Source organism: Juglans regia, chromosome 6 (assembly GCF_001411555.2).
Source record: "Juglans regia cultivar Chandler chromosome 6, Walnut 2.0, whole genome shotgun sequence".
Classification (NCBI taxonomy): Eukaryota; Viridiplantae; Streptophyta; class Magnoliopsida; order Fagales; family Juglandaceae; genus Juglans; species Juglans regia.
In genome coordinates, this window is record NC_049906.1 from 32,839,348 (window position 1) to 32,911,436 (window position 72,089).

Genomic DNA, 72,089 nt, shown 5'->3' on the forward strand with positions numbered 1-72,089 from the left:
TGTCATCATTTTTTACAACAATTGGTATCAAGTGACAATGTTCGGGTCTGAGGAAAAATGATGGCTGAAGAAGAAGTGAAGGTATCTAGGATCGAGAAGTTCAATGACACAAATTACATGTATTAGAAGATGCAGATAGAGGACTACCTCTATGGGAAGAGACTTTATCTTTTGTTGCTGGAGAAGAAGCCGAAGGGCATAGAAGAAGCTAATTGGAACCTGTTGGATCGACAGGTTCTTTGGGTTATTTGACTGACCCTGTCGAGATCCGATGCACACAACGTCATCAAGGAGAAGACGAATGCGGATCTCATGGCGGATTTGTCAAGTATGTATGAAAAGCCGTCAGCGAATAACAAAGTACACTTGATGAAAAAGTTATTTAATTTGAAGATGGTAGAAGGTACGTCTGTTGCACAGTATCTGAATGATTTTAATACTATCACAAATCAATTGTCGTCTGTTAAAATTGAGTTTGATGATGAGATACATGCACTGATACTGTTGGCTTCACTACCAAATAGTTGGGAAGCCATAAGAATATTGTTAGTAAAACAAAGTTGAAATATGATGATATACGTGATTTGATTTTGGCTGAGGAGGTGCGCATGAGGGATTTAGGCGAGATCTTAGGTTCGAGTTCAGTACTGAATGTTGATTCTCGAGAGATATCACAAAGATGAACTCAAATAGAGGCATATCAAAATCAAAGAACAGAGGCAAAAGCAAGTCAAGGCCTGGGCAGTAAGCAACTTGCTGGAATTGTGGCAAGGCTGGTCACATAAAGAAGAACTGTAAAAATCCGAAGAAGACGAAAAATGATAGTGCTAATGTGATTACTGAAGAAGTACAAGATGCACTACTACTTGTAGTTCACAGTCCGGTTGATGACTGGATACTGGATTAAGGATCCGCGTTTCATACATCTTTCCATCATGAAATAATGCAAAACTATGTTGCTGGTGATTTTGGAAAGGTGTACCTGGATGATGGAGAGGCATTGAATGTGGTGGGATGAGAGACATTGATATTGTACTCTCTAATAAGAATAAGTGGACCTTACAGAATGTTAGACACATTCCTGAGTTGAAGAAGAAACTAATCTCTGTTGGGCAGCTCGATGATTGTGGCCATTCAGTAGTGTTCTTAGATAGCACCTAGAAGGTCACTAAAGAGGCATTGGTACTGGCTCGGGATAAGAAAACTGGTACTCTCTATATGACTACTGGTTTGACTACTGGTTTGAATAATTTGTTGTTGCTACCGTTGCAAAGAGCACAACATATTTGTGGCATTGTAGGCTTGGCCATATGAGTCAGAAGGGCATGAAAGAACTACTGTCTAAAGGCAAGCTACCAGAACTGAAGTCAGTTGATCTCAGTATGTGTGAGAGTTATATTTTGGGGAAGTAGAAAAAGGTCAGTTCTTGAAGAGTGGCAGAACACTAAAAACAGGAAAACTGAATCTTGTACACACAGACGTGTGAGGACCTTCTCTAATGGCATCTCTTGGAGGTTCTCGGTACTACGTCACGTTCGTTGACAACCACAGTAGGAAGGTATGAGTTTATTTTTTAAAGCATAAATCTGATGTATTTAATGTGTTCAAAAATTGGAAGACTTTGGTTGAGACATAGACAGAATTAAAGCTGAAATGTTTGAGGTCTGACAATGATGGTGAGTACATTAATGGATGGTTCTAGGAGTACTGTGCAGCTCAAGGTATTAGAATGGAGAAGATCATTCCTAGGACACCACAACAAAATGGAGTTGCTGAACGTATGAACAAAACCTTTAATGAGCGTGCTAGAAGCATGAGGCTACATGTTGAATTACCACCTACATTCTGGACAGACGCAGTCAGCATTGCCATCTACATGATAAATAGAAGGTCATCAGTTTCGTTGGAGTGTGGACTGCCTGAGGAGGCTTGGGCGGGAAAGAGGTCAAATTTTCTCACCTTAAAACTTTTTGTTGTCTTTCTTATGTTCATGTTGATTCTGATGCTCATAGTAAGTTTGAGGCTAAGTCAAATAAATGCTATTTCATTGTCGACCAATGAATTATCATCAAGATGGTTTTGTACAAAAGATGAGAAAATACTATATTTGAAAGCTCAAGAAAGGTGTAGTCTCAAAATGTTGAAAGGAATCTTAAAACCTGGTCCTTACTTGGCTAAACTTGCAAAAGAACACAGATCAAATATGTTCTATGCTACTTCTATAAAATCAATAGGCAACACAGAACAAAACATACCCAAATAAAAACCCAGCATTTAAAAACAAAGAGAGCAGATCTAGTAAAAGAACTGCATATACTTATATCCACAACAAATTTGTTCAAAGATAAGCACCCCTAATTCTTTCCCACATGCTCATAGATCACCATAAAACACACTGTCAGAAAACACATATTTGGAAGTGTAAAGCTAGGGTTTCGGGAATATTTCCCAAAGAAGGAAAAACGAACCTTCGGTTGTCAAGAAGAGATTTCCTAGTCTCTAGTCCCAGTCTTCAAAAAAGCTCCCACTCATTCCCAATCTGTCGCTTCGAGAGAAGAAACGTCGTCTCTGGATCCAACCTCTCGATCTCGATGTGGGTTTCCTCCATCGAATACTACTGTAGAACAAAACAGAGAGTGTTGAAGACGATGACACGAGGCAACGAAGCTTCGATCGGCAGAGGAGGCTAGGGCGTGGAGAGAGAGAGAGAGAGAGAGAGAGAGAGAGAGAGAGAGAGAGAGAGAGAGATCTGGAGTGAATGGCTTTGAGTTCTAGGTGAAGGTTTTGAATATTAGCATCAAAATAGCGATATGACAACTTTTTTTTAAATAACCCGGGTATCAGGTTTTACAACACGGGTTCCGGCCTAAGTTTGATCCTAGCCAGAACTTGGAACCGGAACTCGGTTATTCGGGTGGGCCGGGAAAAAATCCAGCTTGGATGAATAGTCATATTCTTTTTCTACAAAGAGAGAATTTTGTGGAATTATTAGAACTCACGACCTCGGACTCCACTTTGTTATTACAAAGGGAGGGAGGAAGATATACCACTTGAACTACTAGTCAACCGAGAAAAAGCTACTAACCGATAAAAATAGTTTAGCTGGCTTTAGTATTCATATTCAAACACTGGTCCTATTTGAATCATGTTATGATAAGGTTTTTCTAAGATTTTAGACTTTGTCAATGCTAAGCAATTCGAGCAGGGAATTACAGACAATCTGCAGGGTCGATTCCAACTAAAAGAAGGAATTAATGGCGTGATCGATGCCGTTAAGATTATGAAGCCCAAGTTACACGGAACTCTATCATTGGAGAAATCTGAAAGAAATATAATGCATCGACAAGGACAAGCTCTTTAACTAATCCTGCATGCGCCTAAAGACAAACATTCATGTCGGCTATATTTGTCGCTCAGGTTGTCTGTCTACGTTCTTGCTGCGCATGCATTTATGCTTTAATATTCCTCTACAATATTGAACCGTTCAAGCCATACTAAATTTCCCCAAAGACTGACCTCTCAGTCATAGATGATATGATGTTAGAGTGGAATTCATAAGAAAATACCTACATAAGAATCAACACTGGTTTTACTCAACAAAGAACTCCGAAAATGATTTTCGGAGCTTCACTCTCACAATACATAGCTCCTGTAATATTGGTATGTAAAGATGGTGTCGATTTCGGTGTCTTTCTTATTACTGTTGCAAAATCTCCAATGGCATTGAAACCAGAGGGGAGACTCATGGTTTTATTATATAAGAGCACATGGATTTGCAGGTATTAAAACCCCTGATTCTAACAGTTACTCTCACTTGGAACTCATATAGGTTTACATGAGAAATTCAGCCACAGGTTTTTGGATGAGAATTCGTACGTTTTCATCTTAGTCGAGTGCAAAAGCACTAAATCAGTTGTCATCAGCCTATATGACAGTTACTCTCACAGTACACTTGCTACTTCAAGGTTCATACTGCAAGTCTTCCAAATGTCCAAACCAGAATTTAAATAAAATATTGTTTCAATATATATTTTTAATATTAGTTTTGTTTTAAAATTTTAAAAAGTTAAATTATTTATTTTATTTTATATAAAAATTTAAAAAAATTATAATAATTACATGAGATAAATTGAGATAAATTGTGAAAACAATCGAAGAATGCAAAATCTTGAGAATGTACTGTGTATGCCATTTAACAATCTAGCAAAACCATTGACGAGGTGAGTAAAGAGGTTGTCGATGCCAGAAATAAGCAAAACTGTCAACCATGTTCCAACAAATCTTCCCATGTTTTCCCTTGCACCCGAAGCAGCACAATCAACAACAGCACTGTACACATGTTGGAGTGCTCTAGTCATTCTTTCGTTCAAGAACTAACAACATGAAGGCAACTCAACAGAACTCAGAAAACACAAACAACACATCATACAAGAAAGAATCAAAGCTATTGTATTAAAAGAATGAATCAAAACATATTTACATCTGCAAGATTCCTGATGCTAAACCCTCAACTACATCCTGCAGACTTTCAGTCTCTCGTTTTAACTGCGAATGAACTCGAAACTCAAAGATGAAGGCCAAGAATTTGTAAGGGAAACAATACAAGTCTCCAACCCATATGTTCAAAAATCATATTTTGGTGCTGCTTGGTCATATGTTTTGGTCCCATAAGTTCTTGGTCTGGTCATTGAGAAAACAGGCAATTGGCCAGAGTCAGTGTTCTATGTACGAGTAGTTTCATCATCTTCCTCTTTCCGCTTAGGTTGCGATTGTCGATTGTCGACTAACTAATCTATCTAAAGCTTCCTTCATCCACCCTTGTTGACATACTTCCCTGGCTTCCTTCACAGACATCTACACAACAAAACACAAAGCAAATTGAGAACATAAAAAATCTCACTAATTTGTGGTAATCACCAACTTTTGCAGTGCAAAAGACAGATTGGGTCTTATTTAGACACATACCCATCTTCTTTCCCTGAGATTTTTCTCTGGCCAAATGTCTAGCTGCTTCGTGACAAGCAAGGGGAACATGTAGCCCTCATGCATTTTGCCATGTCTTTTGCTCTTATAGTTCCACTTGCCCAGCATTTTCTGCAAATTATATCCAAACATTTGAATTAGAACAAATGTTGGCAACAGATCTTAAGAGGGATTGAAAGCAAATTTGTTTTAAAGATACTAACTTGGACTTTGCCATCGACACCAGCTTCCTCTAACGTCTCACGCCTCGCTGCAACTTCCTTAGACTCGTCCTCTTCCCAACCTCCCTGTGGTTGTAATGATATTAGGCACGAAAATGTTAAACGAAGATCCAAAACCAAAAACATGAAATGAGTCAGCATGATTTGACCAAAACGAAGTCATGGGGGAGCTAGAATGATACCTTTGGGAACATCATTGCTTGACTCTTCTGTGAACTAACCACAAGAACCTCTATATCCTCAACGGAAGAAGATTGGTTTGTTTTCCTGTATCTGTATGGAATGCATCTGCACAAATATAAAACATCAACATAAGAAAAACTATTTTTGGAACAAGAAATTAAAGAGAAAGTGTGCACAAAATTACAAAAGAGAAAAGATTGGAAATACCCAAAAAAATTAAACAACAAAAAAAGTTTTCATCCATTCGACAAATACCCAAATAGAAAAATTATACAGATAACCCAATCCTTCCAAGTTTCAACAAAAGAGAGAAAAAAAAAAACCCAGAACGTTGAAGAAGAAGAGGAGGAGAGTTATCATACCCTACAACTTGGCGATAGCCTTTACTGTTGTAGCGCTGGAAAAGCCTCCCTGTGCGGGAGACCGTTATCTCGAATTGCTCAGAATCAAAGGGAATTCTCTTGTGAGAAAAGAAGGAAAACAAGAGAAGATTTGCAGACGTCTTTGATATAAGGAGACCCATCTCAAACACTGAACTCAAAAGAAAAACAACACTCTCCAAAACCGAGAAAGTCGAATGCTTTCTGAGAGCAAAAACGATAGAGATGGATGCTCTGCCGAAAACCAGATCAGGAGCCTCCTCTATATATGTAAGGAAGGAGGTGTATAACGAGAAGTGGGGGCGGCAGGCCACGTGAAGGACACGCTCAAACGGAACGGTTGGTGGGGACGGAGGATCGGATGGGATGGAAAGTGTTAGTCACCCTCTTTTAAAGCGCGTGGTATATATTTAGATTTCTAGAAGAACTGTGGAGTGTGCGCTTTGGGGGAGGGCGCGTAGCATCACTATGAAGTCAGTGCGATCCAACTCGGTTTTGAAACTCCGAAACGACGCCGCGGACACGTTTTCGCGTGTGACGAGACAATGAAATATATGCGAAATGAAATTGAGTGCGACTATGACTTACTTCACTCGACTAGTCGACTGTAATTAAAAATAATATAATATTATTCTTTTTATATTAATAATTTATTCAAGCCACATATTTTAAATAATTTTAAAATATTATATTCTACAAATTTGTTTAGAAATCTTTTTCAATATATATCTTCTACTGCAATTAAAACGAGATATCATAAAAATAATCTTATAGAAATGATGTTATATTATATATTAAATTTATTTTATAATAAAATTAATTTTATAATTTAACATACTATATAAAATCACGTTAATTTATAAATTTACTTTTATAAAATTTTTTTAAAATTAAAACATTTCTCTGTCCTAAAATTTAAGATATACCAATATGACTACCTAACTAAGAATGCACATAAACACTTTTACGTGATAAGATGAAATAGTTTTAGATAAAAATTAAAAATTAAAAAAATATTATTTTTTAATATTATTATTCTTTTAGAATTTGAAAAAGTTGAATTGTTTATTATATTTTATGTGAAAATTTAAAAAAATTATAATGATGAGATGAGATGAAACATTTTCTGAATTCAAATAAGACTTAAGTAATTTTTTAGAAGAACAAGATATTTAATTTCAACAGGAGAATATTTCCATAATAAGTTATTATGGAAATATAAATAAGTTTTTTTAAGTTTGATTACAGATTTGGGGTGGGATGAGATACAAAATTCTTATCTCATCACATCTCATCATTACATATTTTTTAAATCTACATATAAAATATAATAAACAATTCAACTTTTTTAAATCTCAATTCAACTTTTTCAAATTTCAAAACAATAATATAGTTTGTAAGATCTTTTCATCTGATCGATTAGAAACCTTGGTCTTTCAAATTTATCATGATTCTAAACTTGAAAATCGATTCTTCATGCTTTCCATCATTTAAATTTTAAACCAAAAAGGAAGGTAAGATAATTAATAACTCGTTGGATGGTTATCTCTTCCAATTCATAGAGTGGTGTAGGTTTGCACACGAAATTCATAGTTTGTACACTATATATACTTGGTGTGATCATCTATTTGTATTGATATGGTTCGACTCACACGATCGAATTATGATAAATGCCACGCACTATAAAAAAAAATTATTTATTTATTATAAATTATTTTCAATCAAAATAAATATATTCTCATTATAAATAATTATTTTATTATAAATAATTTATTACAAATATTCATTTTTGCGTCCACTCCTAACAAGATCGATTTCAATGGAGTAACCCGAAGGACAAGCTACTATTGTTGGCGTGACTCCCGTCTCCCCGAATGATTGGGATGCCGACAATGCTCTCAATTTCAACAATGGAAAATTTCTCACGCATGTGTCATATCAAAAACAGAAATGCTTTGGATCTGTATTCAGAATTTAAATAATATTTCGAATAGATTTTTTTTACTTAGTGATTAAAAATATATTTTTTAATAATATTACGAAATTTTTTTAAATATTTATGATGATTAAAAAATATATAAAAAAAATAAAAAATTAAAATATACTATTTGATGACTTATTCGGGATACAAATTCGATGACTGTAACACAACTCTATAAAAAAACAAGCTGCCAACCAAGTCATCCACTAGTAATAGTTGAAGCTAACACATTAAAGTCCGTTTAGATAGTGAGATAAAATGAGATGATTTTAAATAAAAATTAAAAATTAAATAAAATATTATTAGAATATTATTTTTTAATATTATTATTATTTTGAAATTTGAAAAAGTTGAATTATTTATTATATTTTATATGAAAATTTTAAAAAATTGTAATGATAAGATTAGATGAGATGAAACCGTTTTTGTATCTAGTTCAAATTGAATGAAAAAAATATAGTTTGTTTGTTTTCACAACTGATATCGTCTCATCTAATCATTACAATTTTTTCAAATTTATACATAAAATAAAATAAACAATTCAACTTTTTAAAATCTCAAAACAATAATAATATTAAAAAAATATATTCTACCAATATTTTATTCAACTTTTAATTTTTATCTCAATTCATCTTATCTCATATACAAAAAGAAACGAGGTCAGTTTGAATCCAATCTCACTTCTCGCTGTATAGAATATTACACGTGTCAAAATTATAAAATTAACAAGAAAATTATAAAAGTTATTATTATTTATTTTAAATATTTTATTTGTGAGTTTATTTATTAACAACCTAAACACAACTCTTTATCTTTGTCCTTAATCTTAGGAGACGTTTGTATTCACAGTTCATCTCAATTCATCTCACTACTATTCATTATTATTCAACAACTTTAACTCACAAATCTCACTACTATTCATAACTTATCTCATTAATATTCACAATTTATTTCAATTCATCTCAAATCATCTTCTAATCTAAACGTTTCCTAGTGGTGGAGTTGTTATCATTTCGAGGACTGTTTTTAGTGATTGGCAACCATTGGATGGACGGTCAGAAATTGCCAAAAACTAAGCCGTTGCAGCTACGGTGTTGCATGCATGTAAATCTCCAATATATACGTATGATAAGATTTTCTTAAAATCAAATATTAAAAAAAAACATTAAAGGGATAGAAAAATTATGGTAACGGAGGAGAGGAAAAATAATTAAATAAAAAAAAAATCATGGGAACACCAAAAAAAAAAAAAAAAAAGGTAGAGAGTGTGGGTGTGAAAAGTCGGAAAGAGACTAAAAACATTTAGACATGGTTGGGTCCCTAAAAACTTTATGATAAAAGGTTACCAATTGAGGTGACATTTAGGTTATCCATGACAACACATTACACTAGCATTATCATTAATATATATATATATATATATATATATATATATATTATCACTTTAGTTGGTATCTAGATTTTTCTAGCATCACTTTAGAAGATTAGTCTTGCAAATCATGTTATCTTTATCTCATCAATTAACTAAATTCTCCTTTTATAATTATAAACTAGTCGCGCGCCTTAACGGCTCTATAAGAATTATTAATTATATGCTATATTTAATTTAAAACTTGCCTAAATTATAGTCTAAACTACTAGTACGAGATCCCGTTTAGATGTTAAGTTAGGCTGGGATGAATTAAATTTTTTTTATTAATAGTAATGAATTGAGATGGTAGAGTGAGTTCTATAAAATTAATCTAATATGAGTTTAAATGAGTTTGGATGTTAAGATCAATTTATATATATTTATAAAAAGTTAAAAAAAGTTATGAGTCCCACGTGTAAAGAGATTTTGAGTTGAGATGTGTTTAATAATTTAAAATTTACGTGTTTAAATGTTAAATTTAGTTTAAAATTAAACTGAACTGAATTGATCTCAGTTCAATCTAATTTCTAAATGATACCTTATATTTGCTCTCGATCTCACTCCCATGAGTACAAATCTTGGAGAGGGCACCTACCAACTCGAATGGCAGGTAGCAAACCTAATTTGAGGGGATAAAGTCATGTAATTCTTTCAAAGTCTATATCATTTATAATTCTTTCATCATTGATTCCAGCATTAAAGGATTGGAAATCTGGTCATTTAAATTTAAAATAATATAAAAGGTTGTGTTAATAAATATTAAAAAAAATTAAATTTCAAAGTTTTGAAACACTTTGTCTTTTTTGTTCTATATTTAATTTATTAATGAGTAATCAAAGAAAGTGATGTTTAAACAAATACATAGTCAAGTAATGAAAACTCATAGACAAATATAATCAAGTAATTATAAACATAATTAAAAACTAAAAGATTTTCCCTCAAACTACCACTTTTCTTGCAATTTCTCGTATCTTTTAAGATTCAACCAACGAGTTCAAACATTTTTTAACGTATTTAATTTGTTAAATTCAATAATTTGGTAGTCATATTGTAAAAGAATAAGGAAATCAACTTTAATTTTTCATTCACACCTTGTTAGACAATAGTGATGTACGGCCCCTCTTGCTTAACTAGATATAAGTAATGCTTGAATATAGTTATAATGTCTGTAAGTTCTGCACAATCATTTAAAAGAAAAAAGTGGAGTCTCTTATTAAAAAAAATAACTTTTCGTATGTATCCCAGATTTACCTACTTTATAAAAAAAAAGTACGCACATTAAAACTAAAAATATTATTTCTCAACTGATGTATAGATCAGCAATCAATCGGGATTATTATTATTATTATTATTTTATGAGGTGTATAGTAGATCAGCAAAGAAGACATTGATACTTAATTTCCAACTAATAGTACAAATTATTCACTAGCAAAATTTATATTAGGGAAATATTTTAATCATAAAAAGATTGTATAAAAATTATTTTATAAATTTATATAATTTAATATAATTCATCAAATTATAAAATTATTTTTATTATAAAATAAATCACACGAATGATATAATATGAAACAAAATTTGGAGAGGTAGGACTTTTTATTGAATATCTTTATTTCTTAGCGCTTGTCATTATATTAAGATAGAATCAATTGAAATAGAGAGAGTAGGAATATTCTTTGGGTAAGGATGGATCTAATTGCAATGGATCGCCGGTTTTATAGCTGACAGGCAGATCTAGACAAACAATTAAAGTCAATGATCCGTAAGTTTACCAGTTCTTTATAGTAGTACTGTTTGTCGTTTAGGAAAACATGCATGACGTATAAACGACGATGGAACAAAAAAGTATATCACTTTCAATCGCTTAATTAATTTGATCCACCAATTTAATGAACCTTAAGCTTGTGAGTACTTGTGATCAGCAACAACGAGAAGACCTTGTCAACACTGGGTAAGTTTAGTACGCGCATTGATACTAGACATGATAAGAATTGAAAAAAATCTGCGGGGCAGCCACTATTCCGCAACACTTGTACACATCTTAGTAAAATGACTAATTTATCCCTATAACAAAATGCACGTCCCTCTCTCAAATTTCACTTATTTGAAAACGTGGAAGCAGAGCTCCCCCTGCGCGTCAGCATCCTCTCCCCCACCCGCAACTTGTATTGCCATCCTCTCCCCCACCCGTACCCCATCGTCGCGCATCTAGGCCAAATGAGAGACATGGTTGAGCATGAAGAACTGAGCGAGGTGCAATGGAGCTGGTGGTGGTGAGGGGGATGCGGCATGGTGGCTGGAGGGCGACGAATCTAGACTAAATGGGTAGAGAAACACATGGGAGGAGAAACACATTTTGTGAAAGAGAGGGGGAGGGCTACTGTGCTATGGAGCTCGACGGTGGCTAGGGTGGAGGTCAAAGGCTCTGTGGTGCTCGACGGTGGTGCTCTACGGTGGGGCTGGAGGCTGACGACGGTGGCAGTAGCAACAATGAGATTGAGAAACCGTGTAGGAGAACTCATTTCGAATTGAGAGAGGAGGTTGTGCGTGGGGGCTGTCGTGGAGGCTTGAAGCTGGCTGGAGGTGGTCGACGTGAGGGGGAATCGATGGTGGTGGTCGGTGGCATTGCAGGTGGCACACGGCAGGGCTGGGTGAACTGAGATAGGGAATCAAGTAGGGGGAGGGGGTGCTGCCGCGTGAATGTGAGGAGGTTTTGTTTTGTTTTGTTTTTTAAAAAAAAGATGATAACACGTAAGGTATGCCATAGATCAGCCGTGAACAGTGATTGATTTATAGTAAAACTCATAAGAATTATTTTGATGGCTAGTCGGCTAGTTAATTTATAGAAATTAGGTATTGAAAGTGAAAAAAGATGAAAAATAGAGAGAGAGAGACTATGGTGGTTTATTCATCAAAGTCGAAAACTCTTTCTAAAACAGCACAAATAGTTAAAGAAATCAGAGATTTTGAGAATTTCTCTTGAAAAGAAAAAATCTTAATTATTGCATAAAAATAAAGTACTTAATAAAATAAGAATCTTGCAAAAAATGTGGCCCAAACCGGAATGAAGATTATATCTAAAAGTGAAAGTGAAACATTTTCATGAAAGGGAAAAATAGCTGACGATTTGGAGGAGAAAACATCTAGTTTTGGGGGTGGAAATGAGGAGCACCGAGCGTAGCATGGTGATTGCGATGTGCATTTTGAAAAGAGCTTTTCAAATTAAAGTTATATGCACGATTCTGATATCCATAACCAAAGTTATAATCAAATACTGACTCGTGCACAATTCAAAGAACTTTCACATTTTCCTACCATATTCACTTGATTTGTCTTCTTAAGGTAATCCAGCAATATCAACGTAGAATCTGCCGAGTCAACATCATCAAACCTGGACTCCCTTGCATGATTTACGTCATGCATACTCTTCAAAAAAGAAAAAAATGAATCCCGTAAGAAAGGGTAGTGATAGGCTTACTACCTATCTACTACCCATCTACTACTTGTAGTGTTTTTAATTTTTTATCATTTTATTTTAAATATTTTTTTAACATCCTTAATCATTAAGAAAAAATTAAAAAAATATATAAATTTACTAATTATCACTTCCTTAACTATTAAGTAAAATAAAAAATTATAAAAAAAATTAAATATAAAAAAGTAGTAAATGAGTAATAAAAGGGTAGTAACCCTATCATTTTCCCTAAACTTATATATAGCATTACAGAAAATATCTACTCGACTCTAAAATATTGTGGACTTGTTTCAAGAAACTGAAAGCATTATATTATATGTAACGAGATAGGTCTTCAAGAAGTTTACATTAAACTCAAAAGGCAAAAGAAAACATGCATGGTTCTCCCAACTATAGTACCTGCAAATTAAGGGACCCTTTTCTCAGTACTGCATCCACAAAAGGCAACATTTTCGATCACCCATTAGCTAGTTTGGGAGGTTAATTAATTAGGATTCTTATCCACAGCTGGAACGAAAACAAGACTTCAAAAAGATCATAAGGATTAAGGTCCCGTCTATATGTTGAGCTGAATTGATTTCTTTGTGAATAATAGAGGATTGAGATGGTAGAATGAGTTTTGTAGGATCCACCTAATATGAGTTTAGATATGTTTAGATGTTAAGATAAGTTTAGATATATTTATAGAAAGTTGAAAAATGTTATGAGTCCTGCATATGAAGAGGTTTTGAGTTGAAATGAGTTTAGCGACCATTTGAGAGTTGAGTGTTTGTAGCTTTGTTTGTCCCTGCTTATTCAGCATTCCATGAGCCGAAAGGTATGCCCATGATCATCAAGATCAAATTAAAGGTTCTTTAATTAATTTTAAAGAGCAATAAGCTGTATTTTCCTGGAGACAGAGTACATATATATTGGCTTGCACACTTGGAAGCACAAGATAAAGATATGATTTTTAGCTTAGCTAGGACAGCAGCATCTTTGGCAATTCAATGATCGACTTTATATATTCACAGCTTTTTCTCTGGTTAATTGATGAACATAGCTACTTTTTTGCACATGATGATAGTGGCCTGCACACGACCCACCTCAAAAGTGAAGTCATTTCCATATCAACTTTGCACAAGATAGTGGGAAATCGGGTGAGGGAACAACCTACTTTATATAATTATATATAAAAGCTTAGATAAATATCATCAGGCCGACGTTCATGAGTATAAATATATATACATATATATATATATATTTATATATGGCAGAGAAATAATGTTGAAGAATATTCTTGAGGCCGTTGAACCCTAACTTCCATTGTCACCCTTGCTAGCCACATATAGTTCTTATCTTTCGGTTTGGACGTACATGATTTCCTCCACCCCATGATCATGGATGTCTGATGATTGATGATAAGAAGACAGACAAACATCATTAGCTAGCATTGTGTCTATGATCTTATAATAATTCATATATTTTTTACTACAAGTGTGACATAATTAATATACATGGAATCATCATTCTCAGTCACTACCTAATTGTCTATTTGGTATAATATATGGCTGCAATATTTTGTATTCATAACTGTTTTTTTTAGTTCATATGCAACTTAGAACCACAGTATTATGAATTGAAGATTCATTAACTTGTCACACGTTCAAGATTTATCCAAAAATAATTATGTAACTATGCTCCAGTGGAAGACCCAAGCCACATGTCTAATATTCGAAAAATACTAGTCAATGATACAATTAGAGTCCCATTAGAATATTATAAAAAGTAATAACTTCTTCTTTTCAAATAATCTAGGATCCCATATATACACTATCCATCCTTATCACTTATCAGAATGGGATATCACAATTAATAGTCGATCTAACTGTTAAGTTTGCCTTAAATATTGATCATCCATAACCATTATTGAAAATACTAAATTAAAATTAAGTGAATTATTAATGTGGATTGTATAACTAACTCAATAAAAAATTATTTTATATGGTCAATAATAATAAATTAGATGAAAATGACATTCTTAACTTATACAATTACTATACAATTAGTTAATTGATGGAATATTAATTTGTTAATAACATATTACAACTTTTTTAAATTATCACATAAAATAAAATAAATAATTTAAAAATATATTCTAATAATATTTTATTTAATTTTTTAATTTTAATCTCAATTCATCTCATCTTTAAAAACAAACTAATCCTAACTTTCACCCACAATGACATCCATCCAAGTTGTGCAAAAGGAGAGGCTCTGCAATTGAAGGGTAGAGGAGGGAAAATCTAGCCAGCCAGCTTTATAGATTATCACACGATGGACTTGGTGCAAGTCTCTTTCAAAAATATATAATATCATTGGCTTTTGGACATTTTTTTCCTTATAGGACAAGTACATTGATGTGATCTTACTTAACCTTTCTTCTTAGGACATATCCAATAATTTTTCTTCACCTCTACTTTAATTCAAGTGATGCAATATTTTATAATAATATTGGAAACAAACGTCTGTTCTCTTGTCCCTATTATATATGCCATACTTTTTCATATAATAATTGAAAGAGAAAAGCAGAACCATAGGTTGTGTTTGAATGTTGAAGTGAGTTGAGTTGAGTTGAGATAATAAAATATTGTTATAATATTATTTTTTAATATTATTATTATTTTAGGATTTGAAAAATTGAATTGTTTATTATATTTTATATTAGAATTTGAAAAAATTATAATGATGAATTGAGATGAGTTGAGGTAAGTTTGGACCCAGTCTTCTCCTAATTAATTAATTAATATTCTATTTTTTATTTTTTCTCCATCTCCATGCTGCCACTTAAAATATTGCATTAAAATATCTAAAACCGGCCTAGAAGACGTACTATCTTGGGTAGGCACCAACTTGTATAATGGTATTATAATGAATGCCTTGAAGAAATTTTAAGCTAATTAATTTAGAGTAATACTAAATTAGGTAAGTATTGTGTAACTTTTTTTTTAAATAAAAATTATTATTAAAAAATTATTTTTTCATATAAATCTCATATTTATCTACTTTTATAAAAAAAATATACAAAACTTACATACTCTAAAACTATAAATATCATTTATCTTATTTTTTTAATTCAGTTTCTTTAAGAGCACTAATAATGAATTCAACAAAGCTATGTATTGGTTAAAGTTTAACTAAGTTATATTAAAATTTATTGCAGTGGACTCAACAAAGTTACAATATTTTTAACTTTGATCATTTTTATTTGTCAAATCTGTTGAGTCTAAATTACTTGTTAAATATTATTTTGACACAAAACATTCTTCTTTCTTGCTCTCAAATCCCAAATCGAAGATCCATTTCGCAACTTAACGTCTCCCACGACTCTGTTGAAATTTTGAGAACAACCAAATTCAACATCAACCATATTAGGAAAATTGTAAATTGAAGGTCTTTCTTTCTCTATAATTACAAATTCTTGATCTCAAAATGTAAATGTCATTTAGTACAACTAAAGACATCATAGTCTATAATCCTTTCACCATCTCTGCATAGAGCTCTTTGAAATTCTACTCCCAGATGCTTTCAGAATTTTCTAAGGCAAAGTAAAAAATCTTCAGTTCAGTACTCTAGCTTCCTATTAGTATATAAAGAGAGAATAATTTTTATAGACAATTTTGTGTATTTGTCAAAATTAAAATATTCAAATTATAATTAGAATTAAAATAAATAAAAATATTAAAATTAAATTTTAATAAAATAATAATAAATTTTAAAAATCAAATTTTAGTCTTCATTCGTACTCTAAAATCGTGTATATATTATTTTTTTAATGAAAGTAGATCAGGGCATGCAGAGGCTACTGGGTAGACCAAATTTATAGAGGGACAGGTTGATGGATTTGGGGTCCCCTGGCATTGACTTTAGGGGAGGGTGTCCCATCTCCCTATCTCTTTCTAATGACTCCCTATCTCTTTCTAATGACTCATGAGTGACTGGAATCAAAGGGACAGGGGAGAGAACAAAAACATGGATGAGCAAGTTTTCAGCAGCATGCCCAAGTTTTTATTTGACAATATTAATGGTCATCAGATTCAGCCATACAAAACACTAATCTAGCCCATCCATCTTCGAAAAAAAAGGGGTCCAGCTCCATTAATAATGGCAGACAATGCATGATGTGTTCGATCACAAACCAGACAATGCACGTTCGACAAAATGCTCAGTTCTGGTGTATATATAATTAATATGATCCCAGCTAGCTTTTAGTAAAATCTCTAAGTTCTAAATTTAGATGATCAATTCCTTTAAACGAACTCAAGGAAATCTATGATCTATATATCTGATCTTATCTATCGACGAGACTATGGATTTCATGCAAGGAGACGGTATTTTAACAGTCTTAATATCAATCATCAAGCAGTCGACTATATATATATATATAGTTTGGAGAAGTACTACTACTGGGAAAAAGCTCATGTAGTCATGTGCAGCTTTAAGCTGCTGGTTTTTGTGGGCCTGGATCCAAGCTGGATGCTCAGATTTCTCGTGATGCATGGCCTTTGTATCGTACGTGTTGCAGACTCGAAAAATTGCTTTCTGAAATTGTGAATGATTCCGTGGTCCATCTCATAGCCATGTATCTTAAATCAAAGAGATCTTAGTTTTGGACCAGATACCCCAAAGATAGTTTAGATAGCTAGGAACCATAGTCACATGCATGCAACGTACGTACAGTTCTAGAATTTAATAATTTGTCTACTTCCCACAGATAGAGAATTAGGAGGAATCTAGTCTTAACGACGTGTTTCGCACGTCTTTTGAACTAAGTTTTGATAACTCGAGTCTTTAGGACTTGGATCTGTAAAAGATAGGAAATGAGGCAACTTGGAAAGGACGACCTTGGAGTTGGGAGTCTCTGATATTAAAATTAGAAAATTCTCTTGAAAGTTTGTAATAAGCGAGAGAGTCTAAGGATTATAGAGAATTTTTTCGTACTTGAGACTTGCTATTTATACCATAAGTCTGGGGAGACGGTTCGTGTCTGCCCCCATGGAGTTCGTGTCATTCGTACTGTTTATTTTGTCAGTCTTTTAATACAACGTAGTTCTGCAACGACATCATTAATATGACATGTAGTTTGAGTAGTGATGCCATTAATGCGGCATGATATTTTGATTTCTCCATCCCGCTAGCTTCCTTGGTGGTCCGTCGATGCCCCTCCTGTCAGAGGATCGAGGATCTCTCATACTTTACGTTCATTACACGAACAATCACTTAAGAGCTGGATACTATTCGAAGGGTCTCTAGGTCGGTGACTCTCATCCCTTGCAGCATGTTCCCTCACACAGGTTGCGTCCAGAGGAGCCTACCCATGGGCCGGGTTGAAGACTCTACTTGTTCAGGGTTGAGCCTTTGGTTCTTGTTCCTTTAGTTGCCAATCTCAAGCCTGCTGGGACAGAAGGGGAAAATTAATCCCCTTACACTGGGAATTATTGAAAGCCCTGCAGCTAGCGCTCATGTCGTTAGCAATCGAGGAAGATTAATTGTGAGTTTCTGATCGATTAGCGCATGCATGCAGTCTTTTTGTTTTCAATTTTGAGCAATATCGATATATATTCTGGGTCATGTTTAATTTATGAGTTATGCTACACATAAGTCTCACACTCTGCATATCACTTAAAAAATATGTGATTTTACTCTTTTATCCTCATATTTTATATTTCATATTTCATGAAATATGAGAGTAAAATAATAAATTCACATACTTTTAAATATTATATAGAGTGTGAGATTTATGTATAAAATTTTTCTTAATTTATTATTAATAAAACTCAAACATATTCATGTATGCATCAGTAGTACTGCGCGCATGTGTGGGGTCTTGACCAAATGACCAGTTGGCCAGGATGGGTACTGGCCTTGAAAATGATCAGAAATCAGAAGGCATTAGAAGAACTGCTACTAGCATGCCGTTCCAGTTCTAATTAATGATAAATCTATGTGATGATATTTATGAGATCATATAATTCATGTGATGATTTTATGAGATAGAATTTAACCGATCATATATTTATGAGATGAAATATTTATTGGGGATATTTTTGGAGTACTTATATTTAATAGTTTCAATTCTTGTTTGTGAAAGAAATTTATATGTTGGTTTGTCATGTGGAGTAATTAATATTTGGATTTTTATAAGTGTTTTGTTGCGTGTGGAGCCTAGTTCGTGAGTAGAAAAGGCACAACCCGTGAGTTCACTCAACTTGGCGTTTGATGGAAGCTTAACGCGTGAGTTCGCTCGAGTATCATGCGACAGTGGGCTCGAGCAAGACACAAACTCTAGTGTTCGTTTGAACTGCGCTTGACACACTACTTGAGCCAATGTTCATTGGTTGTTCGCTCAAGGCGCACTCGACATGCCGCTCGAGTGAATGATATTTTTTGCCAATTAGAGTTTCCAGTACTGTTTTCTATAAATATGTAATATTTTGACTTCTTGTACACGATTGTCAGCAATTTTCATAATGAAACAAAAAAAAGAAGAAGACAAAGTATGGGTTCATATTGTGAGAGAGAAAAAGTCTTAGAGGGAGTCAGTTGAGATTGTGTGAGAATCTCCTCTGAATCAATAAAACTTCTACAGCTCTGTTAATGTATGCATGTCGCCGAATCACGTAAAATGTGTGTTGTGTAATTGCTTGATCGTTGCTCTTTATTTGTTTGCCATCGTTGATGTGTGTTTTTCACAATAATAAGTTGGTCAGAAATATTGTTCCATTCTTGTATTATATATATATATATATATATTTAAATATATATAATATAAGCATTGGCAACCATTGACATTTTACTCATGGTATTGATGATTTCTTGTTCAGAGAATCCATCAATATTCCATTCGTAAACCTTGTCAGCAGAGTAAGAAGATTGGTTTTGGAAAACTTTTTCTTCAAACTGTAAATCAGGAGGTGTGGGCCTGGAGTACCAATTCTTTGTCAGACTCATTGGCTTGGGTCCTTTTGAAGAAAATCTGGCAATTTCCAGGTTTTGAAAATTCTTTTCAATAAGATCAATATCCTTGTCTTCAGAGGATTCTTCATGAGAAGATTCTTCTGAAGTTTCTTCAAGAACAAATCCATCACCATTACTTTATAATTGATAACCCTCGTCTAGTTATCAATTATAAACGAAGAACAAAACCTATCCCTACTTTCACCATCGTCTACATCGATGATGTCCTTATTTTTTCCAAATCTATTGATGAACATTGGAAACATTTACAAACGTTTCTTGACGTCATTAGATTCAATGGTCTTGTTGTTTCGGCAACAAAAATTAAATTGTTTCAAACCAAGATTAGATTCCTTGGTTATGACATCTCTGAAGGCAAAATCAGGCCTATCCAAAGGGCTATCGAATTTACTGATAAATTCCCTGATGTCATTCTTGATATATATTTAAATATATATATATATATATTATATTGCACATGCATCATATGCTAGGTTTTGATTTTCTTATTTGTGAGATGTTTATAAACTCGTACCTTTAATCTTGGGTTGGACATGAGAGCTAAGTGGTTCACCTTAAGAAGAGAGAGATTTAATTATTTATATTTATATCTTAACAATTACTTCCCTTGTAATCAGCATATCCAGAGTACCCACATTGAGATAACTTAGATACCAAGATTTTCTATTGAATTTGATATGGGATAAAGATCACATAGGAGGAGGTCATACATGAGTAGACTAGACACTGTGGAACTAATATTCATGTAGAAAACCAAAAAGAGGTTTGTTATCATTTAAATCACCTAGTCGTGATCATGTAGAAGTGAACTTCTAGTATATATGTACTTATAGTAATCCCAAGGGATTGGTCCAAGTGGTGAAAGTCTTGATTTTGGAGTATCACTTCCTTAAAGGTCTAATGTTCAACATTTTATGGGTGTAAACAATCTTTTGGGACTACACTTCATGATAAAAAATCAACGATTTAATTAGTTTCGTGTAGGTAAAATTTTGATGGTGCGGTATACAGGACTGGAGTTTATTTTGCAGAAGTGGGTCTGAAGAGCCCTGCCTTGGAGAGGTTTCTTGACATAAAATATATATATATATATATATATATATATGTACACTTATAGCATAGATCATGAGATAAAATATGACATTTTTTTAAGATGTTGTAATAATTGTTGACGAGTTGTTGTTAAATATCATGTTTACGTTGTTAATTATTTTGTTGATTGTCATATAATATGTGTACGATTTAAGAATACCGGCGTGCTCCTAGATGGAAAATAATAATTAGGTACTATTTAAAGCACGAATGACATGATATTCTTATATTATCACAACATACCATGTAATTAAAATTACTTGTATAAATATTAATTTTCACTAACATATATATACTCCTAGATAATTACTACTTAATAATCAATACTCCTAGATAATTAAGTCAATTTGGGAGCTATAAATTCCTCCATTGATCTTGCTTTGACAGCTCCTCGCAAACTTGTCTAGACACTTTGAGGAAATTTTTATTAAAAAGATTAATCTCGTTATTATGATAACGAGATTATCGATCTCTAATCTTCATCATCTTATTCTAATTTTCGATTATACAAAAAAATCAATGCCCAATATTGGTACCATGCTTTTGCCCAAGTACTAAAGGTTGGTATTATACAAAATCAAACTATCTCTCATCTCATATAATTATTATAATTTTTACAAACTTTCAGACAAAATATAATAAACAATTTAACTTTTTTAAATCTCAAAACAAAATTTATATTATAATAATATTTTATTCATCTTTTAATAAAATATCTCATCTTATTTAAACTGTGTAACCAAACAAAACCTAAATATTTTTGTGCATTTGAGCATTATATAAACTCACTAATTTCTTGAGATCGAATTAAAAGGTACTTTTCTAATTTATTTAATAATAAAAAATACTCGCGTGATACATAATTGCTACGTCATAATCAATCAAAATTAAACATGCATCGTATTTATAAATAATTCAATTTTTTTTTTTAAAAAAATACAACGCACTGTCAGCATAAATATTAAAAAATAAAATAAAATAAATGAGCCACCCATAAGCCCTCCCAAGAAAAGAAAACCAGTTAAGAAGTGATAACAACCTAAATTTGGCCCAATGTAATGCCCCATTATTTCGGCCCCAAAATTGCAACCAAAAAATAAAAAATATAAAAAGTTATAGTACTGATAGAAAGTCCTCAAACAGGAGAGTCCATTGAATGGCCATAGCTAGGCAGTTGGATTTAAATAAAAAGACTCGGACACAAACAAATAAGGCTAAAAAGATGCATAAAAAACTTGGACAAAGTTAGCTGACGATGAGCTTTATAACAAGTTGAGTTTGTTTGGAGCCGACATAATACATTTGGTGTACTTTGTTCATACAAGTGCTACAGATATAAATAAATCGATCTTATAAAAATAAATTTACAAACTGATATGACTCTATATAATACGTTAGATCTACTTTACAATAAAAATAACTTTACAATCTAATGTATAGACCACATTTATAATTAATAATGTCAATTTGTGAGTTTACTTTTACAGTATCTATTTGTAACTAAAATATTTGTCTTTTTATTTATCATGAATTCAAGTTCTAGTTTTGGCCGTTTGCATGTGAATTATAAAATTATAAAATTATATAAATATATTGTTAGTTTATATATATATATATATGGTTTTTGGCAGTCTAGATCTAATTATTTGTAGCTTGTGGTGTCATATTATTGTTGGTTTGTAAGCTATGGCCACAACAACAGAAGATCACATTTTTATTTAAAAACCCACAAGTTATATGCCCTTATTATTACTATAATTAGCCTCGCAATCCGGGCTTTGTGAAACTTATTGTGAAATAATTTAAACGTAGCATTCTTCTATTACTAATTATAATAATTAAATTAAATGTAGAGAAAATAAGATAGAATTATATACGAATTAACAAGCGAAAGTATCTCAAACTTTTTTATATTCTAAATTGCATGATATTTATTGATATAACATTTTAAATTACTTCAAATATAAATTACCAAATTTATGTACATTTAACGTAAGAATAGATGACATGACTTGACATGAATAAAGTTTCTATGTAGCAATAGAAGACATCTCAAGCTACTTTGGCAGTACATTTTTGCCTTCTCTTCGCTTTGGATAGGAGTGCCAGTGGACATGGGAAGGGAGGAGGGGAAGTGTGTCGTTGTTGATCAATAGACCCTGTTTGAAATTTGGACTGAACTGAGATCAACTCAGTTTCGTCTAATTTTAAGCTGAGTCTAACATCTAAATATCAAACTCTCAAATCACTAAACTCATCCCAACTCAAAACCTCTTTATACATGGGGCACACGACATTTTTTAACTTCCCATAAATACATCTAAACTCATCTTAACATTTAAACACATCTAAACTCATCTAAATATTTTTCAATTCAACACCTCTTTACATGCGGGACCTACAACATTTTTCAACTTCTCATAAATACATCTAAACTCATCTTAATATCTAAACACATCTAAACTCATATTAGGTGGACTCCATAAAACTCACTCCACCATTTTAATTCATTACTATTTATAAAGAACTCAGCTCATTTTAATATTTAAACAGAGTTTACATAGTCCGCTAAAGGATTTTTTAGGGATTTGGTCAAGTAATCATACTTGATCAGGGTCGTATTTTATGGTTACGATTCTTCAATCGGTTTCGGTTTAAATAGGAAGAACTAGAAGATTCCACCTCGAGAAAGCTCCCATATATACTAGAAATTACTTTGAGAATGAATATTGGTGGGAAAGATCAAAGAGCATCCAAACTTGGCTGAGGATTGTTGAATTGGTTAATGCTAATATGAGTATGTTTCTAATGTGTACAAACCTACAGATCAGGTCGTTAGAGTTTGTGGGGTCACAGCTTTTGTGGAATTATTGCTTCCCATTCATGAATTCTGTTGGAAGCAAGAAAAAGGTTGCTTTCATTTATTGTTGCCTTCAACAATACGTTTACTCCATTGTGATGTAAGGAGAAAAATTTAAGTTCATCCAAACTTTCTTGGATCATTGTCAAAATCATGAGATCAAGGATACAACCTAAAATATTGCACAAGACATTTAAAAATAAAACAAATTGACGGATCAATATCTTAAATTATTATATGAAATGAGACTCCTAGTGTGTATATATACTCCATGGAGAACCATCAATATCATTCACATGATTGGCAAATTCATCATCATGTTAGAGCGCATTGAAAATCCATCATAATGCCAATCTAAAAGGGTATGATTTGCCAATGTTTGGATAATTGAGTTCCAGTTACGGTCGAAACTCACATTTCAAAACTTGGACCTATCTGGTTCGGGCTCGGTATGAAACCCGGATTCCGAATTTAAAACCTAGTACTTGGGTTTATATAAAAAACCTTCAGCCTTAAGTAAAAAAAGAATATTGATTTTGTTTTTTGTTTTACATGCATATAGTTAAAAAAGGTAACTAGTTGTTTCCAGTTTTATTTATTTTTGACATAAAATTTAGTTTTTTACTTTAATATATTTTTATTATTATAGACAATGTTCAATGCATTAATATTATGGTTTTCAACATGACTTCTTGAAAACACTTTAATAAAATATAGGTTTTTATACATAAAAAAAATTAAGCTTTTCAACGACATTTTTTCTTGAAGAAATTTGTAATAAAATATAGGCTTTTAGATAAAAAAAAAAATAATAATAATGCTTTTCAACATTATTTTTTTCTTGAAAAATATTTAATAATATTTAGGCTTTTATAAACAAACAAAAAACTTGGGTACAACCTGGAATCCAAATTTTTAGGTTTTAAAATTTCGGTTTTATTTGAGTTCCGGCTCGAGTCATAACCTAGGCTAACCCAGCTCGAGTTCCAGCCCAGATTTGAAATCCACGTTCTAGGCCAGATATACCCGAATACTCTGATTGGAACCCGGGTGATCAGTCCATATCATCTTTTCATTTTAGCTAATCTTCTTATATTATTATTAGTATTTTTCCAACGTCACTTCTTTTGTGCCTTTTCCAAAATCACTTGAATGATATCCAACATACCAAAATTTATATTTTATTGGTTAAATAAAATAATATGCCACCTATATTTAAATGCAATCTTGGTTCTAAACTTCTGGCCTACCTCTTAAATATTTAAAAAATAATGTAAAAAAAATGCAAATGGAAGCTCAAAGTTTTCTTGTTTCAAATTATCTTGCAAATTCAAGGTAGCATGTAGTTATAAATTGTAGGTTCTATTCAATTGTTAATTGTCCATATAATCTTGTAATATAAGAGCTTCTAATGTTAATTGAGAATTAACAAAGATAAATTCTTCTAATTGTCTCTTATACGTAATTACAAAGATAAATTCGACGATTTGAAATTGTCATTGTCTTTGTTTTCTTGTGAGATTGTGACCATTACCCAAAGTAATAAACTAATTATGTCACTACAAATTGAATGTTTTTTCAAAGCTTGTGGAGTCTTTCCTCCGCTTGTTTTACTCGGCAAAGGATCTTTCCTCCTTCTGGATTGTTGTGATGTACCTTTCCCATCGACTTTGACTCTTCCTAGTATTTTTTAATATTTTTGTTTCTTTTTAAGTTTCATACCAAAAAGAAAAAAAAAGTATGCATGCATACATGAGTAGTGATACGGATCAGTCACGGTTCATAGTTGATTCATAGTACACATAATGTGTCTGTATATATATATATATATATATATATATTTATTTATTGCAAAACAACATGCTCTTTCCTCTCTCTCTCTCTCTCTCTCTCTCTCTCTCTCTCCACCCGATTCTCCTTCAGCCTAGTCCGGGGCTGCTGTGCACCGCCTAGCCTCACCGCCACCACCGGCGACCAAGCCAACCACCATTGATCTCCTCCACGCACATCTCTCTCTCTCTCTCTCCTACAGTAGTTCAACTGAAATGGGTTTCACCCATTTCTTTCCACTTGCGTCGCTGTACGCGGCCACCCAGGCCACCGCACCTCCACCACCTCACATCGGCGACTACCTCTCGCAGAGTCAGCCACCACGAACCTCCCTCTCCCTCTCCGTCGCACACACAAAAACTACTCATAAAATGGGGTTCACACGAGCTCGGGGCCACCGACGGCCTTATTGCCGCCGTGTGTCGGTTCTTGCCCCACCGAGCACCTCCCTTGACCACTGTGACTCCTCTCCGAGCTAGCCAAGCCCTCCACCTCTCTTTCGCTCTCCATCTCTCATCCATCAGCTCTCTTTCTCTCATCAGCTCTCTCTCATAGCCTGCCCGATAGTATTTTGGATTCGGGTGGTGGGGATGGGGGGGAGGAGAGAGAGGAAGTAAACATTTCAAAATGAAATGAGTGAAATGAGAGGGAAGTGGGTTTTGTTGTGAGAGTGTTTTTGTCATTTTACTATGGTGTGTTTTGGATGATCCCAAACAATGGCTGATGCCAATATTATTTCTACATACATATATATATATATATATATATATTTCCTCGAGTAATTCACTATTGAATTTTGAAAAAAATTATTCTCAAATCGGTGTGTAGAGCACAACTAGTAAGTGCTTACACAATATAATTTGATTAGGAATATTAATTTTAAAATTTGAATCTTACAAATAAAATCTTACCATTTAAGTAATATAGATGGTGTGCTCTACACAGGTTAAGAATACAATAACTCATATATAATTTTTCGGCACAATAAATTATGAAATTAAAAATAAATTATCATACTAATAAATTTAAATTATTCCGTGTGATATAATTTGAAAGATAGTAATTTTTGAATTTCTAAGATGTGGATCGTGTTCCATGTGTGGACTAAAAGATGTCACTAAAATTAACTATCTAGGGTTTATAATTCATATTGAAATTTTATCGATGTCAACGACTCAATACCTAAATGGAATGAAAATACGTAAATAAAATATTTTTTATTGAAATTTCTGTTAACCCACACAAGCAATGTGGATTGTAACAAATTACTTTTGACTCTCTATGTTTGAATGCTCTACATACGGTAAAGGGGCTTGACTTGGTTGGGCCACCGGCCAATTACCCATCTAATAAAATAAAATAAAATCTTAGGATTATCATTTTGATTTTATCTTAAAATTAAAAAAAAAAAGAATTTATGAATTTGAAAATAAGAAAAATAAATTTATTTTACAAGACTCATTTCTTTTCGAAACTATTTTCGTGAAAGATTCTTTTCGTGAGACAATTTTTAAAAGAAAATTGAACGTTCTTTTTACGTTAGAATGTGTCGAAACCAGTTGAATCAATCTCATTTTATATTACAAAATCTTGAAATATATAAGCAATTTTAAGAATATAATATCACTTTCAAATGTAGTCCGAGAATACATTGATCTTAATATACTTAAATTGAAACCCATGACCAATTTAGAACGGGTCAAATGATGGAATATTTGGGCAAAAGTGTCGTTGCTTGGTAAACTTCTTGGGAACGTACCATACTAATTGAATATTTACAAAATTTGACCTAAAAAAACGTGTTCATTTCAGTGTTCACACTGAAAAATTAATGGGTAGTTCTAAGATACCTAATACACCAGTTATCATAAAGACAATCCTCCCATCATCAGCAAAGATCATGAAATCCAAAGACAGATTGGTATGCCAATGCCACTCTACTTGGCTTCAAAGCAAAGAGATATTCAAAGGACATTTAACAATATGGTGATGAAGAAAAAAAAAAAAATTCTTCTCATCAGTCATTATTTACTATCTCACACCTTACGAAAAACACTCACATGCCCTATGAAAAAAAAAAAAACTATAGGCGTGCGGTGTGAAAGTGAATAGTGGCTGATGCATAGAATTTTTCAAAGAAAAAATCTATTTGAAAATCTATTTTCGATATGCTTAACATATCGCATAGTGGGTCCCACAATGTTAAAATTCTGATGATGAAAAATCTAATAGATTTCATAACAAGCATGTTAGGCTGTGTTTGGGTAATAGAGTGCATATTTAATATTTTATCATTATTTTTTTATTATTATTTACAGATTATCTTAGATCATCTCATTTCACAAAAGTAGCCATACTTGTAAGTAGCAGAACTCGAATCTTAGGTGGAGAGCCACATCAATGAGATGATCACAACCATATCGGACGGCAAGCAAGGGTCTTGGAACATCATACACATGATCTCTGATATAGTGGCATAACACAGCATCAAATCTAATATTTCAACACCGTCCAAAAACAGTTGTTTCAAAGTTTCAAACACATCCAAAGGTTTGATCTTTCTAACCAAACTTCACTTTCCTGCCCTCCTACGTCTGTCTTCATGCTGAAATTTCTCTCTCCCTCTCTCTCTCTCTCTCTAATCTATATATATATACGCACACATACACGTAGTTCTCAGCAGTTCTTATTAGCTCTTGCAGTTGCAGATACAGAGTTAGGGAGATAGGTAAAGATAGAAATACAGAGAGAAGAAGCCCGAGGAGATGGAGAACATGAAGAACAGCAACAGCAGCTACAATAACATGACGAGTGAAGAGGGAGGTTGGATCCAGCACATGGGTTTTCCAGTTCATAGCCAAGTGAGAAAGATTAAGCAAGAATCCGAGAAAATCATAGACTGGTCTCCTGGGCAGCCCGAGATGAGACCGGCGCTCCGGGAAATCACGCGGCAGATCTCCCGATCACCCTTGGGAATCTCTTGCTAACCGACCAGTTTTGGCTGAAGACTCTTAGGGGGATTGAACGTTGGTGCTGGATTGAAGATGGTTGCCTATTTTGCCATCTCTGAAAACAGAGGGTTCCTCTGTTTTGCTCCTCTGTTTTGCGTACTAGTCTTGGGTCTGTTTTCCTTTGTACATGATTTTTCTCGATATATGTTATGGTAGTATTCTAATACAGATTTACTGGTCTTGAGGATGAATCTGATGATTTTCCCAGTCCTAGTAATTTATTTCCGACAATTTTCTCAGTTTTGATATTTTGAGTCAGTTTTTTTTTTTGGTGCCATATTTTATTCGTCTGTATGTGCACAGATCATGAGGGATGGAACATCATACATGGAAGTATTCACTATGCCAAAATCTCTGATATTTTCTCTAATTATTTCATTTTTTTTTTTGGCAAGGAACATGGCTAAATCAGCAGGTTTTAATATTACTAAGAAGAAAAGGGAGTTTAGGTTTCTAATCTCGGAATGCATAAATTAAACTGTTAAGAAAAAAATAGAAAAATAATTGGGGCATTCTAAAAAGAGTTTTGTATTACATAGTTTTAAAGTCCGTTTCGTTCCGGTCAGAATTTTCTGTTCCGGTGTAGTATTCGGTACAATATACCTGCTCGTTTCATTTCGTTCCAAATTTCAGTCCAATCCTGTCAAATTTCGGCCGGAATTGGCATTTCGGTCTCTATTCTGTTTCGAACTGTTTTTATAATTTTCTTATGCTTGAATGACATTTTTGTAAATTTTAAATATAGGTGGTATTTAATTAATTCTAAAATATAAAATGTATTTATATAATTTTAATTTTTTTATAACTTTAAATATGTACCCTTATTTTTTTATATCTTAATTTTTAGTAATTTCTCCATTCTTTTTTTTTTTTTCTTTGTGTTTATGTTTCAACTCAAGTTTATATCCATTTTATAAATCTTCAATTTTTCCATATATATACACATATACATGACACACACATACATATATATATATATGTATTTATTCTATTAGTTGCTTGTTTATGTATACATATAAATATTTATATATATTATATAATTAATTCCGAAATGGTACATCGAAATACACCGATACCAAAATATATCGTTCTAGTATTTAAACCGGAATGATCACTAGAACGGAATCTAAAACATTCTTTTGTTACTACAAGTGGGTCACTTATTGTAAAATTCATTATAATTATAAAAAAAAAAAAAAAATTCCTATTCTTTCACATCAGTGATGTGTGAGTGTGTGAACAAGTGGACTTTAAAATATGAGAATTGATTTGTATAAGCTCAAATAGACAAAGTTCATACAAGTTATTGTAAAAAAATGGTTTCCACCTTAAAAAAGTATAAAAAACTATTTTTTATTAGTGAGATCCACTATTTTATAAATGACTTATATGAAACTTATCTATTTAAAACTTATACCTCGTTACTCCTCTTTTAAATATCCCATATTGTTGATGGTAGATGAGGATGATTACAAAAGGTTAAAATTTCCTCTCTCTCTCTCTTCTTCTTGTTCTTTTTTTTTTTTTTTTTAATATACCATTTGATCATATATACTTTTCTTCCAATATTTCAAGCAGTAATTATAGCATGTATCTTAAAAGATTGGTTTTATGATTACCTATATTTTTATATTCTAGTTTGGTAGACAGAAGAGTAAAAGAGAAATAGTATTTCATCAAAAGAGAGGAGGATCTGCTTGATCACCTGGCATTTGTCTGTATGTGTGATGGAACCCATTTACTACAAATTTTAACTTTGATGTTTTTTCTTTCTTAGATACTCTCAGCATGATCAAACTGCAGAACACAAATCTACCCTTTCCACCTTCATTTCGTATGGGAAAATATCTTCTTCAACCTTTAATTGATAGGCGCTTTACATTTGCATACAAAACTATCAATACTGATGGATTGCACCCTTTAAACTATCAAAAAGTTGCTATGTGTTCCATTTGTTTAAGATCCGAGGGTCAGGATTATGTCACGTAACCTATTTTCACTTATTTTTCATTCATCTTAACGTCCAAAATTGGATAAAAGTGCAATTTATCAGTTTTTTTTTTTTTAAGAACAAAAACTAAAAAATTCAGTCATTTTGATGTTTTGTTCCTAAAAGATTCAGTCATCTTGAAAGTCATATCTCAAGTGATAGTGCACTTTGAAAGGGGGGCACGGCTAAATAAATGCTGAAACTAGGTAAGATAGCAATGGAAGGAATGGGTAAAAGTATAATGATCGACAGTAGGGGAATGGTTGAATAATCTTCTCATGGATGCCAGAAGATGGTGGTCTCAGCTATCATGGAGGTGACCACATTCGGATCCATGTTAGAAGCTGGTCCTCCTGTCCTCAAAATAATCTTTGCCAGCTTTCTCTGTCTCTGTCTCTCTCTCTCTACCAACTCTAATGGTGGCTCCATTGCTTGCTACTCCCTGTGAATTAACCAGATGAAATGGATTGAGCATGGAATTAAATTATGGAAACTGTCCCGAAAGATACCAGCTTTTTAAAATCTATTAGAAGCTGTTTCCATGGCACTGAAATCTTTCCAAACTGTCTCCTCTCCTGTCTTTCCTCACTCAATATTCGGCCCCATTTGGATTGAGAGATGAGATGGGTTGAGATGGTTTGTGAATAGTAGTGAGATTTGTGAGTTAAAAATTTGTGAATAGTAGTGATCTCAACTCATCTCTCAATTCAAACCGGCTAATCTTTTTGTTTCTCTCCTCTCCCCTATCTTCTTTTACTCATTATTCCTAACTTTCTTGTTACTTCAGAAGAATTTTCTGAATAGAGGTCATGAATCACAAATCATAACATAATATGCCCCTCCTCCTGCTCATCTTCTAATTGTTCCATTAGATACATACGGATTAGAAATCCTTACCCAAATGAAGTTGTTCATGTCTGCTGTCTTGTCCTTTCCAGTGAGATGGTGCTCATTTCCTTACCCATAAGCTGCAATGTGTTCCTTGTGCCTCAACACTAGCTTTTCAATGGCCTTTTTTTGGTAGCTTCGTACCCTCCATCACTTCTCATGGACTTGCTGCTGAATTCACCAGAAGCCAAACAAGAGGAGATGCCATAACTAGGTACAAAACTAATCCCAAGGGGTTAGCCCAAGTGGTGAAGGCCTTGGTCTTGGGGTATCACTCCCTTCAAGGTCTAAAGTTCAACACTTTATGGGTGCAAACAATCCTTTGGGGCCACACCCCCTGTGAAAAGCCAACGATTTAACCAGTTTCGTATAGAGAAACTTCTAAGGGTGTGGTACACGGGACCGAGGTTTACTCTGCAGGGATGGGTTCAAAGAGTCCTGCCTTGGAGAGGTTCCCTAACATAAAAAAAGTACAAAACTACGGAGGGAATTTTGCACAACTATAAGGAATTACCTTCAAGCCATACTATACTTGGGAAAATGTTATGAAAAATCCCTACTAATGGATCACATTCACATGATACCTCTTGCTAGCGTGAGCACCATCCCCCATTCCAGTCACCCTGGAAATACAATGCTCCAATAAAGTTTATACACAAAAACAATTATAAGAATGCAAAATAATCCCCACAAAGAGAGACTCAGAAACAATCTAAACTCAATATTGGAAACCTAAACTCAAAACATAACATTCAATGGAAGCCAATAGATTGGATTAGACCAAAACAGCAGCAATTAGTTAAAAACGAAAACAAAACCAGAAAGTATTTTTACTTGGCCAGACATTACTTCTCCATTGGTGCCACTGATGTTGATGCCAGCATATAGATAGGCTTTGTAATGAGCACATCCAAAATAGCATGGCCAAAGGCCTAGCCTTGCAGCACCAACACCACAGTAGTATGGTCCCTGTAATCAAACAAAAAGACTTCTACTTACACCATGTATAAACAGCAAGGAGACTTGTATGAATAGAGAAAAGGAGCATGTGGTAGTGAATTAGAACCAGGACAACTCAAATTCAGATCAAATATGGTTTCAACAGCATGCTGTTCCTACTTCATGAAAATTCCTAAAAAACACAGGCGAATAACGAAGGGCGGCTGTGACTGGCTACTTTGCTGTGAATGCAGTTTCTTGGACAATCAAATTACATGCTAAAAGCACCACACTGAAGGCAGCAACAAGAAATGGTTTGTAGAGGAGCATAGGCTTACCTTGTTTCACCACAGCCCAGTAATCATGTAGTTTAAAGTAAATGCAACCCCACCCTAAAGAACCTGGCTCAGCTCTGTTGCTTCTGCTAACAAGTGAGGTGATACATGAAATGTCCAGGATGACCAAGAAGAGGCCACAATTTCTAATCCCAACAGAATTTTGGGAACAGAGGAATCCAAAAAACACTGGAGATTAAATCAAAGTTACAGCATAGATATGATACAAGTAGAGACTGCAAATTGACAAACAAGAGATATGTCAAATGTGGCATTTTACAAACTTTTTCATCAAGGTGTACTCCTGCTCTATGCCATACCTGTTTGTTTTCATTAAACATAAGAAACTATAAACAGTCTAACTAATATGAGAGAAATTGCTAATCAATACTAGATTTAATGAAAGGAAGTGCTTGGGCTGAAACAATAAACAGCCTTAATAAATCTCTATACCAAAAGGGAAAGAGAAAAAGGCTTTGGGAAATATATATAATTGCTGTTTGATAGCGACTCTTTTGTTCCTTGCCATTAAATCATATGTCCTTTTGCTGTTATCATACATGTGAGCTTTAGCACTGAATAATAACACTTAACAACCTTAAAATGGCATAGGTGGTTTGGATGCTTGCATAGAAATTAAAAGGTTGTCTAGCCTTGCCTGGCTAGTTCGGTTAAGCCTTTTGGCAACACATGCATCACTCTCGATCTCCCACCGACTCGACTCTCCTGGTCTTGGAAGATGCTACGCAATTGCATCTTTCTTCATTTGGATTGTGATTAATTAGTTTCTTAATTTCTGCTATTAATGACTCTGTGTACTTCAAACACTAATGGGTTTTGTTAGTTTTGATTATTGACAGCTCCTCCTCTTCCTCCAAGAACCAAGACAAAGACATTAGGCAAAGAGTTTAGATTTGTGATTTTGCCACTCAAAGGATAAATGTAAATTAAAAGGGAAAAAGAGAAAAAAAAGAGAGGAATACAAATCGTGTTGTGCAGAAGAAAGGTTGCTTACTCTACTCATTTTATTTAAATTAAAAAGAAAGCAAAAGGAAGTATGGGAGGCCTGATATAGTTCTCTCTTTGCAAGCAAATACAGTCCATAAACATGCATTGAAAAGAGAAAGAAGCCAATAGAATCAAATTTGATCCTAGCTTATATTTTTTGGGGTTATGGGCTAGTGGAGATTTTGGACCCCATTAAAGGTAATTTTTTTTTTTTTTATGCAAATTCACTTTGGGATTATGGTACTATGCTAAATGTCGTATGTAGTTAGTAATGATGCATTGAACTTAATTACTTTGAAGAATCCAAGCCCGTTTGGATTTTAAACCTATCTCAACTCATCTTATTTAATCATTACAACTTTTTCAAATTTTAATACAAAATATAATAAATAATTCAAAATTTTCAAATTCTAAAATAATAATAATAATATTAAAAAATAATATTTTAATAATATTTTATTCAACTTTTAACTTTCATCTCAACTCAGTTCAACATCTAAACGCAGTTCATTTAGGTTACGTTTGGATGTTGAGCTGAGCTGAGCTAAGTTGAGTTTTTTATGAATAGTAGTGAGTTGAGTAGTGGAGGGAGTTATGTGGCGCCCATCTAAACTGAGTTTAAAGTGTGTTTGGATGTTAAGATGAGTTTAATACTTTTTTTAGGAAATTGAAAAATATTGTAGGTCCCACGTATAAAGATGTTTTAAGTTTAAAAAAGTTGTGGGTCCCACGTGTAAGAAGGTTTTGAGTTGAGATAAGTTTAGTAATTTAAGAGTTAAGTGTTTGGATGTTAGACTCCGCTTAAAGTTAGACTGAACTCAACTGAGTTTGGAAATCAAATATAGCCAAATTTCGTAATCTGACTATTCCTTAGATAAGAGTACTACAACTACAAAGAGATCCCAAAAAAATAAACTCATAAGCTGACAATAGTTTTATATGAAGTGTTAGATCTATTTTATAATCTAACTAATTATGTCAAATTATGTTAATTTATGAGTTTATTTTTATAAAATTTTTTTGTAACTAAAGTGTTTCTCTTCTATGAGGAATCAAAACCATTGAAGAGTTTTTATATTGGAAAGGAATAGGAGATCAACTTAAAACTTCCTTGATGCTGGAGATAGAGGACCTTGCATTAATGCTGAGTTGGACCTCAAGTAAAAAAAGTCCAAAGCCCATTGAAGCCCAAGCCCCCAATAACACATACTCCAAATGGGCCTGTGCTTAATGTAAGAGTGGACAGCACGCACCCACGCACAGCCATAGCAACTTCGTCTGAGACACTGACACGCAAACCGGTCCACCCCCGCACGTGACTTTCGTGCCATTTTTGACCAGAAATGCGACCCACTGTCCTTCAACCCTTTGCTTTGGCCCCAAGCCTATGCCCACACATGTATATAAATATATATATATATATATATATAATATATCTGTTTATACGTATATATATTCTTCAAACTCTCCAACTCCACCACAAGCTTCCCATTCAGGACGGGTCGGGACCCATACATAACTCGGTTTTCTCTTCTTCCCCGTGGAAGTTCCTTGAAAACTCGGCCATACAAAAGAAATCATCTTCGATCGGGTAATGAATCTGCTGTTTCCATTTCACTTCCGCTTTCCATATTTTAGGGTCTGCTTAGAATCGTTGATTTTGCGTTTCGAATACGTTTGTTGGCTCCAACTTACTTATTTTGTTTGAATGATTTGTATGTTCTGTTTGGTTGTCGAGAAAATACTGGGAGGGGTCTTGTTTGGTTGCCCAAATAATCTGGGGCGGTTAAGAAAAAAAAAACAATTGGGATTTGATTCTTTGATTTCTTTTGTTATTTTTTTAAACTGAATTTGTAGTCCTATCTTTTGTGCGGAAGCAAACAACTGAGTTGAATGTCTAAGAAGATTGATTAATTTTTCGCTGGTACTCTTGGGAATGATGTCGGTCTAGTATTGATCTTGGCCATTGTATGCGTGATTCGATTGACTGCCTTCGATTAAATGCTCACTATTTTCCACGTTAATTGTTGCAGTTGTAATCTTGGTGCTGGATAATTTTCGTTTGGAGTCGGTGGATACTAGCTTTGGGTGTTTGGCTTCGGATAATATGAGCTCTCAAGATGGAAATGATCGAAGGGATAGAACTAGATTTCCTGCTCAAGGTGTTCGCCACCAGTGGGTCGTGAGGGGATCCGTTGCCACCACCATTGTGAACACAAACCTGATCCAAAACCCACACCCAAACCCAAACCCAAACATAGAGCCACTATTGAGTTTAAATCCCAATCACAGAAATGGTGGGAACCCGAGTTATGGTTCTGCACCACCAGTGAGTCAGCCTAGGGGGACTAATGGTCCAAGGGGATACATGGGTCGGCCAGCATATCCAAGGAGGGACAGGATGAGGGAGAAGGAGAAGGAGAAGGAGAAAGAGGGGGAGAAGGAGAGGGAGAACCAGGGTGGAAAGGCATTGAAGGACTCTAAGGTGCCTCAGCTTGTGCAAGAAATTCAGGAGAAGCTCATGAAGGGCACTGTTGAATGCATGATTTGTTATGACATGGTGCGGAGGTCAGCACCCATTTGGTCTTGCTCAAGCTGTTACTCTATTTTTCATCTGAATTGTACCAAGAAATGGGCTCGGGCTCCTACTTCTGTTGACTTATCTGCTGAGAAAAGTCAGGGACTTAATTGGCGATGTCCTGGATGTCAGTCAGTGCAACTTACATCGTCCAAGGAGATTCGGTATGTTTGCTTTTGTGGGAAGAGGCCAGACCCACCTTCTGATCTGTACTTGACTCCGCATTCATGTGGTGAACCATGTGGTAAGCCACTTGAAAAGGAGATCCCACAAGCTGGTGATAGTGGTGAGGATCTTTGCCCTCATGCCTGTGTTTTGCAATGCCACCCAGGTCCTTGCCCGCCTTGTAAGGCATTTGCCCCGTCATGTTTGTGCCCATGTGGGAAGAAAAAAATTACGACACGGTGCTCTGATCGAAAGTCTGTTCTTACTTGTGGTCAGCGCTGTGACAAGCTTCTTGAGTGTAGGCGTCACAGGTGTGATCGGATTTGCCATGTGGGACCTTGTGATCCTTGTGAGGTTCTTATCAATGCATCTTGTTTCTGCAAGAAGAAGGTGGAGGCTGTTCTTTGTGGAGACATGGCTGTGAAGGGAGAAGTGAAAACTGAGGATGGTGTTTTTTCTTGTAATTCTACTTGTGGGAGGAAGCTTATATGTGGCAATCATGTCTGCTGTGAAATTTGCCATCCAGGGTCTTGTGGAGAGTGTGAGTTAATGCCAAGCAGGGTTAAGACTTGCTATTGTGGGAAAACAAGCTTGCAGGAGGATCGGCAGAGCTGTTTGGACCCAATTCCAACATGTTCTAAAAAATGTGGCAGGCCCCTTCCTTGTGGGATGCATCATTGTACGGAGGTGTGCCATGCTGGTGATTGTCCACCATGTTTGCTTAAGGTCTCTCAAAAATGTCGTTGTGGATCAACCTCTCAAACTGTAGAATGCTATAAAACAACATTGGAAGAGAAATTTACTTGTGATAAACCTTGTGGACGGAAGAAGAATTGCGGAAGGCACAGGTGCAGTGAACGATGCTGTCCACTGTCTAATTCAAGCAACCTCCTCCCTGGGGAGTGGGATCCACACTTCTGCTCAATGGCGTGTGGGAAGAAGCTTAGGTGCGGGCAGCATGCTTGTGAATCACTGTGTCACAGCGGCCATTGCCCTCCTTGCCTTGAAACAATTTTCACTGAGTTGATGTGTGCATGTGGAAGGACTTCAATCCCTCCTCCATTATCTTGCGGTACTCCTCCTCCTTCATGTCAGCTCCCTTGTTCAGTTCCTCAGCCTTGTGGCCACTCATCTTCTCACAGCTGCCACTTTGGAGACTGCCCTCCTTGTTCTGTGCCTATAGCGAAGGAATGCATTGGCGGACATGTTGTCCTTAGGAATATACCTTGTGGTTCAAAGGAGATCAGATGTAACAAGCTTTGTGGGAAGACCAGGCAGTGTGGTATGCATGGTTGTGGCAGGACTTGCCACCCATCACCTTGTGATACTTCAACTGGATCTCCACCAGGTTTGAAAACTTCTTGTGGGCAGACATGTGGTGCTCCTCGGAGAGATTGTAGGCACACTTGTAAAGCACCTTGTCACCCTTCTGCTTCTTGTCCGGATGTAAGATGTGATATCCCTGTAACAATTGCCTGTTCTTGTGGCCGGATAACAGCAACTGTTCCTTGTGATGCTGGAGGCAGCAACAGCAACTTTAGTGCTGATGCTGTGCATGAGGCTTGTATTATCCAAAGGCTGCCAGTGCCACTTCAACCGGTGGAAGCAACTGGTAAGAAAATTCCACTTGGGCAGAGGAAGCTTATATGTGATGATGAATGTGCTAAGTTAGAACGTAAACGGGTTCTAGCAGATGCTTTTGATATTAGTCCAAACTTAGAGGCTCTTCATTTTGGCGAGAATTCTGTTGTATCTGAAGTGCTTGCAGACCTCTACAGACGTGATCCAAAGTGGGTATTGGCTGTGGAGGAGAGATGTAAGTTCTTGGTACTTGGCAAGAGCAAAGGAACTACAGGTGGTCTTAAGGTTCATATTTTTTGTCCAATGCTGAAGGATAAGAGAGATGCAGTAAGGCTGATTGCAGACAGATGGAAGCTTGCCATTCATTCTGCTGGTTGGGAGCCCAAGCGTTTTGTTGTGGTTCATGTTACACGCAAATCGAAAGCCCCTCCTCGTGTGATTGGTGTTAAGGGTTCCACCACCCTGAATGCACCCCATCCTCCGGCTTTTGATCCTTTGGTTGACATGGATCCAAGGCTGGTTGTTTCTTTTCCTGATTTGCCAAGAGATGCAGATATAAGTGCATTGGTCTTGAGGTTTGGTGGGGAATGCGAACTAGTTTGGCTGAATGACAATAATGCATTGGCTGTATTTAGTGATCCTGCCCGAGCAGCAACTGCTATGAGGAGATTGGATCATGGGACTGCATATCATGGCGTTGTTGTGGTTCTACCTAATGGTGGTGCAGCAGCAGCATCTTCAGCTACTAATGCTTGGGTAGGAGCCGGGATGGCCAAGGAAGGGGGAGCAGTTGCAGCTCTGAAGGGTAACCCATGGAAGAAGGCTGTTATTCATGAGCCTGGTTGGAAGGAAGATTTGTGGGGTGAAGAAGAGTGGTCTAGTGGTTCTGCAGATATGCAGGCTTCTGCATCGAAAAAAGAAGGTCCAATTGCCGCTTCATTAAATCGGTATAGTGTCTTAGATTCTGAAAAGTCTTCGAGTTCATCCAGTGCACCTCACAGGATTGAGGATCCTGAGAAAGGGGCAAGTAGTCAATCTGGTTCGGTATTGGAATCTGATGCTAGTGGCGTGAGTTCATCACGGCAGCATCAAGATAATTTTAGTGCAACAGAAATGTCTGAGGTGGTTGATGACTGGGAGAAGGCTTATGATTGAAGAAATTTGAAATACAGAAGAACTCGAGTTTTGATATTAGTTGCTTGCAGACAGGAAGATGGGTATCATAAGGCCTACTTGCCCTTTTCATTATATTTTTGGCTTGTTAGGGGCAAAAGTTGCAGTGTTTTGTCTTTTCTCGGTTGCATTGCCCATTATCGATGGGCTTTTGATGAAGATCTTTTTTTCTTCTTTCGGATGAAATTGTGGGAGCAACATGTACCTCTGATTCTAAGCTCATTCTCTCCTATGATTCCATCATGTTGAACATATACACTAGGGAGGCTAGCTTTCTCCTCCCAAAATTTTCACACGATTTCCATAAAATGGAACATATGAAGTGGTGTTTTGCCTTGCATAGTTGCCATGCATTTCCAGTTCTTTCCTTCTCATGGGTTGAATTCCAGACCTTTTTATTTGTAGGGGAGAGTGGCTTCAATTCAAAGTATAATTTGATCCATCTAATTATTTATTTTTTGGACTTATTTTGGTTCTCCAACCCAAAATATTTGTTTGTCAGTTAACCTCAACATCCGAAAGTCTCCTATTCAATTGTACTTTTTTCACTTGTGAGATTCCTTTCATTTTCTGGAAATGACTATTAGTGAAGTTGTATATTTTATCTAGTTAAGGATATTAAAAAAATGTTTTAGATGAGATGAGATGAGATAGTTTTAGATGATAGTTGAAAGTTGAATACAATATTGTTAGAATATTTTTTTTAATATTATTATTATTTTAAGATTTAAAAAATTAAATTATTTATTGTATTTTATGTCGGAATTCATTTATCTCATTATTTAAAAGAAATTCTAACCTAACCTAATTTATCCTCTGATTAAACGTTATGCACACGCTTGGTTCGTGTCTGTGAATGAGCTTATGGATGATGAGCAAAACAAAGCGAAGGAAACAAAAACACAGAAGATCCAAAACAGAAGAAAAACATGGTGGACAATGATGGGAAGTTTAAATTACTTAACATGTGCACACTCCTTCTCCTCGACCTGAAACGTAAGGCATGTGATTTGATTTGTTGTCATTTATTTTTTATGTCAAAATGCCAGCCATGAGGGAGATACTAACTGTTCAAAGTGGGTTTGGTTATGTAGACTTCTTATACAAATTTTAAAGCCTGTTTGGATATAAAAATGATTTCATCTCATGTTATAATTATATACGTAATAAAAGAAATAATCTGTAAAAAATCAGATTCAAATTGAGTTCAGAATCACTTTTTAAATAATAAATAAAATATTACCATAAAAGATAAAAAATAATTGAAAATAAGAATTTAGATGCGAAAATAGTAGAATTTAGCCAAAAAATTGATGCACACTGAGTATAGCTAAGTGCCCATGATATGCGTGTCGAAAAGAGTTTTTTAAATTGGAGTTATATGCATGAGAGTTTTTTAAATTGGGGTTATATGCATGATTCTGATATCTGTAGCTAAAATTATGACTAAAATACCGACACATGTTTAAAACTGTCCTAATGAAGGAAAGATCATAATTTACTGCCATCTTTGTGTTGATATGCCATCTCAAGATATTTCAACGCAGTCAACGTATAATCTGACAACTTAATATTATCTGATTCGGATTCTCTATATCAAATTTTAAAATATTAATAATATTAAAAAATAATATTTAATAATATTTTATTTAATTTTTGATTTTCATTTAAAATTATTTAAATTATCTCATTTCACTGCCAAACAGAATCTTTAAGAATTGAGTTGGGAGAGAGAGAGATGGAAAAACATTTATGGAATATCTGGACAGTTATAAATGTTGAATTCTAATGAAGGAGTGAGAGAACTCTAGGAGATAACGCTCTGGGTCAAAATCATGCAAAACCAGTGCTCAGATCACATGTTTACTGCTGCTCCTAATTCACTCGCCCAAAGGGTAAGGCATGTGATTAAGTATGTTGTCTGTCATTTGTCGTCTCATTTCTGCCCATTCTCCTTGTATGGTTCTTCTTTCAGACTCCTAGGTGTCTCTGTCAGTAAGGCATGTGGTTTTATGTGTTATCAATCTTTTTGTTAGTTCCTTCAGACTCCCAGCTGTCGGTGTCATTTGGGCATTCCCTCTATGTTACCTATTAGGTGTCAGTGCCGTTCCGGCATTCCTCCATATTAAAAAGTCTTTGTTGTGGAAGTCGCCAAGCCATTTAATACAAAGGAGCTTCACTGGAGAAGAATATGACAATTTGAGATCTCTATGCTTCCCCACACACACATATATACAAACACCTCTGGACCCTTCACTGTATAGTTCCGGCACCTTTATTAGGCATTGGCTTCATCGCCAGGCAGTCCCATATCTATCTGTATAGTTCAGTTTATCATTATATTGTCAATCTTATCACCAATATGGATAGTTCACCGAGCCCTGGCACCTTCTCCAATGACAAGGTAAATGGTTTTGTTTCTTTTGTACCGATTTTGTGTATACAACATATATATGAACTTGTAGGTTCATTCTTGGTTCAATCATGTTAATAATGTGTGATGGTGCCAACTTGTACAGCCATTAGACAACTTTTAGTTAGCATTATTGAGATATAGACTGTTAAAAATACTAATTCATGGAGAACTTCTGTTTTCTGAGTAGAACTCTTATAAAGGAACATTCTTTAATATAGTTATACACAATCAAAGTATTTTGATTGAATTTAATAATCACCATATTCCATTTGGGAATCATCTAAAAAATAACTGGAGTAGCTATGATGCCTAAGCTAGGCTTACTAACCGAGGATTATATACACAAATGGCATTCTGATAGAAATATGATTAGCACGCTCCTCCTGCAAAAGTACTATTTTGCGAGAAGATATTGTGACATTACATCACATCTGACTCTATTAGGACTCCCATACTTTAATTGGAACCCTGAAACAAAATCATATGCAGAATAAAATTAACAATCAAGCATACTGTTCAGATTGAATTATTCAGGTTGGAAGATCCCATATACATACATCTAACACAATTGGTTCCTCGATTGACAGACATTGGCTCTGCTGTGTTTATTTATTGTTAAATATAAAGATCTTTATTTGCATTATAGACGGTTAGATATGTAGAATTCCAATGCTTCTCATAAATTTTTTGTTTTCACTGAGATCTGTGTTTCTAATTGGATGAACAGAGGATGGCATGGAAGCGTATACTTCTTTTCTCATTTCAAAGCCTTGGAGTAATTTATGGTCAAATAAGTACTGCTCCCCTGTATGTCTTTGGGACAATTTCTGCACAAGATATCAAATCAGAGGACGCTGTATATGAGCTCTTCTCGTTTATTTTCTGGACAATGACCATCATTTCTTTACTGAAGTATTCCTATATAGTACTAATGGCTGATGATGATGGAGAGGGTAATTTCTCTTTACCGCCAGAAAATATTTTTATAGAATTTTCATCAAGGATGATTCACACAGCAAATCACTGCAGGTGGTACTTTTGCTCTGTACTCACTATTATGCAGGCATGCTAAAGTAGGTCTGCTTCCAATTGACAGAAGTGCAAATGAGACTATGAATTATGAGGCAGGAAGCCCTTTTGAGGTCAAGCTGGAATCAAGGGCAAGAAGGGCCATTGCGAAACATAAAAGTAGTCAATATTTGGTGTTGTTCTTGGCTCTTTTTGGTTCTTGCATGACAATTGGTGTTGGGGTGCTTACCCCGGCTCTTTCTGGTTGGCTGTTCACATAACCTTCTTAGTCTTATTGGCATAATGACTTAATTCACTTTCTGCTACCAATTTCTTTCTTATATAATAAATTTCACATGGGTTGAATTCATTTGTTTTTTTTTTTCCTTTCTCCTTTATCAGTGTTCTCAGCTTCATCAGGTGTGCAAAGATCATTGTCGGATATGACGTATAAATGTAAGAATTAGTAGTAGGATTGAATACGGAAAAAGGGAATACTGTTCTTTAGCATTTTATAGTAATGTCAGCAAAAATTAATTTCAATTTACATTTTCCTTGTGGTTTTCCAGTTTTTTCTTCACAAAGTACACAGAAGTCTGTCTCAAGAGCTTTAGAAAGATGTAAGTACCCTACCATGTAAGTAAATTATTTAAAATAAAAACACCGTCTGTATATTTCAGACTTCTTCTTAACTGAATATTTTATTGTATATGTGTTTCCTGTAAGATTGCACTGACTTTGATAAGATTTTGATATTTTGTTCTATGACAGCTCAATTGTAATTTTTCAAGACTTTCTCAGAAATGTACAGTGAAGTAAGAGAGGAAAAAACTATCTGATTACATGATGCACTGAATGTTTGAAGGGATGCATGTATATGCACATAAATACCAATACATCAAATGTTTCACCATATATTATACAAAAATGCTAGGCCTTCAAAGCGAATTAGAAAAAACTATTTTAAAATTTGATATGACTTGATGTAGTACACCATATTACAATTTATTTTTTCTAAAGTAGATTTGACATGTTATATCAAACCACGCTAATTGTAAGCTTCATTTTTTCAATTCTCTTGATAAACCTATAATTTCTCTGTATTATATACACCTGTAAACACCATTGTTTTAACCTGATTTTGCGAAGACTACATAGGGATTGCAAAATCCTGGTAATGAGTATTTTTATGCTTCTATACATGGGATTGACTAGATTGCTACCCATTTATAAAAATTTAGGAGGAGAGGGTGAAAGCAAGTTGAGGTTGCCTTAAAAAGAGCATTGAGAAATTATCAAGAGAGAATGGTGGATGCCTTGGAAAGAAGTCCACATGCCCCTCTATTTTCTCTCTCTATTATTTTCAGTTGGGATTGGAAGCAAAGGATATCTTATCCAGGGTGTTCCACATGGTCAGATCTGGTTTCAATGCCATGAAGTGATATCCATAATAAAATGGTCTTAGAACTGTTGATTGATGTCTTGGGGCCACAGACATTTGTCTCACTGATTTATATGGCATATGCTTTTTCAGCATTCTCTGAAGCATCTGCAATTTACTCTCGTTTTTTGGACCTCACTTAGGTTATTGACACATGGAAAGTGCCAAATTTCTACTTCAGATATACCCTCTGCATGCCATACTTTATGGTATATTAATGCTCTTCTTCCTTCCATATGAAAAATGTGTGGTGTTGATGCCTTATTTTTATCCATTTTCTCAAATTGTATTTCCAGTCTTGCAACTTTTGTAGCAATCTCATTAAGTTGTATCAACATTGATGATACCCTTTCTTCCAGCCTTTGACAAATCTGTTCTGAGTCATTTTTTTTTCCTGGCCTACCTGGTTCCCTTCTGCGTTACATGAAAGTGTGTGAAGGGTAAATTTTCCTTTTCCCATGCAAGCATCTGCTTATAAGTAGACAAAGTTCTTAAAGGAGCAACCTCCTTTATTGACCTAGCCGTCTCAGAAACAAATCAAGATAAGTTATTTAGATACATGGAGTAGTTGAAGAGTGCTCCCATCCTTACCAATATTTCTCTTTTTGCTCTATTTATGGGAAAGTGCTTGGGTATATCTTTTAATTTGTCTAGGACAAGTAATTGATTAACAAAATAAAGCATTTTCGCTGGTTTGTTGTGTTTAAAAATAATTTGACCCTATCCACTCTATTCTGTGATGGTATGATAGTTTTTAATAATAATTTGTAGACTAAAACCATGGAGTCATGATGTAACGACCTAGGGGAAGTGCTTAGTCACATTTGTGCTATAACCCCAAAAAGACTAGCCAATTTGAAACTTCCCTAAAGTCAACTAGTTAGTAGTCAACGTGGGACTTAGCCCCCATGACTACCTTTATAACCTACAAAACCCATGTGGGTTATTCATATTCCTAATATGGGACTGGGGTGTTATAAACTCCATATCATAAATTCCGGACCTCCTCATTAGGACCTTGTCTTGGAGTGGTTTAGTATCACATGGTTGGCCTTGCAACTTGACTTTGATATCATATGTAATGATATCATATGTAATGACTCAGGGAAACCGCTAGCCACATCTACTCTATAACCCCAAGAGAACTAGTCAATTTGAAATTTTCATAGAATTATTTATAAATAGCACCAATTGGCTACGTAATTGGTGAAACTGAGGAGAGTCTACGAAAGTTTCAATTAACTAGTCTTTTTGGGGTTATAGCTTGATGTGGCCAATGCTTTCCCTGGGTCATTACACATTATCAGTCTTTTCTTTAAAATTAATGGGTTGTAATGTCCATCTACTCCAGAGGCATTCGTTGGAACATAATTATGTTGAAAATACTTGATCAATCTACATGTGATTCAACTATTAAATGGTTGGAATAATTTTGTGAACGTGACTAGTTTTTCTGGAAGACATTCCTGGATGACACTGCTGCTCTTGGATTACTTACATAGATATCCCCATTACTGATCCGCCTATTCCCTTGACATGTTACATGTTTCAGATGTACCAGTTCCCTCTGCATGTGCTATATTGGTATGCCTTTTCATGCTGCAGCACTATGGGACACATAATATCGCGTTTATGTTTGCTCCAATTATCAGTATTTGGCTGTTATTTATAAGTGCAGTGGGCATATATAATATGTTTTATTGGAACAAAAAAATCATCCTTGCGATCTCCCCAGTATACATGTACAGATTTGCGCAACATATTGGTGTTAAAAGTTGGAGATCTTTAGGCAGCATCATCCTATGTCTAGCAGGTTGGTTCTAGAGTTATGTTCTCATAAGATTCCTATAACACTATGTGCTGGTTTCTTTCTATCATCAATTCTTTGGGTTCAATCATCTGCTGTACTTTTGCAGGATCAGAGGCCATGTTTGCAGATCTAGGTCATTTCTCCAAGAAATCAATCAAGGTAATCAAAATCACTCGTATTTATCAATTCTAAAAGTATATATGACAAGTATAAAGAAATTGTGGATGATGACTGCTGCAGATTGCTTTTGTCTGCCTGATTTATCCAGTCCTCATCGCATGCTATGCGGGTCAAGCTTCATATATGTCCAAAAACTTGCATGTTATAGATTTTAATCATCTAAGTGAATCTGTCCCTGGTAAGTACTTTGCTTTGCTTTCATTTATTTGTTTATTATTTTCATTAATAAGATTTCATTTGACCAAGGAAAAGTACAATGATATATAGACAATAACTTTTCATCCATACTCCTGGAAAATGCAAACTCAAAGCAAAACAAAAAAATAAAGAGCTCAAATGAATGCAGACAAAGAAATGATCCATTTTAAATGTAGTTTTATGGCTTGAGAAGGGCTTTTCAATGGCTTTCTAGAGCAAATCTCGTCTCTTCCATCTTCCTTTGATACTTGAGAAAGTAGTTCCTCAGTGCTTTTATTTTGAATTGGTGGTTGCTTTATCTGCAAATTATATTTCTAATTCACGGAATACTTGGCAAGTCCAGCAGGAGCTATTCGCCATTTATTCGTTGCGTTATCGCTACTTGCCTCAGTTGTAGGAAGCCAAGCAACCATAACAGCCAGTTTCTCTGTTATAAACCAGTGCCTGTCACTTAATTGTTTTCCCAGGGTGAAAGTTATTCATACATCAGAAAAGATACGTGGGCAGGTCTATATTCCTGACATCAACTGGTTACTGATGATCCTCAGCCTTACAGTCACAATTGTTTTCCGCAACATTGTGAAAATTGGTAATGCAACAGGTACTGATTCCTAACCATACCACATGATATTTTGTAGAACTTGATAAATTTGACTATAATTTTAGCATAGCAAAAGTATACTGATTAGATTTCTTATAGGATTGGCGGTAGTTTCTGGAATGCTTGTAACGACATGTCTTATGTCTCTTGTAATTGCTCTGTACTGGGAGAAGAGTCTGCTTCTATCCGCATGCTTTTTGATATTCTTTGGCTTCATCGAGATCACGTATCTGTCAGCCTGTATGTTGAATTTTCACCAAGGAGCTTGGTATCTTGTTTTCCTTTTGGCATTGTCCTTGACCGTCATGCTTGCATGGCATTATGGAACCAAGAAGAAGTACGAATTTGATTTAGAGAACAAGGTGTCAACAGAATGGCTTACAGAACTTAGCTTAGGCCTTGGAGTTTGCAGGGTGCCTGGAATTGGCTTCATTTACACAGATATAGTAACTGGAATCCCATCCTTTTTCTCACACTTCATTGCCAATCTTCCTGCATTTCATCAGGTGTTGATTTTTGTTTCCTTCAAGTCTCTACCAGTGCCTTATGTCCCCCCGAGTCGAAGGTATCTTATAGGAAGGGTAGGACCTAAAGATTACAAAATATATCGTTGCATTGTGAGACATGGGTACCGTGATCACATTAAGGACACCGATGACTTCGAGGAAGAGATTATTCGTTCCATTGGTGAATTTATTGCCATTGAAGAAAATGATCTTGAATCCCTGAATTCCCAGGAAGGCAGAATGATTGTTATTGGAAAGCCACTGCCAGATGGGAATGCCTTGGTTCCACTAAATGATACCAACTCATATAAAGGTTCTGCAAGCTTTGAAGACAATGACTCTCAGACAAGTACATTGGGTCCTTCATTAGAGAGCAGCTGTGCTCCTGTAAACAGGAAAAAGGTCAGGTTCATGTTGCCTCCAAATAGTCCAAAAATGCAGGTATCTGTGAGGAAGGAGCTACAAGAGCTAATTGATGCAAGGGAAAGTGGTACTGCATATGTCCTGGGGCAGTCACATTTAGCATTGCGTCAAGGCTCAAACTTTCTAAAGCGGTTCTTGATCAAGACATACATTATTTGTGACAAAAACTGCAGAGAACCTCCGGTGGCCCTGAACATTCCTCATGCTGCTCTTGTAGAGGTTGGTATGGTCTACACAATATAAACTTGTACATCATTGTAATGGAGTTTATTACAGCAAAGGAAATGAGGGTAAAATTTGCTAAAGAAACAAAAAGAGTGATAGAAGAAAAGAAAAAGAACATAGTGGTTTGAGTTGTAAGTCCAATATAGTCTAGATAAAGGAGTTCAAAAGGAAACAGAAAACAGTACACTAAAAGCAAATATTTTTGCTAAAATTTGATTATATTGATGGTAACCAACCACAAAACAATTGCTTCTGGTGTCATCTTTTCTCTGTTTTTTTTTTTTCCTTTTTGGTAATTGTTGATATAACTAGTATGGAAGGATGGAGAAAATTGAAAACTGCAGGGCTACTTGGGCTTCGGCTCACTTGGAATTTTATGTACAGTAGGAAATGGAATTGAACAAGAAAAGGTCTTGCTTGGAGTGTATATTTGGGGCTTCAACATGAACCTAACTTGAACATACATTAGAGCACTGACATTGGCTTCTTCAAAAGTCAATACATCTTCAAAATTTGAAGAAATATAGATAAAATAATTTATATTGGCTTCTTTAAAAAGTAAAAGCTTGAACTATGAGTTACAATAATTTTAAGCATATCTTTAAATTTGAAGATGTACTGTTCATCTTCAAAAATAATATTTTATTGTAAAAATTATCCCAGCTATTTTGCTTTTTAGTTTTTATTTTTCACGGTTTTCACTTCTCCGAATGCCCTTTTACTTTCTTTTTTGTGTTCAATTTTGAAATATGTGAAAGAAGAAATATTATTATTAATTAACATATAGTTAGTGTAATTATAAAATATGAAAAAAAAAATTAAAAATATTATTATTAAAAAAATAATATTATATTATTATTTTGACTAATCTAATGTCGGGTTATGGCTAGAGAGATTTTGGATTTATAGAAAATATATACTTTTTATCAAATTTTAAAAATGACTTTGATGAAGCTAAAGCAAATGCTAATGCTCTTGGAGCCTTGGCAGCTTATACCCATGCATGCAAGTAGATGGGAAATCTAGGCATGCAGGATTTGTGAACAATTTTCAATGATATCTTTGTCCAAATATTCTACATATTAATTAAGACACATGATAAAAAAAAAAAAAAAAAAAAAATCTACAAATACGTGAAATGTTAAAATATCTACAGGCACTTGGTGCATGGATTTGTACTACATGAGAGTGATCATAATACGAAACAACTCGTTTTTATTTTATTTTTTAAAAATACTTATTTTAGAAGTGATATTTCCCACGAAAATGCCTTTCTTACAACAAAAAATAATTTGGTTCAAAATTAACATTATTCTTATATCATAATAACACAAATGAGAAATGTATGATGTGGTTTAATTTGTAGTTGTAATTTTTGTTTAATTGTATTATATATATATATATATATATATATATATATATATATATATATATATACACACACACACACGCACTGAAAGAATGCTCTCAATTGGACAGTAACAAGGAATTTATCAGAACATCCAGTCTAGACAGTTGTGCTTATATTGCACAAAGGTCCACTAATGTATATGGTAGACATACATCTGACCCATAGTAGAGTACATAGGCGGTGGAAGGAGAAGTCTCATCATCATCCTTGAAGAAATGGAAGGTAAAGGTTGGAAGAAGATGGCAATGGAGCTTCGTGTGATCTATGGCAGTATGGGTAAAATCAAAGGGAAGGAGCGGAGGGGGGTTGAATACTCTTTAACAACAACTATGCACAAAAGTTACACGTGGTGAAGTTACCCCAATATCGTAAGCAGAGGCAGTTTCATGCTCTGCAACAGCAATTAAAGGCGATGCCGGGAGAACAATGGAGATAGAAGTTACCGTTAACGAAAAGAGTAGAGAGAAGAAGTTTGATGCGCCAAAAACTAGAGGAGTTTACGCAAAGAGGGATGGTGGCTCTTTGTTCAAGGAGCGCATTGCAGAGAAAATTTCGAAACAAAGCATCAAGGATAAGCTGATATAACCATGGGAGAGGGTCATTGGTTTTATCCATAGGATGAAGTAGGATATGAGCTTGGGCTAGGGTCATGAAAGACAAATGGCTTGTTTTGAGTCTCCTAAGACCATGAGATCAATTGTGGGCTTAGGAGAAATACGGAAAACGTGGGTCGAGAAAGGGAAGATGAAGTTTCATGACCAAAACATTCAAGTCACTGTCTTTGGAATTGGGTCATCCACCAAATCATCGGAGCCAAAGTTACTCCAGATAGAGACTGCATAGAAATGATTGATCGAGGAAAGCGAGTGGTGGCTGGTATATATCCAGGCCGACAATGTGGTGGTGCTAGTGCCGGCGACAAGAACAACAGACGCTCTGATGGTTTTCAAAGTAGAAATGGTCATCCGGCATATCAAAATCAATGAGAACACTTTTGTTTCACCCCAGGAAGTGTTTTTCCTGGAAATAGAAGGTATAAGGAGCCCAGTCCTTGTTCAACCAGTGGATGGGATCTACGAAGAGTGTATTACAGGGGAGGAAGAAATTCCAGACAATGCGATGGTAGTATTTGACTAGGTTGGGGCTGGGGGAGAGTATTTGCAAGTAATTTAGGGGTATAATCGGTTTGATCTGGTCTGGGAGAGGAGAAGGGGGAGGTTCCGGACTGAAAATTTTGGTCTATCCTTTTTCCCCGACCGAACTAGATCAGATCGATTATTCCTATAAAACGGATAAGACTGTTAGCTATCGGTCCAGTAAGTCCAATTGATCCGATTTGGTCCATATGAGCTAAGAACTTTTTTTTCCTCTTTTCTATTTTGTCAGATAAATTAATATAAAAATAATTAAATTAATAAAATTAAAATTAAGTAAGCTCTTTAACGTGGATTATGTAACTAAATCATTAATTATAACTATATTTATCATGTTAATAGTTACTAACTTAATACTTAAGATTATGTAAATTGTTTTTTTTTTAAAGATTATGTAAATTGTATTATGATGTTTAATGCATAATAACCTATATTAAAATTTCACATTTTATATATGGTTAATGACAAATTATAATTGATCATAGATACTTCATACCTGCTTACAATTTAGGTATCTTGCAAAAAATTTACTTAATTATTTTAATTAGGTGTAGATACTAGAGTATGTATCTTTGAACATAATATTATGAATTTATGATTGACCGTGATTCATATAATATATTGAGAAATGATACTTACAGTCGTGAGTGTGCAAGTGCCGTGCAGTCACTTTAAAAAAAATAAATAAATATGGTATCCACATGAAAGAAAATTAATTTTTTAATTATAGACCTTATTTTTTTTAAAATAACTATATAATATTTACACATTCTATAATTATACATAACATTACTCTAATATATTACCTCGGGACCGAAACGATTCCCAAAATTTTCCATCTATTAGGACTAAAACCGGACCAAAATGAAAAACCGACCAAAACCCATTTTGGTCCAGTTTTGACCATTTGGTTCGGTCGTGTTTTCTGGTCTGGGCTGAAAAAATTTCCCATATATTAGGACTAAAACCGACCAAACCCCATTTTGGTCCAGTTTTGACCATTTGGTTCGGTCGTGTTTTCTGGTCTGGGCTGAAAACTAAGGTAAATCCCTGCGCCGCCTAATAACTAAATTGATGTTTGCAGCAACAATTTATGGAATCTGGCGTGAAAGAAACGCCATAATCTTTTAAAAAAAATATGAAAAATCTTAAATTCACGTGAAATAACCACATTTTACATGGTCGATTAATTAATTCATATTTTTTAAAGAAGGTATGCGAAGTTTTTACAGTATTATTTTAGAGTAATGCTACACAACTTCTTATTCTCCATATATCATATTTTTTTTAAAATTTTTAAAATTTTTAAAAAAATTTATTTTTTTAAACTAATTTAATTTTTTTATTTATTATTCATATATTAAATATTTTATAAAAAAAATTAAAAAAAATATGATGTGTGAAAATTATATAAATAGTAAAAAATTATGTAAATTTTTTAATTATTTTAAGACTAACTAGCTATATTCAATATTACTCATTAAATAAACAAAGTTAAAAGACTGACTATGATTCATTCGGAATTCCAATACGTGTCGTGTGTTAGTTCTCCTGCAAGAACAAGAGATCCAGCTGCTAGATGAGGACGAATGCTACAGATTAATCATTAAAGAGTATCTCAGTACTGATATTGATAAAACTGACAATAAAGTCCAGCAATGCAACCAGTACACAGTACTACTGCTGTACTAGGGAACTGCATGCATGCCCAAAAGAAAAACAAAGAAGAAAGAAAAGTCAGACTTCCACGGCCAATATTAAAGATCGGCATCCAAGTAGAACTTGTTAATGATCTTTCGAAAAAAGAAAAAGAAAAAGTAGAACTTGTTAATGGTACTAGAGAATATGAAACACTGTGCATATATTAATTCAATATGCATGCGTGCATGCTTGGAGCGGATCATATATGGCAGCATGCCCATTAATGTGCCATTTCGGCTTTAAATTTTAATGCCAATTTATTTTCTTATTTTTCTCATTGATGGTGAAAGTCCCGACGATATATGGACGATATTATGTATCATATATCACTATAACAAAAATCATTCAAAAAAATGAGATTTAGAGACGAAATTTAAATTTCATTGCGAGGTATTTATCGTTCAAACATGTTTAAACAGTAGATGTAGAGATGAAAAATCTAGTCCCTAATAAAATAAACGTTCGAACAAAATAAAATAAACATTTAAACAGAAATTATATATGATCAAACGATAATATAGCGCGTTAAGTAACAAAAATTTGGCAGGACATTGACTTATCGTTCGAACAATATAAAACAACATTTGAACATCAAGGTTAATCAATGTTCGAATATATATTATATATAATCGAACGAGAAATTGGCGGGTTAAGTCAATAAATTTAGCAGGACATTGACTTACCATTCGAACAACATACAAAACGTTCGAACGTTAATGATAATCAATGTTTGAACACATATTATATATGAGCAAATGGGAAATTGGCAGTTTAAGTCAATAAATTTAGCGCGACATTGACTTACCGTTTGAACATATTACTATACCGTTCGAGCTAATAAGTTATCAATGTTCGAACGTAGAATAAAGTGTTCAAACAGAGACTAGAAACGTTCGAGCATGACATATTACATTCGAATGGTTACATAATTTTTACAATTATTGATGACAATAAAATACCTTACTTAATTATGGATAAATATTTAATTTACATAAAAGTTAGTAATTAAATAATAGAAATAATAGAAATCAATAATTAATTTAGAAAAGACAAAAAATATTTAATTCATAATTAAACTAAATTTACAAAACACCAAATAGTGTTCATACAAAAAAAAATGTAAATAAAAAATAAAAACTACTAAGATCCCAACTCCTTGCACACATCCTAGACTGCAGCTAGGCGTGTCTCTAGTTTTGTCAGTCGAGTACTGATCATGACTTGAGTCGCAGATATTACATCAATCTTTATACGTAACTCAGCGATGCTAGTCTTAATCTCTATATGTAAGTAAGACATGGCAATATGGATCTCCGTACGCACTGCATCGATCACCACTGATGTTTGTTCGTTGATATCTACACGCACTATATCAATCATATCCTCATGAGTAGCTGTGCGTGATGCCTTGGCCTGTGTGGATGTCTCGCCGATAGATACTCCACTATCTCCCGGGTCTCCATCTCTTTGAGTATCTGCCAGGTCTGGAATAGGACCACGAAGACGAAGTCTTGATTGGCCCGTGCTTTGTGACAGAGTGGAGTTGTTGATCAGTCCCATCGGCTCCTAGACACGCTTAACAATATCTCTGGCAAAACCCCGCCATGTAGCATAAATTGGGTGATCAGGATTGTAATATATCCATCGTAATGTACCGGGTCTCTAATCGAATATATAACTCACTAGGTCAATAGGAACGTCATGAGCGACTGCCTAGCAAATACAAAGTATTGTTTTATCCAAGTATCACATAAGCTGATAATTATAGACAAGATTATGAAGATATTGAAATTTCATACCATGTAGCTCATCCCACATAAACTCATCTACAAAAAAGACAACACCCTAGCACACAAGGAATATATAGATGATAACATGTTTTAAACATTTAGCACATAATCTTTTGTTTTGATAAGTGAACATTTAGCACAACCGAAGAATATATTGTAATAAAATATATTAAGTCATCATATTAGTGAAATGATTCAAACCCAACAAGAGGAACTGGAGGAAACAACTATAGACGGGTAAAAACATACACATACACACGTGTATATATATATATATATATATATAGAAGGGTAAAATATCCTATATTACTATTTTGGTTCTTACAATTAATCTCTCTAAATTTGTAATGTTTCTAATCACATCCCCAAGCAGTTTTATTAACACAATTGGCACAAGAAATGAAACACATGGGAGATACACAAACACAGTTCCACGACAATATCAGTCATCACTTGCTATCAACAATTTGAGTAAAATGGGAGATACAAACTCTATAAACAGTTAATAATTTCTCCAAATCAATTAAGAATTTCGCTTAGTTTGAGATAAAAGCTACTTTCTTAGATGTTGATAAACAAAAATAGTGCTCTGTTCTGGGTTGGCTTACGACGTTGAAGGGGAGGCAGTGGAGCATGGGGGTGGTCCCGCGACCATTGAGCTTGAGCGAGATCCGTGAGGAGGAGAGCAGATCGACGGTGAGAGGGAGGGAAAGCTTCAGTGGAGGGGCTGCGGACCCTTGGGGGGTAGCTACGCCGGTATATGGAGGTGGTGTGGCGACTGAGGATGTGGCAGCACAGGGAATCCGAGGGAGAAAGGACTTCGATTGTGAAGAGCGAGGGAGAACTGCGGGAGAGAGAAACCGCGAGGGAGGGGCTTGGCTGGGTTGGTCGGCGACGGTGGAGGTGGACGGTGAGGTGGGTTGATGGCGGCGTGTAGTGGCTACTGCATGGAGGCATGAAGAGTGGGAATCGGGGAGAATAGGGATTGGGAAGAGATGGGAGGGGGGGAGAAGACGGCTGGAGGGAATTAGAGGAATGAGGGGAAAACGCGGGGATTTTAATTTTATTAGTTTTTTCCGGCACTACTGATTCGCCGCTAATAGGAAAATGACTCTTGTAGCGGCAATATTCGCTGGGAAAAGTATCTATAGCAGCGATTTTTAATTCATCGAAAATAAAAAGTCACTACAGTTACGATATTCTATTGTGGCGACACAAATCGCTGGAAAAGATACAAAAAATCGCTGCAAAAAATAAGCAAGAAACTCTCCTCCGCATTCGTCAACTTTGAGCTGAAATTCAGCGGCGATTTAGAAATCACCGCAAATAAGTACTTTTAGCGGCGAGTTTTTTTGCGGCGATCTTAAAATCGCTGGAAAAGGTCAATTTCTTGTAGTGTATATACTTATACCTTAATTCACATATGATGTAATGTTTTGGGTAAATGAGCTCAAACTACATGCGCGATTCTTGCATTTCTATCCTCATCACAAATTTAAGGTCGATTGAAGGCGAAATTTAAGTGAGTAATTTGTAATTATAATGCAATAAAATATAAATTATTATATGAAATATTTTTAAAATTTTTAATAAAATAAGATTTTATTAAAATTCTTTAAATAAATTTTGTTTGAATTTGTATTTAATACAACAACTTAAAATGAGGCCTCAATTTAGCATGATCTTAAAAGAGTTATTTAAAAATATAAATAATTCATTATATTAAATATTAAATTTAGCATTATGGAGCCTTGCACAAAAAATATAAAAATTATTTAAAATTTTATTTAATGAAATGGTTTTTATTTTTATGTTTAAAAAAAATTAAAAAAAAAAAACACCTCACCTTTACTTTTGGAGGGCTTAGATAGAGTGGGGCCTTAAGCAATGGCCTTACCAGTGAGCCGGCCTGATTTCTATACAGATACATGCATCATGTGTAGGGTTAGAGTTTTGCAACTTAGAAGCCACTTCATTTGTTATGGAATTCATTTTATATATATATATATATATATATATATATATATATAGTTGTAACAAAAGTTATAAAACTAATAGTATTTTTGACTATTGTGAGACCTACTTCTAAGTTGTTTAAGTGTGTACAAGAAAAGAAAACACATGACGTGAAAACCCGCAATTGAAAAATAAAGAAAGGGAGTCATTTCAGACGTACGTAAAACAATATTAGCGTCATTTGGTCTAGATCTAAATTTGACTGCAATATTAAAAATAAAAATTAAAAAGATCTCAGAATCAGAAGCAGAAATTTCCCAATAAAAAAGGAAAATATATATGGATTAATTAATATCAGAATGTGTAAATTCATCATTGTATATATACATATGACCCGCCTAGACTCTCACAAATTAAGAATTTTGTATTTTATTCACAAGTCAAAGTCGTACGTGCCAATTACTCTTAAGACCAAAAAAAAAAAAAAAAGATCATGCAGCCGCATGCATGATCATGACTTTACTCGATTTAATTTTTAAGTCAGCTTTGAATATGGCCGATCGAGACGTACGTAAGAGGACTTTACTCGATTTAATTAAAAACGATTTCAGCTGCATGCATGATGCCAATCACTGCTCGCTAGCTAGCTAGCTCATGCAGCTAGTGATCTTGATGCTTTTGATCTGCCCATTTTTGTGTTGCATGTGCTCTGATCTGTACGTAGAGATCGATCATCATTAACCAACTTTGCAAATACTTTTGAATTAATTAAGGGGTTAGGGTTAGCAATATATATAGTGGCCAAATTAAAGCAGATCGATTGCCTCCATATTTTTTTTTTCTCAGCAAGTAGTTGATGTATTCATTTCAGAAACATAAGAGGTTACAGCAGTAAAATAGTCCAGAAACATAACTAATTCAGTAACATAAGAGAAGTATAGAAACTAATATATTACAGAAGGTGGGTCTTTCCCACTTGGAAATTCCAGCAAACATGTAGGGACTTTAATAAGTGGGATGTTTCCAAACTCTAAGTTGGAATGAGCCCATTGCGCAATGGAATGCGCGCATCGATTTTGAGATCGATGTATTTTTACAGCTTTCCATTCTTGAAAATCCTGTAGTAGAAATCTAGTGTCACGAGCTACACCTTCTGTTTCCCAATTGATTGCCTGATGTGGATTATTGATAGATCGAATGGTATTTAGAGAGTCTCCTTGTAGAACAATTTTTGCAATCTGTCTTGTATATGCCTCTTGAACACCTATGAAGGCAGCCGTTGCTTCCCCAAGATTTGGATCCACATACCGATTGTTTTGTGCAACAATAAATTGGAAGATTCCCTGGTGATTTCTGCATACTGCCAGTGAGGTACTACTATTGTTTCGAACTGCTACATCAAAGGTGATAGAAAAGGTATCCTCAGATTCAGGTGGACGCCAATTATGATGTGTTTCAGTTGATTTCATCTCCCAAGCCTTGGCATGTTCTTTGTATAATTCCATCGTTTTTGTGATGAAGTAGTGGATTGTATGGTTTGCAACATTATGTATAGTCTGATTCCTGATAAACCATAAAGTATCCATAGCTAATGTAGAGAAAAGCTGAAAGTTATGCACTTCAGAAACAGAAATCTGTAGCTTGTCTGAAGGATTTAGAATAATATTAATCCAATTCCTTATGCCTGCTTGTGCGAAACAAGTTATGTCTAATGGCCAAGGAGCATTTCTCCACAAAACTCTAGAGTAAATGCAATTGAGAAAAAGATGATCCAGAGATTCATTTTCCATATGACAAAGTGAACAATAAATTTGATTGTCAGCGATTGGGAGACAGTGACTAAGAGAGAGTTGAGTGGGAAGGATATCATTATAGACTTTCCATAGAAAAAGCTTCAAACGATCTTGCAATTTGACAGCCCACAATTTCTTCCAAATGATATCAGGTTCAGTTGTGTTTGTGTGAAGAATGAAAGCTGCATAAGCAGACTTTACACTATATTTGCCTGAAGAATGATGTTTCCATTTGGGCTGGTCATGGATATTATGGAATTGATATTGAGAAAGACGAATTCTTTGTATTGCAGCAATTGTTTTAGAAGAGAATAAGGTGTTCAAAAGAAGCATGTTCCATCTTCTGGGATTTTCAAGTGTTAATTCAGCAACTCTAAGGTCTGGATAGTGATATGTACCTGGAATTTGTGGTGAAGGAATTGGAGGATGTAGAGAAGGGAGCCAAGGATCCGACCACACACGCGTAGCAGTTCCATTGTTAATCTGAATGGATACACTTGACAAAATGAAATCATTCAGCTTGACTATACATTTCCAAAATCTTGAATCTGAATATTTGGCCTTAACATTCACCCAATCACTTGTTGACATATATTTGTTCAAGATAGCTGTCTTCCATATACTTGAATCATTACTAATAAGATGCCAGACTAATTTACCCATAAGGGCTTTGTTGAATTGGGATGTGAGTCTGATTCCTAATCCACCTAATGATTTGGGCTTGCAAATAGAAGACCAAGCCTTTGGAGTATATTTATGTTGTTGATGAATATCAAAGCCCCACCAAAATCGCATCAAAGAACGGTCGAATTTTTTTGCCATGTTAACAGGTAACAGAGTTGTAGCCATAGTATAAGAAGGTATTGTACTTGCAACAGTTCTGATAAGTGTGGTTCTTCCAGCTTGAGAAAGAAGTTTTGATTTCCATCCTGCAAGTTTGTCTTGAATTTTAACCAAGATATCATTAAGGTGTGATTTCATTGGGCTACCAGAGTTGAGAGGTACTCCTAGATATTTTATCTTTGAAGAGGAGGTCTTGAATTGAAGGATATGCCTGATAGCTGATTTGGTTGCTTGTCTACTGTTGTTGCTGAACTGAATGGAAGACTTTGAGTTATTGATTTTTTGTCCTGACCACTGACAATAGGTAGTTAGTGTTCTTTCAAAGACTGATGCAGTGTTGCTGTTGGCAGAACCAAAGAGGATTAAATCATCAGTAAATAACAAGTGCGAGAGAGATGGTCCATTTCTGCTGATACTTATGCCTTTGATAGATTTAGTTTGTTCTTGTCTTAGTAACATCCTAGAGAGAGCTTCTGAACCTAATATAAAGAGAAAAGGGGAAAGAGGGTCCCCCTGCCTGAGACCTCTTGAAGGCTGAAAAAATCCATGGGGGCTTCCATTGATGACTATCGAGTATGAGACTGTAGTAATACACTCCTTGATCCATTGAATCCAAATAGTATTGAAACCCAGACATTTGAAGATATTGAGGATAAAAGACCACTCCATAAAATCAAATGCTTTTTCCATATATATTTTAATTGCCATAAGACCTTTTCTCCCTTGCTTTCTCCTCATAACATGAAAAACTTCTTGAGCAAGGATGATGTTTTCTTGAATTATTTTTCCTGGGAGAAAAGCTGATTGATTTGGAGAAATAAACTTGTGCATGACCCCCTTTAAACGATTAGCCAGAAGCTTGGCTATGATTTTATAACTTACATTTGAAAGGCTAATGGGTCTGTATTGATGAACTGTGTTAGGAGAGCTATTCTTGGGAATGAGGACAATATGTGTATGATTCATCTCTTTAAGCAACTTGCCATGTATGAAGAAGCTCTGTATGGCTTGAATCAAATCAGTTTTGACAATTTCCCAATATGTTTTGTAGAAAAATCCCGTGAACCCATCTGGACCAGGGGCCTTGGAAGAAGGTATTTGCTTGATGATGCTTAGAATTTCCTCTTCTGATGGAATTTGACAAAGAAATTCATTATCCTGGGCTGTGATAATTGTAGAGAAGAGGTTGTCAAGATTTGCTGGAAAACTTGGATTAGAGGACCGAAATATTCTGTGGAAATGATTGAGAAACATGGACTGAATATTCTGAGGATTGGAATCCCATTGGTTGGATTCATTCTTCAAGCAATGGATCTCATTTTTCCGACGTTTAATAGTAGTCGACATGTGAAAAAATCTGGTGTTCAAGTCTGTTGTTGTCAACCATTTGATTCTTGATTTTTGTTTCCACAAGATCTCCTCCCTTCGAAGATATTCATTTAGGCAATCTTTTATAGATTCCTCTTGAGGGAATGAATTAGCATGAAGAGATTGCAAGTGACCATCTTGCTGTTGTACTTGACTAAGCAGGTCAGTAAGATTCTTGATGTTGGTTTGAATGTGACCAAAATGTGATCGATTGCCTCCATATATATATAAGAATACATTTTAGAAGTACTCGTTTCCTTTAATTTTAATTTTGTTCTGGAAATTGAGCAGATGATGATGATGATGATCAGCACTACTTGTTGCAAGATGATGTTCCTGACAGTTGACTCCATCCTTGCTTGGTCCTCTTAGCTAGGCATGCATTCATGTATTTCCATTGTTTTTCTTGTTGGCATGCATGGCCAGCTAGCTTGGGTTAATTTCCATTGACAGGTTGTAAGTAATTACTGAGTACTTTGCTGAGAGATTTCCTGAGTTATTTGCTATCTATTGAGGTTTGACTGATTATTCTCTTTTCAATAAATAACGACTCCATGGTTTTCACACTATGCATGGGAATAATTAATTAATATAGATTAATATAAAAATGATACGAATTCTAAGAGATCGATCGATTAATAGAAGTAGAGACAGGAAATAATTAACTCACTAGAGAAAGAAGCAAATTAAGCTTCATATATTCAAGAAATTATCTCAGCCTGCATATATAGGCTATATATATGATTTGCTGTTTCATCATCTCTTTATTAAACATCTATATATATATATATGTATATTATATATACATATATATTTAGTATGCAGCTTGATTTATTGAACTAGCAGCTAGGTAGGTGTGATTGATCCTGATCATGGGCTGCCGGAGCCGGGGGGCTTTCCGACGGGTGTTGGAGAACGACTTATCCCCTGGCCATCGTCGCGGCCAGCTAATTCCGGAGTACTAGGAACAGAAAGAAGATGAATATTCCTACAGATCAATGAAAACGTACACACGTTAAGTTTGACATATAGGCAATATTCGAAGTTTATATAAAAGGGTTAATTTGTTGCACATATTATAATATATATATATATATATGTATATGTATATATTTATATATAGACACACACACACGCACCTGCTCCCAGTACCAAAGGATGCATGGAAGAGCAGAAAAGCACAGCACAAGCGTACAAGAAACCACAATACCCTCATCATGATCTCTCTCTCTCTCTCTCTCTCTCTCTCTCGTATTACAGTACGCAAGAACAGCACAGAATATTTAAGGTTGAGATCACAAGATGAGAGGGAAAGACATACATATATCTATAATATTATATATATATAGCGAGAAAGAAGAAGGTAGGAAGAAGTCGGTCATGATGAGATGCATATTGATGGAGAAATTAGGTGTGAATTACATTACCCTAGACTTTGACGAAGAATCTGTTTTTATAAGCTGTCAAATTCGTCGCAATTTATAACTAAGACGCTTTTGCACAAATATTAAAAAAGAGAAGAAGGAAAACCAAGTTAATAATATTCAAATCCGTATATTACACGTACTGTTTGAAACGTGTGGCATGTTTGGATAATAAGACAAAATAAAAATTTTGTGAGTAGCAATCAAATGAATGATGAATATTTATAGTAGTGAAATAGTTTAAGTTAAGATATTTTATTGAGTTTTGAGAAATAAGAGAGAAATAATTGAATAAAAATATTATAAAATTAAATAATTATTTGAATATAATTGATTAATATTATTTTTGTTTTGAAACTTAAAAAAGTTATATTATTTTTTATATTTTGTTTGGAAGTTTGGAAAAATTGTAATGATTAGATGAAAAAGCTATAAATTTGAAATTGAAAAATGTTTTGTATTTGAGTGATGTTTGTGAATGATATTATAAGGAATTTTGGGATGAGATGAGATGTTCTTAATTATGCTCTCAATTCATCTCACTTTTCAAATATGACCTTAATTAATTAAAAGGAAAATGAGATATACGCTCTTGGTTAGTAAAGACTGTAAATGAACTAGTCAGTTAGATAGCTCACTTGGTACTTGCCCGATTTAATTCGAATTAAACTCAAGTCGTGAATAAAAAAAGCTCGCATGTGAAAGCAAATACACACTTGATTAGTAAATGATACATATCCGACAAAACTCGACTTAACTCGGCTAATACTCGTTAATACCCACTCGTTTATGCCCAAGTCGACTCATTAGCTTGACTCGATTAAAGCCTATCCACATATTGATAAATATATACATACACCTATGTATATATATATATATATGTATTAGCTAATAATATAAGCATAACACTTTTATAATTAAATATATAATATTTAACCTAATTTCTTATATATATATATATATTGAATATATTTCATAACTATATTTTATAATTTGTACAATAATTAGTCGATAAGATTTAATAATTTCATATGCTAATATGTGGGAACCATATATGAAATAGATATATGCTATCATATTATGTGTATGTATAATAATTTTTGTAAGCATATAATATATTGTAATGGAAAAATCTAATTATAAGCGATTCTGCGCACTAATACGCGCACCTATTCAATATGATTGGTCAGAAAGTAGATTTTATTGAAAACAATGTTAATTTGAATTTAGAATATGAAGGCAACAATATTAGTACGTAGATTGGTATGCAAACTTGCTTGTATATAGCAAAACTCTATTGCAATTATGGATAAATATCAATTAGTTAGATATTAAATATTTATAAATTTTTAAAATTTTATAATTCAATAGAGGTTCTACTTGTTAGTTGTAAAAATTCAATATTAGATTTTTTTATTTTTTATTTATCTAATTTATTAATTATTAAATCTTATTCAAAAAATAAAAAAAAATAAACAATATTCAAGCTCGGCTCGACTCGAGCTCATTTTTTAGACGAGCTCAAGCTCAAATTAGAAATTTAACTTACTGAGTCGAGCTCGATCAAAAAATAAATCAAAATCTCGAACTCAAGCTCGTGTATTAGCTAATACATATATATAAACGCCATTAATCAATTACCGGCGTTAATTTTAACAATTGTGGGCACTTTTCAAACAACGGCATATCGCGATTTTTTTGTAGTATACTAATAAGTAACAAGTAATTACCTGCCAAATGATGCATAGAAGAGAAGAAAAACACAGCACAGCTGCAAAAGAAACCTCAAGATTAGTCTCCTCATCTCTCTCCTGGATTATGATCTATATAAATTGCAACAACTTTACAAATGGGTGAGACCAGCTGCTAGCTAGTCGTTGAAATCTAGAGAGATCAGCGCATGCACACACACAAACATAAAAGAAAAAGGAAGTACAAGGAACAAGATGCATGTTACGTATTAAGATATAAAATAAATAATAAGTATATTAAGATATAAAATAAATAATAAGTGCTGATTTCTAGAATAAGTGCTAATTTCATATAATATCAAATTAATAGAGGTCTTAAATTTAAAATCTGACTCTATCCTTTATACTATTTAATTTAATATTTTACGTATTTTAGATTCACTCGATGAGAAAAAGTCTTGAAGAACCTAAAAAAAAAAAAAAAAAAGTATGTTGAACGTACAAGCTGGCTGAATTTGAATTGGCCGGGATTAATTAATTTGAAACAACTAAACGATTTAAATATTATTTGTGAGAACATCAACCATTCAGATTTGGTTCTAATTAGTTTAGAAAATTAAAGAAAATCAAGTGATTCGATCTTAGATCTTTATCATGCTAGGTGAATCGATTAATCTAACAGCATGTAGCTATATATCCAGTAAGGAACATATATTGCATGGTCACACACACACACTAGTAAGGGCATACACGTGCATTGCACCTGTACCCAGTTGCAAAATATGAAAAATATTTTTAAAAATAAAAATTTCTTGTAAAAGCATGTAATAAAAAAAATAGATTAATATATATAATTATGAAATGTAATAGATGCTAGTATTCAAAAAATTTATAAATACGATAGTAAATTAGATCTTACCTGGCTACCGGTCAATCCACAATGAAAAAAAAAAAGAGAATTTAAATCCATATAAATGCCCGAGTTTAATTATGAACGAACAGAGTTTTATCTATATTTTAAGATTTTCTCACTGATCATAAAAAATATCATATATATTATCTAGAAAATATCCATGATTATAACATAGAAATTTCCACAAACACATTTACAACTATACAATTTTCCAGATTCGTTCATAAGTGTGCTCAAGACTATCATCTATTTTCTATCTTGGATTTTGTTTGTAATATTCTCGATGAGGAGTCTTCTTGTAACGATAAAAACAAATAAAAATCTAATGTATTAAATTTTTTAAATTTACCTAAAAGTACAAATCTTATCTCTCCTGCATGTTCTACGAGATCTGTTGTTGTACAATCTAAAATGCATTCTACTGCAGATCCAAAAGCAACTATTGGAGTTGATGTGCTATCATCATACACTTTTAAATAAACTTGACATCTAAAAATAATAAATAAATTATTATTTATTGATAGTAGCAATTAATATATTCTAATTATAATGTAAAAATTTTTAACTTCAGAATATGAGGAAAAATGTTTACCTTGGTTGTGAAGTCTCTATTTCTTTGCAACTATAACATAAAAAGTTCTAATTTTTTCATATTCAATTGTTTGGTTGCAATTTTTACATGACATGTAATAAAATGACTGATGTAAATCAACCATCTTAAATCTTTCCTCTAACCAAAAATGTTAATTGCTGCATTAAAACGAAACAATTAAATGCACAAATAAAAATTCAACATTAACACATCAATTCAACCAAACAAACAATCAACATTCCAAATTTAAGCATATGCACAGTCTGAAAACTATAGCACAAACACGAGATCCATCAAAACATTGTTCTTCAAAAAGTAAGCACGACAAAATATCTTAAGTTTTGGGCTTCACTCTTTTCTCTAAATTTCAATCATTATCTTGATTGTGACGATGTTTGAAATCTTCTATATCGTCAAGTATCTCTGTGATAGCTTGGTCAATTGTCTCAAGGCGCTCTAAGATGGAGGGCTTGGACGAGCTTATAACCATCTTAAGCACGATCCTCCCCAAAGGAGGTGCTATCATTTTGCACCTTCCCATTGGGATTTTCTGATCCTGTTACAAATTCTATTCCGGGTGGGGAATGGTAGTTGAAACTACCACAGTGAGATTTCGAGAAATCTTAACAAGTAAACAAACAACATACCACATATATCATAGGCATATAAAAGTAAACACAAACAAATGTATGGACATGTATGCATGACATAAAACTTTGAGTTATGCATCATGGACTTTTCTCATAAAAATAAGCTTTCTCATCTTATTTTTAAACTACTTTTTTTTTTTCTTTTTCTTTTATCTTTCAATCTAGCCCATTTGTGTTTTTTATTTTTCATAACAATGTAATTTTTATTTTTTGACACTTTAAATTCTTAATACAATTTTATGTGCAATTCATATACCTAAATAAAATATTTGCTAGTAGCTAGCTTTACAAACACATAACAATAAGTTTTTGTATCAGATGAAGCCCAAAATAAAGAAGATAAAGTGGCCCAATATATCTAAGCCCGAAATCATTCATGGAGCCCAACCCATCCACCAGCCCAAATGACATTATTTGTTTCTTCTAGGTCTGAGCATAGCTGAAACAGTCTATATGTGCTATCGGAAATTCAAAATCCAAAATGAAAGAGTCGGCAACAATAGTAGAAACATAAATGTTTATTTTTGTTGTCCTTGTCTCCTTTATATCTTTTGTCCATTCATCCAAATTTATTTTAGGTACGAACATTTTTATTTTTGTTTTTGAATTAACTACTCCATTTAAATATATAACAGAAGAAATATTCAGAAATATTTAATTTACAACAATAAACATAATAAAACATACCAGAAGAGCTGAAGAACAGGAGAGCAGAGGATAATTTGGGAGTGATGAGCAAAGAAGCAGATTTGAAAAGATAAGGAACAACATAAACTGAATAAGTTGAATACTTTTATACCAAAGGGGAAGCGGTACTAGAAATGTAATAAACAATTAAAATCACTCTGTGGAAGGGGCAATAAAAAAAATTAAAAACGATTTTGCAAAACTGGTAGAAAATACTAGAACCTAGAAGAAGTCTAGGATAGAGCGGGAAAGTGAATAGAAAATGGAGGTCAAAATCATAAAATAAAATGTTAGACAACAACGGATAAAGAAGCTAACAACTGGAATAAAAAATTGGGAGAACAAAAGAAAAACAAAAGAGCTTGTTAGGGGCTAAATTGACTGGATCAAACCCTTTGGAAGCCTATCACTAAGGGAAGAGATAAAACCAAGAGATAAGGCAGGAAAGAGATAAGGCCAAGAAGTTGGCTCAGACTGTGCTTCGCCATAGCAAAACACCGTGGACATTGTGCACCATGCGAGCATTGGGAGCACATTGCGGGGCACCCCGAGGGAAACAACTCGACCACCACCTAACTTGCATGGTTGTTCTCGACCACAGTAACACCCCTCACCATCAGCTCTCGCCACCGTCACCAAAGCTCACTATAGGAGCTGTCCAACGCCAACACCATAATGTGCTCGCAGCCCAGCCCAACTGTGAGCTCGTGGAGCCACCCACGGCCATGCCATGCACCTCTCGCCTTTTCCATAGTCGTCACAGTATTCCTCGCCGTCCCCTCGTCACCCAGCATCACAGTGTTCCTTGTAGCCAAGCATGATCCTGTATGAACTCCTGTGGCGACCGTGAGTAGAAGAGTTGTCATCTAACTCGTTGTGGTCTTTTGTCGTTGTGAACATTTGCTCGCCACGAAGTCGCTGCCAGTCATATGTTCCCTCGCCACAATGATTTTCCTTTTTTGAATAGTACTTGTTGCCATAATTCAACTTAAGCTCTTCGCCAGTTGTTCTTGTCTCTATGACTTGCTGCCCGTTACGTGTTTCCTCACCACAAGGGTGCTGCTTGCTAGTCACCAGTTGTTGCCCACATGAAGTGTTGCTCGCCAGTTGCTAGTTGCTGATCACACGAAGTGTTGCTTGCCAATTGCCCACTCACAAGATACTCCACGCCACTTACTCACCGCATAGCTAGCACCTTCCTCGCCAAGTTACACGCCAAGCAAAGTCTCTCGCCATTTTCGCACCATATACTTGAATTTTACTCAGTGATAGTCTGAAAAAAAAATTCGGCTAAAGTGAACTCGCCACTTGCACCTCTCGCAATGATTGTGAGCTGTTGAAGCAACCAGCGACCACCACTTGCCTTGCCAGCATTTTTTACTGTCAGTGAAGGTGGTCCTCGATCAAAACGACATTTCTCGCCATTGAGCTTTGTCGTAGCAACACATTGTGGACACTGTGCACCATGCGAGCACTAGGAGCACATTGCAGAGCACCTCGAGGGAAACAACTCGACCACCACCTAGACTGCTATTGTCTTCTGTCGCCGGCATGGTTGTTCCCAACCATGGTAACACCCCTCACCGTTAGCTCTCGCCATCATCACCGAAGCTCGCTATAGGAGCTGTCTGACGCCAACACCACAATGTGCTCGCCAACCTAGCCCGATTGTGAGCTCTTGGAGCCACTCACGGCCACGCCATGCACCTCTCACCTTTTTCGTAGCTGTCATAGTGTTCATCGATGTCCCCTCATCGCCCAATGTCAAAGTGTTCCTCGACGCCAAGCACGATCCTGTACGAACTCCTGTGGCGATCGTTAGCAGAAGAGGTTAATGTGAGTTGTCATCTAACTCGTCGTGGTCTTCTGTCATTGTGATCATTTGCTCGCCACGAAGTTACTGCCAGTCATATGTTCCCTCGCCACAGTAGGTTTCCTTTCGAACGGTACTTGTCGCCATAATTACACTTAAGCTCCTTGCGAGCTGTTCTAGTCTCTACGACTTGCTGCCCATTACGTGTTTGCTAATGACAAGGGTGCTGCTCGATTGTTGCCAGTTGCTGCCCACATGAAGTGCCGCTCGCCAGTTGCCAGTTTCTGACCACACAAAGTGTTGCTCGCCAATTGCCCGCTCACGAGATACTCCTTGCCACTTACTCACCGCATAGCTAGCACCTTCCTTGCTAAGTTACACACTAAGCAAAGTCTCTCGCCATTTTCGCGCCATACACTTGAATTCTACTCTGTGATATTTTGAAAAAAAAAAATCGAGCTAAAGTGAACTCGCCACCTGCACCTCTCGCGATGACCATGAGCTGTTTAAGCGACCAGCAACCACCACCTGCCTCACCGGCATTTTTTTTTTCCTCCGGTGAAGGTGGTCCTCAATAGACAGTAGCTCGCCACTCACTTCTAGTCGCCATCGAAGCTCCTCGCCAATAGTGCTCGCTGCCATAACTCCACTAAAGCTCCTCACCAGCGGTCCTCTCTACTACGAGTTTCTGCTAGTTACGTGTTTCCTCGCCACAATGGGTTTACTTGCCACATAGACTTTAGTTGTCCATGCATGGATTGGTCGTTGAGAGGTGCAGCTTGCCAATTGCTTAACAACGGGATACTCCTTGCCAGTTACGCAACACATAGAGTGTTCCTCTCCAGTTGCTCTCCTACACGATGCTGCTCACCAATTGCTGCTCACCACATGAGGTATTCCTCGCCAGTTGCACACCACGTAGAGGGCCCCTCACCATACACATTATTTTTCACGCCATTTGCATAAATTTTACTCAGCGATAGCCCCAAAAAAAGGGAGCTAATTGACTAGAAAGTGAATTTGCTGAAGACAAAGAATTTTCATTGCTACAAAAGTTCTCAAGGATGAACAATTTTCCCATGCAAAAATCATTCAGCATCGAATGATCTCAATCAGGACAAATTACTCTGGTTTGGCTCCTTCAAATTTGTTATTTTATTTTTGTTAACGAAGTTGATTTTTTGAAAGAATTTTCCCACAAAGCTCTTCAAGGTTCCACGAGAAACTTGGCTGCTACATGTCGTGGGAACATAATTCACTGGAAATGAATCACATGGCGCGAAGCACCAACAATGAAGCGGATCTCAGGCTCCACTTGTATATCTCAATTTATCTTCAACAAAATAGATCATTCGGTATCGCGGGCTCCACCTGTTTAGATTTCATTCTTATTTATTTTCCCTATAGATCTCAACACATCTTCACACATTAGATTTGTCATTATCTCAAATTTGAAATCTGAGATGTTATTGTCTGAGATGTTAATATTATTTGTTTGTCAGATGTGCAGATTTATTTCTATTTTTTTCTTCTATTGTGAATCTGTACATAAATGAATGGATGTTGGTTTCTGTTGCTTTTTTTTTTTTTTCCTATAGATCTCAACACATCTTCACATATTAGATTTGTTATTATCTCAAATTTGAAATATGAGATGTTATTGTCTGAGATGTTAATATTGTTTGTTTGTCAGATGTGCAGATTTATTTCTATTTTTTTTGTTATTATCTTAAATCTAAAATCTGAGATGTTATCATCTGAGATATTAATAAGCCGAAGTGCAAAATATTTGGCAACCCAGTTTAGATTATTTTTTCTTTTTGGTAGCTGCAATTTCTAGTTTTTATTTTATCATTTGTAGTTGTAATTTTTTTTTCTTTGTCACGTATATGCCTATTATGTTATGATTTTACGTTATAATTTTTTAGATTGTAAGTATTGGGCATGAAATTATTAAGCTAAATTTTTTTGACAATTTTGTTCAAGGACAATTTTTTTTTTTTAGTTTGTAATTTAAATTTGCTTTTAACATACACGTGTAAGTACTATTTTTTAAAGTAGAGGAGTTACGTGGCAGGGCGATGTTTTGTCCTCTACTAGGGTTTCATTTTTTGGGGCTCGCGAAGGTTTTTTTTGGGTGTTTTGCAAACCCTCCGGTGCCCTGTGCCGGCGGGATGGTAGAGGGAGTGCAAGCTGATGCGTGTGGAGGGGATTCTGAGGCTGGGAATGAGAAGAAGAAGGAGGGGATGGATTCGACTGTGGGAGATCGACAATCTTTGCGAAGGCTTTACAGAGGCCTTTGCAGCAACCAAAGTTTTGTTTGCCTTTTAGGAAACCTGAAAAAATTAATGGGGAGCTTGGTTTTGTTTTTTCTGATATGGAGATGGACAGAGTGGTTGAAGACCTAAAGTTTTCCCTGGTCCTTAAATTCTCTTCAACACGACCATCCATTGATGTTCTGCGTTTGAATATTATTAAAGCTTGGGGATTAAGTGAGGTGTTGATGGTAAGCTTTATGGATGATTATCATGTGCTTTTACATTTGGCTAATGAGAAAGATTATGTTCATGCTTGGGCTTGGGAAGGACGAGTTGTGGCTGGTTGTCAATTTAGGCTTTTTAATTGGACTGTTGATTTTGATGTCAAGAAAGAACCGTCAATTGTCCCGCAATGGATTTTCCTTCCTGGATTACCATTGCACCTTTATCGGTTGGATAAGGTTCAGAGTTTTTCAACAAGATTTGGGAAATTTCTTGGGACGGATAATGCCACTTTGTATCGTACACGTGCTACATGGGCTAGAATATGTGTAGAAGTGGACCTTCAAGATGCTATGGTGGATGGTTTTTCGATTGTTGTTGGACAAAAGCATCAGATTTGGCAGGAAGTAGTTTATGAGAAGAGAGGGTTCTACTGTACCAAGTGTTTTCGACAGGGGCACACCTCTGTGCTTTGCATGGTGGGGATGAAGCCTAAACAAAAACCAGAACACGTAAATGGAGGAAAGCAGGGGAATAAGAAGGATGATAAGAATGTTTGGAAGGTAATGGGCTGAAAAAATAAATCTTTAGAAGAAGGAGAATTTGAGGTAGTGGGGGATGAGAGTGGTGTAAGTAAGGAGGATGAATAGGCGGTAGAGAAGTTTATTGATAAAGGCAAACAAGTGATTAATGATGAAAGTCCACCAAATACTAGGATCATCAGAGGCGAGCCTGATGATAACTTACAACTTGATGCAGTCCCGCTGGTTGAAAATGTTAGAGATGATACTGCAGTGTCTGATGATTTTGAAGTAGTGAACATGACAAATGTTATTGCAAAGGAGGTAAAGAATATAGCAGGAGAGCAGTTTGATGTTCATCCTGAGGAAGTAGTTCGATGTCAGAATAGTTTTAAAGTGCTATCTGAAGAAGAAACGGCAGTAGAGGTCGAGTGTGAGAAGGATTATTTTTCAAACCCGGGAGGTAGTCAAGTGAATTATGTGAGTATGGATGCAAAAGATGTAGCTGTGAGGAAGTTGAGACGGATGAAGGTCCAACCTAATAAATTGACCTTATGATTGGAAATCTTCTGGTGTGGAATGTTCGTGGGTTGGGCACTTCTAAACGTAGATTGGGGAAATTGATTCGTAAGCATAACATTTCTATTCTTGTGATTTTGGAACCTTTTTTATCTGTCGAGAAAGTGGAAAGATGGGCTCTGAGAATTGGCTTTACTAATTGTAGTTCAAATATTGAAGATGGTGGGAAGATATGGATCTGTTGGAAGAATGATCTGAATATGGATTTGGTTAGTGTTACCAATCAATCTCTTACAGGATTATTCTTGAAAAATGGGTGTATGTTTTTGGCTATTTTCGTGTATGCTAATGTCTAATGGTGGATTGAAGACAACTATGGGATCATTTATGCAGTTTTTCTTGTGTTGGTATTTTGTGGATAGTTAGTGGTGATTTTAACATTATCCGATCGGATGATGAACGTGCTGGTGGACTACCAAGGCCAATGAATGCTATGTATGAATTTAATTCATGCATTAATTCTTGTGGTTTGCTTGATTGGAAAATTGAAGGAAGACAATTATTTTGGTGTAATGGGCAGCAAGGGATGGAGAGGAGTTGGGCTAAGATTTTTGACGGAAGAGGAAAATCTGGAGCTGCTAGATTTATCCCACCTAATGACTTCAGTGGTGGGAAATAATGAGGAAAGATGCTTGAGGTTGGCTCTAACTGATAAGGAGATTCACGAGGTATTGCTCTCTATCTCAAAGGACTCAAGTTCGGTGCCAGATGGTTTTAGTTCTCTATTTTATTTGTCATGTTGGGAGATAGTTCGCATGGATGTTAGAAATGTAGAAATTGAGTTTTTTCAAGGTATGGTGTTGCTGAGATTTTA

General features: G+C 34.9%; 3 protein-coding genes and 1 long non-coding RNA gene across 5 annotated transcripts; 1 reads left to right on the top strand and 3 right to left on the bottom strand.

The window, feature by feature from the left end:
* Positions 1-4,424: 4,424 nt before the first annotated feature.
* Positions 4,425-6,019, bottom strand: LOC108979714 (nudix hydrolase 18, mitochondrial-like). The gene is made up of 5 exons (XM_018950437.2): positions 5,750-6,019; positions 5,387-5,492; positions 5,187-5,270; positions 4,966-5,094; positions 4,425-4,854 (listed from the first exon to the last, which is right to left on the bottom strand). Exons 1-5 carry the CDS (start codon positions 5,908-5,910, stop codon positions 4,759-4,761), a joined length of 576 nt encoding a protein of 191 aa, XP_018805982.1. The 5' UTR covers positions 5,911-6,019; the 3' UTR covers positions 4,425-4,758.
* Positions 6,020-31,629: 25,610 nt separating this feature from the next.
* On the bottom strand, positions 31,630-33,015 carry LOC108980402. 2 transcript variants are annotated; one of them, XR_004801674.1, is made up of 4 exons: positions 32,917-33,015; positions 32,600-32,832; positions 32,157-32,291; positions 31,630-31,945 (listed from the first exon to the last, which is right to left on the bottom strand). It is a non-coding gene; the product is annotated as an uncharacterized LOC108980402 (long non-coding RNA). The 2 variants fall into 2 exon arrangements; XR_004801673.1 differs by having other exon boundaries at positions 32,600-33,015.
* A 2,049-nt stretch (positions 33,016-35,064) lies between these two features.
* On the top strand, positions 35,065-48,146 carry LOC108980400 (NF-X1-type zinc finger protein NFXL1). Its single transcript, XM_018951310.2, has 12 exons — positions 35,065-35,195; positions 35,638-39,081; positions 41,306-41,505; positions 42,245-42,470; positions 42,547-42,789; positions 42,928-42,981; positions 43,095-43,145; positions 45,519-45,779; positions 45,883-45,935; positions 46,017-46,134; positions 46,501-46,755; positions 46,855-48,146. Exons 2-12 carry the CDS (start codon positions 35,712-35,714, stop codon positions 47,925-47,927), a joined length of 5,904 nt encoding a protein of 1,967 aa, XP_018806855.2. The 5' UTR covers positions 35,065-35,195; positions 35,638-35,711; the 3' UTR covers positions 47,928-48,146.
* An 8,719-nt stretch (positions 48,147-56,865) lies between these two features.
* LOC108990151 lies at positions 56,866-59,904 on the bottom strand. Its single transcript, XM_018964025.2, has one exon. It carries the CDS (start codon positions 59,902-59,904, stop codon positions 56,866-56,868), a length of 3,039 nt encoding a protein of 1,012 aa, XP_018819570.2.
* Positions 59,905-72,089: the final 12,185 nt, after the last annotated feature.

Excerpts from the sequence above, each read along its gene's own strand:
- LOC108980400 (XM_018951310.2), top strand. The coding sequence starts at position 35,712 with ATGAGCTCTCAAGATGGAAATGATCGAAGGGATAGAACTAGATTTCCT. Across the intron at positions 41,506-42,244 it reads GCACCTTCTCCAATGACAAG|AGGATGGCATGGAAGCGTAT; the intron begins GTAAATGGTTTT and ends TTGGATGAACAG. Across the intron at positions 42,790-42,927 it reads GCTTACCCCGGCTCTTTCTG|TGTTCTCAGCTTCATCAGGT; the intron begins GTTGGCTGTTCA and ends CTCCTTTATCAG.
- LOC108979714 (XM_018950437.2), bottom strand. The coding sequence starts at position 5,910 with ATGGGTCTCCTTATATCAAAGACGTCTGCAAATCTTCTCTTGTTTTCC. Across the intron at positions 5,095-5,186 it reads GTGTCGATGGCAAAGTCCAA|AAAATGCTGGGCAAGTGGAA; the intron begins GTTAGTATCTTT and ends TATAATTTGCAG. Across the intron at positions 4,855-4,965 it reads ATCTCAGGGAAAGAAGATGG|ATGTCTGTGAAGGAAGCCAG; the intron begins GTATGTGTCTAA and ends TTTGTTGTGTAG.
- LOC108990151 (XM_018964025.2), bottom strand. The coding sequence starts at position 59,904 with ATGTCGACTACTATTAAACGTCGGAAAAATGAGATCCATTGCTTGAAG.